General features: G+C 47.4%; 1 long non-coding RNA gene and 1 pseudogene across 1 annotated transcript; one reads left to right on the top strand and one right to left on the bottom strand.

Moving 5' to 3' along the window:
- Window positions 1–17,648: 17,648 nt before the first annotated feature.
- LOC111754597 (eukaryotic translation initiation factor 3 subunit F-like) lies at window positions 17,649–18,634 on the bottom strand (annotated as a pseudogene).
- A 1,512-nt stretch (window positions 18,635–20,146) lies between these two features.
- Window positions 20,147–31,819, top strand: LOC134477785 (uncharacterized). The gene is made up of 2 exons (XR_010049978.1): window positions 20,147–21,033; window positions 28,332–31,819. It is a non-coding gene; the product is annotated as an uncharacterized LOC134477785 (long non-coding RNA).
- The last annotated feature ends 37,145 nt before the right edge of the window (window positions 31,820–68,964 follow it).

Here is a 68,964-nt window from a genome sequence, read left to right as displayed (position 1 = left end):
TGCCAAAGAGAGCGGCTTGTTATAGGAAGGAAAAGGAGCAGCTCTGGGGACCGGGGCATGCGAAGAGCAAGGGGACGGAGGTGATTCTGAGAAGCCTCTGGGCAACAGGTTCTGTGCCCGGAGTCCGGGCTCCCTATGGGGGCACAGTAGACTGACAGCTGCTGCTGTGCCAATCGGTTCAGGAAAGTAAACTGTAATACAAGAGATCTGGTCCCTCCTGTTTGTCTCAGAAAGGGTAAAAAGTTCAGCACTCATGCAAAACAGTGCTGTTCTGTGACATCTGCTGGTTTGATGGTGATGCTTCTCTATTTCATCATATATTCACTAAGCATCTTTCATGCCCCTGGAAATGTGCTGGCCTCTGAGTTTTAACCAACGAATATCTGAGACTCAGTCTGCCCTGGGGTAGACCGGGGAGGACTCGCACACCCTGCTCCATGCTGCCTGCCCATCTTGAATCATAGAATCAAAGACCTTAGAAACACCAGGCACAATGTGTGTGTCCTGGAGGTGAGGGAAGGAAGTCCCGGGAGGCTAAGGAACTGGCTCAAAGCCTCGGGCTGGGTGAGAGCTGACAGTGGTCTGGGGGACCCTCGAGGCCAGTTCTGTGCATTGCTGGTGACTCCAGGCTTTCTTCAGGCTTCTGAGATAAGCTGAACTGGGAGGCAGACCCCCACCAGGGTGATAATCCTCACCCGCCTGGCTGCCTCCTGCACACGCTGGGGCTGGAAATGGGCTGTGCCCTCCAGAAGCTGACAAGACTGACTACAGTGACCCAGGGAACTGTATCATTCCTTCTTCCAGGGCTTCCTGGTAACAGTGCTGATCCAAATGGGACTCTGGAGCCAGAGCTGGGCCCAGATGTATTGTGGGGCTCTGTGACTTGCAGTTGGGCCCAGAGCTACAGAGAATGCAGAGGCTTCAGTCAAGATGGGGACCAAGGGCCAGTGCAGGGGACTAGAGTGCCAGGATGGGTTCAAAAGGCTGATCTGAGTCTCTTACAGGATGGTGAAGCCCTAATCCCTAACCTCTGTGAATGTGAGCTTATTTGGAAATAAAGTCTTCTCAGCCAAGTTAAGAAGGGGTGAGGAGAATGGGTCCTGATCTAATAGTACTCCTGTGTCTTTATTAAAAGGGAACATTTAGATACAGAAACACACAAGGAGAACACACAGGAAGGCAAAGGTAGAGACTAAGCTGATATTTTACCAGTCAAGGGCACAGAAGTTGGTAGCTGGCCAGCAGGAACTTGGAGGGGAACAGAAGAGATCCTGAGGACCCTGCCTTGTTGAACCCATGGCGTGGGCTTTGAGACCCCAGAACCACAGGGCCATGGACCTCAGCTGCTGAAGCCACCAGACTGTGGAGCTTTGTGGTGCCAGTTCTCATCTACAACCTCAGGCCCTGACCCAAATCAGCAGACTGGGGAGATCAGAAGAGAGAAATGGTGCAGCCTAGGAGAAGCCCAGAGTGGGCTCCTCTGCAAAGAGGCTTGGAGGAGCCATCAGAGTCCTAGAGTTCATGCACAAATAGAGAACTCTGTTGGATACACCCACCATTCCGGCCCCGGGTCTCCTGCTGCCTCAGGTTCCCCCTCTAGTCCAGGGCCCTTTGGAAACTCCCACCCCCTCAGCGCAGACACCCTGGTATCTTCGGAGGAGCAGAATGACCTATTGACTGTAAGCCTCATGCACTGAGATCACTGTTGGCTTGTCCTGCAGCTGTCAGCGCAGATCAGAGCATCATGTATTCCCCATCAATAATTTACCCGTCTCAGGAATAGAGGCTCCAGGGGCTCCCTGGGGAGCAAGCTCCCTCCATTTGTTATTGACAGGACCCTGAGTGCTGAGTCCCAGCCCACAGGCCTCACCCCAGGAACCTTCCCAATGCCCTTCATATCCATCACTTCTGCCATCCTTCCTCCGAGGCTGGTCTCTGTCCTCGGGGTGCAAATGTCTCAGTCTTTGGAGTTACCACCTCCATATCTCCTGTCTGACAAGCAGAGATACAAGCTTCAGAGAAAGAATGTGTTTAGGTCTCTTCATTCCCTGCTGTTTTTATAGAAGGGTTGCCTGTAGGGAGGACCATTGATAATTTTCTTACTTATTTGGTTTTTGCTAAGATGGTTACAAATGCCTAACAAGGGCATCTTGGCAGAGCAGGGGATAGTGTGTTACCTCTGACAGCACCTTTGTACCCACGGATTGCCTGGGAAATGTGGGTTTTGTGAGTAGGAATGGAGTGGCACCTTACTGGCTAGTGGCCACAGAGAGAAGCAGGGCAGGGGGATGGGACAGTGTACAATGGGGTCACAGTGTGCTGATTGTTCCCCATCTGGTACCTGGAATGGCATCCAGAAGCCGTTGCTGGGGTGAAGGCCAGAGCTAAAGGAACTGTCTTCACCAGAAGCTTTGTGAGTCCCTGGGCTCATCGGGGTGGGGCACACATGGGCTCCTGGGAGGGCCTGGTAGAGCTGAGCATCAGTGGTGCTGGCTGGGGCCATGGTGCTGTGGCTGAGGGGGTGGGCACTTGGTCACTGACTCTTGTAGGTCACTTCCTAATTTATTAGTTAGTGTTCTGCTTGTCTACAGTTATGAAATAAAATACCCCCACATTTAATGGCCTTACACCCCACTTATTTTGCTCATGATATTTTAGGACAGGAATTTGGGGAGAACTCAGTTGGATGGTTTCTGTCTGTTTTATGAAGTGTGATTAAAATAAAATACAGTGAGTGTCAATCTTTTAAAAAATTGTTACAGTAAAAGCCACCTTGCCATTCATCCCCTCGATGCTCTTCATTTGGAACACACTACCCACTGTTCTGGCTGCTTTCTGAAGCAGCTCTGGAAGTGCTCTCCTGCGGGTGTCTTTAGCTGCGCTGTCGTGACTGCTGCAGTGTCCTGAGCCGGTTCACAGCACTGACTTTTGTGATTGATTTGATTGCAGGGAAGAACCAGGCTGCATAGTGCCAGAGCCAGTGACAGGCACAAGAGGCTGCACCATAATGCTTTTGTTCCCTTCCCCAGTCCTTCCTGCTCCCTCCAACTCTTATTCCCCTTTTTCATTTGCAAAAAAGCTCTATTTCTGTTTTCTTTTCAATTTTCTTCTTTTAAAAATCTCTTTTCCCAGCGAGGCATGGTGGGGCACACCTGTAATCCCAGTACTCAGGAAGCTGAGGCAAGAGGATTGCTGTGAGCTTGAGGCCAGCCTGGGCTATCTAATGAGACTTTGTCTCAAAAACAAAACAAAATCCTCCTTTCTCTTCTTTCTCTTCCTTCTCCCTCCATCTCTTGTTCCCCTATCCATGTATAAAAGATCTCGGTACCAAATTTAAACCCTCACCATTTTGACTGCACCTCAGAAGCGGTGTCAGCTGGGACAGCAGGAGAAGCCACTTCCCAGAGGCTTTTCACCTGAGGCGTGTGACCCATTTCGGGCTCCTGCCCCACCCTCTCCATCTGCCCCAAGTGTTGCTTCTTCCCTCAGGTCTGCACATCAGCTGGACCTTCCTACAGCTTGGGAGGCTGCTTTGCCTATTGGCAGCTGGCTTCTAAGAGCCAAGCAAGTAGTTGTGACAAGGGCTGGTGTGGGTTCATTTCCACCGAGTGGTACTAACAAAAGAAAGCACCACCGAGTCTTCTTTGGCCAAACAAATGGGGGATGAACTTCCCCTAGAGGGAGAAAGGGTGAGTTCACAGTGCAGAAGGGAGTGTGGCCTGGGGGACCCTGGTACAGCCATCACTGGGAAACATGACTGCTACACTCCATAACTGTGTTCCCCCGAACACGCAACACAGCTAATGCTGTACACTAGCAAAAAGAGCTTTGTTATGTTTGTGTTATGCCTAAATTATATGACCAAAGTACCTGTAACGCCGCCATACTGTTCTGTATGCATCATTTTTCTGGGTGACCTAATTGATATGTTAATCAATGCTCCCCTCTACAAAGAATTGTAAATCCCTGGGAACCTGACCTAATTGATACGTTAACCATTGCTGTCCTCTACAAATAACAGATGTTATCTAAAATTGAGTGCTAAGATAAGTTGACAAAGGATTGTTAATGCCTGCTAGACTTCTCTGTCCTCTGCAAAGGGAAACAAAGGTCTTCCTCAATCCTTAGCAGATTTCCTGATCCGCGCCCATAACCCCTTACTTTGTAAAGTGTGCTTTCTACAAAAAATCTGGAAAGTTTTGAGGGAGACACACAGTGTTTGCAAACTCCAACTGCACTGTGTCACTGGGCCCAGGATAAAATAAATCAGCACTGCTTTTTAAAAACATGTCTTGCCCCATTTTTGGACTCAAGGTTGGAGGTGTAAGGGGCTCATTTTTGGATTACAAGATTAACACTAATTTGAAAGGACCCAGTCTTCCTCGTTTCTATACTCTTTACAGATGCACGACCTGCACACCTCAAGCCTCTAGGCACCCCCTATCCGCAGACTCACTCGTCATCATCAGTGACAGCAGCTGAGACGCCAGCTGTGATGGGCTTCGTCTACCTGAGCTCCTTAGAGCACGGTGCCAGGCTCCTCAGAGTAAAAGTAGAAGCTGCCAGCACGCAAGAGATAAACCTGGACCTGGGGCTGCAGCTCTGCCAGTCAATAGGTCAAAGCAAGTCACAAGTCCAGGTCAGGTCTGAGGTCAGGGGACATGAGTCCACCTCTGGGCCTGGGGACACAGGGAAAAGAGAAGTAGAAGCAACCATCCCTGGAGACCACACCACACCCAGGAGCTCGGCTATGGAGAGTGCAGAGCCTGGTGGTCTGGTGTTTGAGAGATGTTTGTCAGTAGTAATTTTTAAATATAATAAAGGTTATATTTTTCTCAAAATGTTCAATTTCCTGATTAAGATAGATAATTATATAATGGGCTGTTTGATATCTCAAAATTAAAAAAAGTAATGCAAGTGTGAAATTATTGGGATTGAGTCAATGAAAGAAATATCTCCTGAACATTTGTTGTGTGCACCCCAGCCCATGGTACAATCTCTGCCTCCAGGGACCTTGCCCTGGTAATATGGGCACCAATGCAAGCAGGAGATGGAATTCTGGGGGATGTTGGGGTGCTCTCTAGAGATGGAAGAAAAATAAAGAAGGGGAAGAGAAAGAAGCTTAAATCATAGGAGGGAGCTAGCAAAGGACATAAATAATTTCAGGTATAAAATTTTTACCATCACAAAGCCCTTAATAAAGTTGCCTTATCTTTAAAATCAAGATAGTAACATCTACTTGAATCAGACAGCATCAATTGTATTACTGTTAAGTATCTCAGTTGCTTAATACAACTCAAACTTATCTCTCATGCATGATAAATGTTCATTCAGGGTCCAGCATTCTCCAAGATGCTGATTTCCATGGGTTGGTTCAGCCTTCCTGGGAGTTCTGAGGCTCTTCTATATCAACGTGTGCTTCCAAAATCACTGCCACAGAAGACAGAGTTGTAATATCTTGATGCACAAGAACCGTGTCACTACTACTCACTGGTCACTGGCCAGAGTGAGTGAGCTGCAGAAGCCTCTTTTCAGTGGGGGCTGGGAAGCATTATGCTCCTGCTGGAGGGATGGGAAGACCCTGGGGCATAGCTGTGAACACCAGGCAATGGATGTGAAGATGAAATGAACCCAAGCAATAGCTGAGAACCACACAGCCATGCCTGTGTGGCGGGAACTGCAGGGAGTCCATTTACCCCACTGCACAGTAGGTCACTCACTGCTGCCCACCAGCCTTAGGCAGGGACACCACTTGAGCAGTGAATCATTCGTTACAGCAGGCTTTGTAACTTGCACATCATTCTCCAAGAGCTGAGACTCTGGGAACAGTAAGATTCTGCACGTGAGAAAGAAATTGGGAACTTATGAAACTATGGAAATGTTCCTTTCTCTTTCCTTAGACTTTATGTCTTAGTTTAGGGTTTTATCACAATGATATAGATCAGATAGCTCAAACCACAGGCATTTATTTCTTACAATTCTGGGGGCTGGAAGTTCAGGACCAGGGTTCCAGTGTGACTGGGTTCTCAGGGAGGGCTCTCGCATTATTCACTTTCCTATTGCTGGACAAAATACTCAATGCCTGCAACTTAAAGAGGGACAGAGGTTTATCTTGGCGCAAGCTTCCAGTCCACCCATGCCACCGTGGGAGGCTCCGAGGCACGTGAAAGGGACAGCAGCGAAAAGCTACTCACCTTGTGGCAGCCAGGAAGTGGAGAGAGAGAAGGGAGGAGCAGGGGACAGGAAAACACCCTGCAGTCACACCCCAAGGGACTCACCCCTCCAATCATGAGATTCTGGGGGACAGTTTAAATCTAAACTACAAGTGCTCCCTATAGATCTCTCGTCTCTCACTGTGTACTCATCTGATGGAAGGATCATCTCGCACGTGTCTCCTCTTACAACAAGCTCATTAATCCCATTCATGAGGCTCCAGTCTAATCACTTCCCAGATGTTCACCTCATAATGCCATCACTGGGCTCTGGACTTCGACATACAAATTCTGGGAGGACACAAGTATTCAGTCCATAACACCTTCCGATCTGAGCTCCCAAGGCAGAGCGATAACCCACTGGGCTTTAATATGCAAAGCCACAAACTCATTTTTAAGAAACCCTTTTCTTGCCCTGACTGTCTGTCCAGCTTCAACTGTCCCTAGCAAGAATATTGGAAAAAAGGACCATTCTGACCACATTTGGCCTTTGTCCCTGGCTCCTCCCCTCTTCCTTGAACAGCTCTCCTGAGCCATGCCATTTCACCATGCCAGTTCTACCTCAGAGGCAGCCAACCATGCATGATGCCAAAATAGACCTGTCCTCCTTTACATGTGGGAGTTGCATGTTTCATCAGGACATGAGAGAGATTGTTTAAATTGTTCATTTTCCATTCAGCCCCTGCTTAGAAAGATTCAAGCCACTTACAGCTTGCAAGACTTTGTGGGATCTATCGGGAGGAAAACCGTGTACAATTTCAAAATATCATCAGTGTTTTTCAAAAAGCTACTGAGTAATTAGCCACCTGCTATTGTCCATTTAATTTCTGAAATTCCAGTTTTGTAGCAGAGGCAGGAGGAGCACTGACACCAAATAACACCAAAAGACGAGAGCCATATTAGCAAGAGACAGAAAAAGGAGCAGCCGGGGTGAGAGGCAAGGCTGCCCGAGGAGCTGGTGCTGCCCAGGCCAGGCAGGGGAGGAAGGGGATCCCTGGAGGGAAAGGCAGTTGGGAAGTAGGGGTGCTCAGAGTACAGGAATTGGGTTTGACTCTTTAATCAAAACGTTTTCCAGAGAGCATGTACTTTCCTGTTGACAAATGCAGAAAAGAATGGATCTGCAGGGAGCTGACTCATCTTCCTCAGAACCAGCCTGTGTTCACACACTCATTTGGGAGCCTGGGAAGAACGGCCTCTTCCTCCATCATCTGCACGCTCCGGAAGGAGGGCGGGTCGGGCTTTGCTCAGCACCGTAATCTCAGAGCCTCGCGTGGTGCCTGGCACATGGCAAGCTTTGAGTCAGCCTCATTTGGCTGAATGAGTAAGAGAGTTTATTACAAATGCTTGTCTCTGTCTGTGGCCAAGGCTGTACTGTGAGTGCAGGTCCTGACAGTGCCCGGTGTGGACAGGAGACTTCTGCTCTTCTGTAGCCAGCCCCCCTGACTTTGCAACTCACCTGCATGTGACCGGGGCAGGCTTCTAACCTCTCAGTGCCTCAGTGGCCCCATCGCTTAAGATGGGAACAATGATCATTATGACGGTTTTGTAAACAACAGGATGAGCCCTCTCATTACAGCACTTGGGAAGTACATCGTCATCATTTTGGTCTATCCATGTTAGAAAGTGGGTCTAGGTAAATTCCTTATCTGTGTTTCCTATTTTTTTTGCTATGTTAAAAGAATTTAGCCTAAGCTTAACTCTCAGCCCTGCTTTTAGTAACTGAGGTTTGGCTGGGAGCTGGTTGCCCAAGCTCAGCTTCACCCATGGAAAAGGGATGCGCTTGATTATGGTTTTCATTGCATTAATTGGGTTTAACAAATGTCCATGATTTTATGCCCCTTTGCACTGGAGGGCTTTTCTGGCTACAAGAAATGTGCTCACAGGTTCCCACGACATCATGAGCCCTCCATTATGGTCCTCTCTTTCTTCCTCTAGAGGTGATTTTGATATAATGTCGCCTCTGCTAGGCTGAGCCAGGTTTGTCACAACTCTGTCCCTATTTGGATGTAGTTTAGACCTGGTTAGGGAAGCATTTGTGTGAAATTTGGAAGGCAGAAAGGAAAGAGAGGGTTGGGGATACAGCTTAGTGGCACACTGCCCACCTGGCAAGTGCAAAGTCATGAGTATGATTCCTGGTACCAAAAAAAAAAGAGAGAGAAAGAAAGAAAAAAAGCAAGCAAGCAAGCAAGCAAGAAAGAAAGAAAGACTGACCAATGTCCCCTGCAGATCAGTATGGTTCAAATGCAGAGAGACTGATGGAGAGGTGCCAAAGGGTCCAGCTTGTCCTCTCTCTCTCTCTCTCTCTCTCTCTCTCTCTCTCTCTCTCTCTCTCTGTCTCTCTCTCTCTCTCTCTGGCTGTGTGGCCACCTTGTCCTCCAGACTTCCCTGGCCTCCTCATGAGCTCATGCAAGCAGCAAGACACCCCTGGCTTCCCAGGACTCCTCACAAGCTCTGACCTATCCACCCTGCCCTCGCTTCAGCTGACCCGCCTGCCTCCTTTCATTTCCTCTTCCTCAGTTCTCCCACAGTTATGCAAGGTCCAGTTCCTTTCATGGACCTCTTCTGTCCATGCCTTGTGCTCTGCTTCCTGGTGGGACTCTGGCTGTCCTGGTCTCAAAGCTGGACTCCACATGTGCCGCCTAGAAAACCTTATCTCCTCTGAGCCCCTCCACGTCAGTTCCAGCTGGCTCGGTGGTCTTTGGGTTCATCAGAACTGCACTGATATGGAAATGACACAGACCTCTTTCAGCGGGGAGGCTTGAGAAGCTCTAATGACTTCCGCTTCTGACACCCCAAGCCACCAAGTGCCAAGGCCAGCTACCCAGCAGAAGAGGCCACATGCAGAAGCCTGATGGGAAGTTCGGAGACTATGCGGGAAGAGGAGGCTCCTATTCCACTGTCCTAGCCAAGCCCAACCTCCCAGCCACCCACACCAAAGACTGGGAGGAGAGGAGATGCATGGAACCATCGAGAACATTCCTGGGCCAGCATCTGCTTTTATTGTCCATTCAATGAGTTGGTCAAGACAACTGGTGAGTGCGAATGACCACTGCTTATTTTAGGGCAGAAATAAGAAGAAAAGGAAAAGAAATGCTCAAGGAGAAAATCGTGCTTTGTAGGGAAAAGAGAAGATGAATCCTGCAAACAGAACGGGCCACTGCAGGAACGAGAGGGCCACGGCACAAAGTCAGTTGCTGTGGTCCTTCTGTGTCTTCTTTCACAGCTGACCCAGGGGATCTGTCTTGGTTACTTTTCTCTCACTGCTGGGACAAAACATCCGCTACCCAAAGTTAAGGAAGGAAAGGTTTATTTAGCTCGCAGTTGGTGGAGGTTTCAGTCCATAATCAGCTGGCTCCAAGGAAGGGCGGAATGGCACAGGGGGACACTTCAAGGCAGCAGGAGGCAGCAAAAGCAGCAGGAGTGAGCGGGGGGAAGCAGGCCTCTCTTCCTCCCTTATATTGCATGCAGCGCCCCCACCAGAGTGACGTGGCATTCACACCATCGCCCTGTCTTTCTCTAGCGCAGGATGAAGATGTTACCAAAAGAGGACCTTGACCATCTGCTGAATCACTTAAACTTCCAAATTTCTCAAGTTGACACAATGAACAACATCCTGGAGGGGTAAGGGTGCGTCCTCTGCACCCCAGGATGTAGATCTGCTGAGTCACTTAGTTTAGCTTGTCGATTCTCAGGCTGACACAGTGTATCCCTCATTACCTAGTCCCTCTTGATCTCATGCTGGAAGGTGGCCTCAGGTGCTAGGCTTGGCCCATTCTCCCATCAGAATATCGGTGCTGGGTGTGGGATTGGACTTGATCTCCTGCCGGCCTGGAGCTCGTGCCCTTTGCTCCAGCCACGTCGCCACGCCGTAGTCTCCTGCTTCAGTATCATCCAAAAGACTGGAACATTCCATCTGAGGAGCTGTCACCTGATCCGCGCACCTCGCTCTAATTCACAGTCGCGTCCCCAGGCGTCCATTATACCAAATAGAGACCCCCCACTCCCTCCTGTGGCCTGGCCCTGCCCCTGGGTTCCTTTGCCTCTCCAGACAGTGATGCTTTTGCAGAGTGCTGGCCAGTGCGTCTGTAACACAGTCCTCAGCTTGGGTTTGTCTGGTGTTTCCGTGTCATTAAGTTTAGGTTACACATTTTCAGCAGAAACATACAAAAAGAAATGTATTTAATGTATTTCTCTCGGTCCTTTGTATTCAGGAGGTAACCAGTGTCACTCTTCCCCAATGCTAGTGATGTTAAATTTAAACAGTTGATTATGATGGTGTCTGGATAGTTTTACGACTTTATGTGGTTACTGTTTTCTTTTGTAATTAGCAAGTAAATGCTACAAAGAGATACTTGGAGGCTGTGTTACCATCCTATCACTCTGATGATTCTGTTAACAAATCAAAGATTATAATGACGGCTGCCACGGGGCGATTTTCTACCTCTGTTGTTCCTTCTGCATTTATCGGGTAGCATCCTGCTCTAAGAAAGAGCTGCCCTTTCTCCCCACTAGGTCAGGGCAGCTTACTGGTTGCTATTTGACTCAGTGGCTTATAAGCTGTTATTACATAATTTTTTCTTTTTTATGACTTAAGTTTGTTGGTACATTTTAGGTACACATGATGATCACATTCATCAGAAGGAATTGTACCTGTGCATGATATAATTTGTCTCATTTTTCCCTATCCCCTGCCCTCCCTTCAACCCCTCATCCTCTCCCTATTTATAAAAGCTTGAATTCCATTTTTTCCTTTTTTTTTCTTTTTTTCCTTCCTTATCCCTCCACCCTTGTCCCTAGTTCTGTTTCCCATCTGAACATTTTCTTCCCATTTCACAATAACTATCATACACTTTGGCCCTTATTTATACTTTTGGTTTCTCGCACCAGAGAAACAGGGCAGTATTTTTATGAGTGTCTGATTTATTTCTTTTAAGAGTGTGTTCTGGGGGCTGGGGATTTAGGTCAGCAGCATAAGCACCTGCCCTGCAAGTGTGTGGTCGTGAGTTCAATCCCCGGTACCAATAAAAAAGAAAAAGACAAAAAAAAAAAAAAAAAAAAAAGTGTGTTCTAAAGGTGCATCCATTCACCTAGAAATATCTCAAGATTATCCTTCTGTATGGTTGAGTAAGTACTCCACTGTATAAAAGAACCACATCATTTGTATCCATTCATTGATGGACATTTGGGCTGTTTCCAAGATGTACCTATTATAAATTGTGTCACTGTAAACACGGATGTGCACATATGTATGTGGTATGATGTTTTTAATTCTTTCAGAAGATACCAAGAAGGGGAATAGCTAGATCCAGTGGGAGCTCTGCTCCTAGTTTTTTGAGGACCCTTCTCACTGATTTCCACAGTGGTCACCAGTCTACACTCCTACTACAGTGGAGAAGGATTCCTTTCCCACAACCATGCCAGCATTTGCTATTGGTTGATTTATTTATAACAGCAATTCTTTTGGGGGTGCGATGGAATCTCAGCCTTGTTTTAATTTGCTTCTCTTGAAAGATCAGTGATGTCGAACATTTTTTCATACATTTATTTGCTGTTTGTCCTTCTTCTTCTGAGAAGTGTGTAATCATTTCAGAAGCCCATTTTTGGACGGGGTCTTTAAATTTGGGGGAGTCTGACATTTTTTGCATTCTTCATTAGTTCTCCATAGTAATCCTTTGTCTGAGGAACTGCTGGGGAACGTTTTTTCCAACACTGCAGTTTTTCCTTTCACTTTGTTGGTGGTTTCTCTGCTTTTCCAAAGCTTTTTAATAAGATGAGATCCCAGTTGGTGACATTTAGTGATAATTCCTGTGCATAAAGTCTGTGCCTACACCAGTGTCTTCAAGAGATCTACCTATTCTTCCTTCCAGCAGATTTAACGGTTCTGTTTTAATATTAAGATATTTGATCCATTTTGACTTTGGTGCATAGTGAAAGATGTGGGTCCAATTATAATTTCTGGCATGTGTGAAGTCAGTTTCTCCATTTCCATTTATTAAAGAGACTATCATTCTTCCAGTGAAGGTATTTTGCCCTTTTCTCAAAGCTAAGTTGGCTGAGTGTGTTTGGAGTTGTTTCTGTCTCTTCTAATCTGTTCTATTAATCCTCAGATCTGTTTTTTGTTTGTTTGTTTGTTTGTTTTTTAGTACCATGATGTTTTTATCACAGTAGCTTTGTAATATAATTTCAAGTCTGGGATTATGATGCCCCTTGCCTTTATTGACCAGAATTGCCTTTGCTATGGTCTTTTCTGGTTCCAAATGAATTTTAGGCCTGTTTTCTCTAATTCTCTGAGATATGCTGTTGGAAATTTTGTATCCCAGTTTTGGAAGTATGGCCATTTTCACTGTATTTGCTCTTCCCAGCCAAAAGCAAGGGCTATTTTTCCTTTGTCTGATATTCTCTTTAATGACCTTTTTCAAAATACTGTAGTTTTCAATGTAGGGGTATTTTATTTCCTTTCTTAAATTGATTCCTAAGTATCTCATTTTTTGGATGCTATTGTGAAAAGTGAGCTAATTTCTCTTTCAGTCAGTTTGTTGCTCATATACAAGAAGGCTATTGATTCTTGAATGTTGACTTTGTGTCCAGCTATTCAGCTGAATTATTTTTATTAAATCTAGAAGTCTTTGATGAAATTTGTGGGGTTTTCTATATAGAGTATCATGTCATCTTTGAACAGTGATAATTTAACTTCTTCCTTTCCTATCATTATTCCTTTTATTTCTTTCTCTTGTCTAATTGCTCTGGCTAAAGTTTTCCAGGACTACATTGAATAACAGTGGTGACAGTGGACATTTGTGCCTTGTTCCTAATTTTAGAGTACAAATTTTTAGATCTTTTCCCATTTAGTATGATGTTGGCTGTCAGTTTTCAATAGATGGTTTTTATCAGATTAAAATAAAGGCCATCTATTCCAACTTTCTATAGGGTTTTTGTCATGAATGGCTGTTAGACTGTCAGATGCTTTTTCTGCATCTATTGGGATGATTATATGGATTTTGTCCTTGGCTCTGTTGATACAGTATATTACATTTATTGAGTTGTGTATGTTAAACCATTCCAGCATCCCTGGGATGAATCCTACTTGGTCATGGTGTATAATCTTCTTGATGATTTGTGCATTCTGTTTGCCAGTATCTCATTGAGGATATTTGCTTCTATGTTCATGAGGGAGATTGGCTTGTAGTTCTCTTTTTTTTGATTGGTTACTTCTCTTTGTATTAAATCTCATTAGTTCTTACCATAAGCTCATTATTTCTAACAGCAAAAATCCTGGATCCTATTATCCATGATGTAATTTTATTAACCCTAGAATATACTGAGAGTGCTTTCAAAATTATTAACCCCTACCTCTGAAACAAAACAAAACAAAAAAACCCCTACTCATTGGAGTTCAATGTTTACAGATATTTTTTGTCTCTAGCTTCGGAGTAAACAGTCCAAATACTTGATGTGAAAAATGCTCAAGACAGTGATGGTGGTTGTTTTTCAGTACCGAGTTCTAGAGTGACTTGTCGTACAAGGGGTTTTAGAATGAGTTTACAGATCAACACTTGCCACAGGTCAGTGCACAAAAGGACCAGGCTATCAGCACACGTTTTCCCCTGACCCCTTCATGACAGTAGCATCTCCCCAGCAAATCTGTCCGCGCACCAGTTTCCTGGGGCCTGACTAGGAATCGAGGGCGTGTGTCTTGGAAATCCTGCCTCTTTCCTCCATCATTCTCATTCTACCTCCCAGTGCCCGTGCCCAGCCAGCACATGGCACTGGGCTTCGCCGGCTCTGTCTAGTGCTTCCTCCTCCCCACACTGTGCCCTGTGTCTCTCAGCTCTGACAGGCCCAGGCGAAATGGGTCAGCAAATTCACAATGACATCTGAGACTATTGTTAGGCACCCTCGCCAGGGTATCTGTGTACCAGGCTTGTTCAACTCAGGCTCCAGGAAGGGGCAGAATGAAGATGACTTTGAACTTGGCTTTTGTACCCTATTGAGCCCTGTCTCCTTAAACTGTAGGCTAAAATTGTCCTGCTGGAAAATCTGAACAGAATGTTCACAATGGATGCTGGCTTGAAATCTTCCCCCTCCTTCCCCTCCTCCCTCTTCCTTCTCCTCCCTCATTCTCCTCCTCTTCTTCCTCCTTCACCTTTTTATTCTTTTTATTTTTCTCTTGTTTTTGGACAGGGTCTCATTAGGTTGCCTAAGCTGGCCTTGAACTCCTGGGCTCAAGTGATCCTCCTGTCTCAGCCTCCCAAACAGCTGGGGTTTTAGATACGTACCATCACACCAAGGAATAGCACGTTTCTTTATCATTTCAGTGGGATAATGCATAATTAAATATATTCACTTTATCCACTTACATTACCAAATGGGTCATTCATGAGCAGTTAACGTTCCTGTAGCTCCTAATGCAATGCATGTTGTACTGTCCACACCTTGGGCAGGACATGGTCAGTGTTAGCTGGAGGACCTGATCCATGGAAACTGAAATAATTCCACACACCTCACCAGCAGCACCACAGGCTCCCGACTCTCTAATCCAAGCAGTTTCCTAAGAAGCCTTTATTGAGCTGCAGCCTTGCGTTGGTCCATGCGGCTTGCTTCCCTTGACCAGCACACTGGTGCCCCAGAGTGTGGGACAGTGGGTCTCAGAAGTATCTAGACGGACATCCCCAGCCAGGAAGCTGTTTCTCAGGGATTTCTGTAGTCATCAAGGGGGAATAACCTTGTAATAAGAACACAGTTTTCCTTATAACAAGGCAGGAGTTAGCAAGACCCCGGGTGAGAGATGACACCTACCCATCTGAGCAGCTCTCTGCAGCTAATTTCACAAGTATCCCAAAGGCAGAGCTTGAGGAGCAAGCAGAATGAATTTCAATATTTCACAGATATTCTCAAGGAGCTACATTACAAATTAATAAGCCAGGGCTGAAATGGAGGGATGAGTGAATTTCCTCCGGCAGGGCGCCTTAACCTGGGATTCTGGGATGTGTTTCAAGAGATCCAGTTTCCCACAAATGACACAGGGTTTTATTGAAAGTCGTGCTACTGCATCTTCAGAGGAGAGAGTCAGCAGCTTTCTTTAGATTCTCAAGGGAGCCCCTGACCCCTGACAAAGGTCTTGACCTAACTGGACATCGCTCCTGAGATGAGCAAGAGGAGCAGCCACCTCCTAAAAGATGCACCTCGTGGGCATGCGCAGGTACTGACAATCAACCTTTCCCCAGGTCACCAAGGAAAGCAGAGCCCCGGCTACCGCACAGCTGCCCCTCCACTCTGCTACGGCGTGAAAGTCTGTGTCCTGCCCCACTCAGTTCCCAGTGCAGTTGCATCAGGAGAGGGTCATTGGGAGGTGATGGGGTTATTGAGCGGTACCCTTATAGAAGAGGCTGCAGGGAGCATGTTGGTCCTGTCTATTACGTGAGGCCGTGTAGAAGGTGCCATCTAGAAAAAACAGACACCGAATCTGCTGGTGCCTTGATCTTGGACTTGGAGCGATGGATCCCTCTTGCTCACGCAGTGCCCGGAGCTATATCTGGAATACTGAGCGGCTCCTACTTACTCACGTGTCCGCTTCCTGCTCCCCAGCCACGAGGGACGTGGCCTTGGGCCCAAGCACTCCTGCCTTTCACACTGTTTCTCTCCAGGTCCTCAGGGGTTACGGGTGTGGAGCAGCTACAGGTTGTGGACCAAAAGTGGTGGCGCTGGGTGGATGGTCAGGAATGCATGCCTGACATTGCCTGGAAGGTTCCTGGTTGGAAATACACAAAAGTTAGGGAACCAACAGTGACTAAGTCCCAAGTGTCTGGAGCCGGCTGTGGTTGGCTTCCTGGACCGGATGCTGCCGACCGTGGGTGAGGGTTCTGCTGTTGTCGTCTGAGGTGCTAAGGATTGATCCCAAAGCTGCTCTATCATGACTCACATCCTCACCCCCTCTAGATTTTGAGACAGGGTTTTGTTAAATTGTGCAGGTTTAACCTTGGTACCCTCCTGCCTCGGCCTCCCAGAGTGCTAGGATTCTGGGTGTGCACGCTCCTGCTCTATTTTTATGTCTCTTAGTTTTATATTAAAGTTCTGATTATTGTCCATTTGTATATTCAGCCTTTTAGCCCAGATTCTGAAATCAGAGTCAGCCAGAATAGGGCTTCAGTAATTTTTGTAAAGCTCCCCAGATATGAATCATAGTTAAGAACTGTGATTTTGGGAGTGAGCCCAAGTGCTCTGCAGAGGAGGGTGATGAGGGAAGAGAGCTAGCTGCCGCCCTTCCTCTCCAATCCCCACCCTCCTACCAAGGCCCACGAAGATCACCTCTGCACCTGCGGACACCTCGGGAAGACAGGTCCCTCCCCACGGTGCAGAAACTTACTGAAAATAGAGGCACCATCCTAACTCCTCCTAGATGGGCTTCCACCGAAGTTAAAATAACTCCAGACTCAGCTTCTGCCAGTTCTCAGGTCCGTGTTCCCGTCCTGTGCCCCGGGTCCCACACCCGCTCTGCCCCCTTGAGCTCAGCCTGTTCGGCCCCAGGGCCCATGATGCTGTCTGTGACTCAGTCCACCCCACACCTTGCCGTGGCCTGCACGGTCTGTTGCGCAGGATTAAGCAGATTCCCACCCAAGAGCAGCCTCCCTGACAACGTCCAGGGGCACCTTTCTCCTCCTCCCCATCGCGGTTTGTCCTGCTGTCCTGAGCTGTCACCCCATCTGAGGTCAGTCAGTGTGTAAACTGCTGCTTCTGCCCTGCCAGCCAGGATAAGCACCCTTCAGGGTTACCCTAACCCTAACCCTTCAGGCAGGGATTTTGTCTGAAAGAAGACACAGCTGTGCTGAGTGCCCCCTCAGGACTTCGCTTTCCACCCTCTGTCATTTACTGAGTCTGTGGCTTTGGGTCAGTTGCTGCAGCTTCTGTGAGCCTAACATCCTCTTCTGTAAGCGGGAGAGATGGTGTCCTGCCCGGCCTCCTTCCTGGGCTGTGGCTGTGGGGGAGGGCAGGTTCCACGGTGCAGTATGGGGGTGTCTGCCAGCAGGTCTGCACCCCCAAAGGGCCTTCGTCCTGCAGAACAGCTTCACTGCCGCCAGCAGGACTAGTGACGGGAGGACGGAGCACCGCCAGGGTCTTCATCTGCCGCCAGTGCAGTCTGAGGTCCCGCCCTCTCCGTGCTCCCCTCCTGCTCCCCCTGCCCGCTCCCGGTCCTCTCCCTGCTTCTTGAAGTCATTTCAGCCCCTGGATCTTGGACACATGGAACCTCATTTTCATATCTGCTTCTCAGAAGACTTCCTGGTGGGAAGGGCAGGACACAACTCTTAATCCCCTGAGTCGCGACCTCTTGGGTTTGGTTTAGATCCTGTCGTAGGTTTTGAGAGCTACACATTTTTTTTTTCATTTACAAAAGGTGAACTGTATTGCTTTAGGTCACAAGCAGCTAACTTACTTTATAGCTCAAGACCACAAACTGTTTCTCCTCCACTTCACGCTGGCCCTACACGGGAGACCAGAGACTGGCAGGAGTCCTGGCGTACGAGTTTTCTCATTGAGGGTGATCCATGGCTGGGTGAGAGTGGCCAGGTGGGTCACCATCAGCAGGTCACTGATACTGTGGACATGGTCTCGGTGTCCTCAGGAACTATCTGGGGTACTTGGTTAACCAGACTCATCAAGAAGTGGTCCACAGTGTGGGCATCTGAGGCCTCTGCAGCAGCACACCTCTGCATAGTGTGACACGGTACTTAGGGCCCCCTGGACGAGAGTCGGTGCTCCCCCAACTTTCTGTAAGTCACTCAAGAGACCAATCGCCCTGGCTAAAACAGGTCTTCATGATCAGGTTGACTCCAATGCATTCAGTGTCATCATACATCACCACCAACCATGGGAACACCGTCCCATGGTCTTCCTGGGACACCCGTTAAAGTGCTGGTGCAGGCCTCGATATTCCTGGGCTGTTCCTGACTCATGTCCCTGGTCAGGTGAGTGGGTTGCGGCCTCCTGGCTGGGGTACACGTGGGTCAGCCGTGCGCTCTGTGCTGTCGTGGCATCTGGCGCACCAGTGCAGAAGGAGCTTGCTTAGAGAGCATTTTCCGTGCAGTTCACGCATGTTCTAAGCACAGTCCCTATCAACCGCTCCTCATCTTCTGACTCACTGGGCGGCTCTGAAAAGCAGTGGGCGACCTCCACTGTCAGCAGTTCCCAGTGGAGCTCTGGTTACTCAGGCAGCACCCTCTTTGTGTTACCATGACTGCCTACCATGGAGGCCAAAATGATGGGTGCAGCCCAGGCATGCGGCCCCCGGCAAGGGCCCCAGGAAAGCCGGACCTGACAGTGCAAATACCTGGGTCTGCAGTGGGGCTGGTGCCTGGGGCCAAGGCTGGTGTTGGAATTGGGGCTGGGGCTGTGTCCGGAGCACCCGTAGGTACCACCAGTATAGCCATCTTGAAGAGGAAGAGGGAACCTGGAGCCGAGATATACAATTTTAATAAAGGCATCACCGATTAGCAAACAGCCATCTCCTCCTCCTCTGACGCAGGATGCAGCCTTCACAGCCCTCCCAGAGCAGGGCTTGGTGAGATGGGAAGAGGACCCGGGGAAGAGAATTGTGGAAATCACAGCCACACATACTTTGGAAAGTCCCTGGAGTTCTAGCATCTCAGCGGACACATGTATCAATTGTCCTTAGAGCCAGCTTGTCCTTTAAGGAAAGGGGAACTTGGCAGAGAGGACTGGGGACTAAGGCACAGCTGCCAAGCAAGACTGACCGGAGCTGGGAGGCAGCAAGGCACTTAGGAGGGCGAGGTGCCTCGTGGACGAGGTCCAGGGACGACCCCACTGTCCCCTGAATGTGGCCAGCAGGCGCCACTGCAGTAGACTCTGTGTGGAGCGCTCTCCATGGCCGGCAAGAGGCAGAATCACAGAGCTTCCGGGGGCGCCCAGGAGGACACCCACTAGACCAGGTCATTTCACATGGGTCCCCCCATGAGGTCACAGAGACTGCCTAGAGGAGAAGAAGTGTCCTCAGGGATGTGGGTCTCTGCTTCCTGCCCTTTACCCACACCCAGCTGCTGTGGAGGCGAAGGCAGGGAGTCTGGCAATGGGAGTCTTGATGCGATCTCCAAACTCAGCTAGGAGCAGAGGAGGAGGAGCTTCCCCAACTTTATCTCTGCCCTTACACCAATCTTTGCTTTGTAGTTTATTTCTGTGGTGCTGGGGTTTGAACTCAGGGTCTTTGCACTGAGCTACACCCCAGGCCTACTTTTTATTTTGAGACAGGGTCTTGCTAAGCTGCCCTCCTGCCTCAGCCTCCCAGAGTGCTGGGATTATAGGTACGCACCTCCATACCCAGCTTCCCCCGTTTTTAGTGGTGAAGAAACTGGGAACCAAATGACTTAAGTGACTTCCTCAAAGTCACGCAGCAGCAAGGAGACAGATTTGGACTTTAAACTCAAACCTTTGGATTCCTCAAATCCTTCTCCCCTTCCAGTTTCAATTGTCCTGAAACCAGGACTGCACAGACAGATAATAAATGCGGGGAGAAAAGGCAATGAACCTTGGCTGCAGTTCCACGGGGCGGGGGGAGCTCCACAGCAGTGTGCTGCCTCGCTAAGGACACACTGAGGCCCCCCAGGGAGCCTTAAACAGAGTCATCCCCAGGCTGCCTGCCAGGCGGCACTCACAGTGTCCAGGGCAGAGTCCGGGCACTGGTAGTTCTGGAAGCCCTCCAGTGACTCTCATGTGCAGTCAGGACCGGGGACCGCTGAGCTGACGTGTTCCGCACACTCGCTTCATCCCCACGTGGGAATTTCTCAGCAGAGCTCTCGGATGAGACACCATCTGTGTCACATGCAGGCCCCTCCCCTCCCCCCGCCCTGCTGTGTTGCCCCCGATCTGGCCTGCAGACTTGTGCTGGTGACTAATTAATCCTCCCAGAACCATCCGAGAAGACCTAGTCGTGGGTGAGCCATCTGGACTCCCCTCTGGCTGACTTGGACTTCGGGGAGCCTGAAGGAGATGACTCAGCCCCCACGTGAGACACAGCGAGGCTGCCTTTGTTCAAGGAGGGTGGCGGTGGCTGTGACTGTAACTTTCCCCTGACCCTCAGCGGTCCTTTCCTGCTCATCCTTGTCCACACTCCGCCCGCCTGTGGGCAGGGAGGTGGGGATTCTCTGGACTTCTACTTCTGTGCACAAGGTGAATTTGGCATTCATTTTGTCAGCTGTGTGTGTCTGTAAAATGCTTTGAGAACTCACCAGCTCGCCCACACCGCAGTATTCTTTTAGAGCAGGAGTGTCTGGTAAAAGTGGGGTGGGCAGGTAGGAGTCAATCTATACCAGCTATCTATTGCACATCTGTCGTATATACAAGAGATGATGCTGGAGCCCTGTCTAGATTCCCCGTTGGGGGTCCAGGCACTCATCCCACAGCTGCTGTGTTGTGGTGGCTACAGATGTCAGTTGCTACTCTTGGGGCAGGAGGTTGCCTGGCTACTGGGCTTCTCTGTCAGCAGTGGCCCCCGTGTGGTGGCCCCAGGCCATGTTGACCGCTATAAGTCCTCACCTCAGGTGTGGTGTGAAGATCAAGGTCAGCATTGCCCTAACCACTTCCTGGCTCAGCACCTTCCATCCTTGGGTCCCTGGCTTCCTCCACTCCCTCGGGCCACGCCTCCCGCGCTGGCTGAGATGCCCTCTTGGACACTGAGCTGCAGGTGTTGCGGGAGCTGCCACAGTGTTGAAGATGTGATTTTTCCTCGGCCCTTTACAGAGGCCTGGCATGAGCAAGTGAAAATTACAAGAAAAGAAGCAAGTAACCATGGTGATCATGTGGGACCAGAAAATAGGTAAGGCATGGTTTCTAGAACAGTTTTGGAGGTAAAAGGTTTTGAAGCAGGGTGGTAGAGACACATGAGAAGCATTTTGGGAGGGGGAAAATGGCATGGACTAAAACGTGAAGGCAAGAAGATACCAGATACAGGATGCAAGACTCTGGTGCAGGGATTAAAAACTAGGAACATCAGAATTCCTCAGGAGGACTCTGAAGAGGCCTGGGCCTTCCAGGGTCTCCAATGCTGTGGGTCTAAGGCAGACTTGGGAATTTGCATTTCAAAGAAATTCTCAAGGGGAGCTGGTGCTAAAAGAATCACGAAGATTTGAGGCCAGGAATTGGTCCATCCTGCTGCTGCTCTCTAGGGAGAGAGGAGGTACCTAACAAACGGAAATCCAGACGTGCACTTCTGGATCACTGAGGGATGCTCACAATCTCTATCAGAAAAGCAGTCATGTAACTAATACTAGCTGAGACTTGCAGATGCAAGGACCAGGGCTGAGGACCAGGCTAGAGAAAGGGATCTAGTGGATTTCAAAGGTTTGGTTTTGAGTACCAGCAACTTAAGTCTCCATGACTGAAGACCACAGGATTTATACCAAAAAAAAAAAAAAAGGGATCGCAAACTAGGCTGATGATCTGTTTCTGTAAATACAGATCCACTGAACACAGCCCCACTCCTCAGTTACGCACTGAGTGGGAGGGTTTTAAGCCACAAAGATTAGTAGTTGTCTCAGAAACAGAATGTTCTACAAAACCAAACATATTTACCACCTCGCTCTTTTTAGAGAAAGGCCACCAATAATGATAAAGTGTAATGTGGGGTGGAGGAGTAGAGAGGCTGAGGAAGGACAGTCTCGTGTCCCTGAGAAAGGGGGTGGAGGATGTCTTTCCATCAGGTGGGAAAGATAATCCTCAAAGCTGCACAGAAATGGGGATAGGAGCAGAGTTAGTGTGGTTTATAAAAAAATAAACTTCCATTTTCACATTTCTAATTAAAAAGTCGTAGTGGCCTGGGGTAATTTAGCAGAATTGGGAAGGGGAGAGCAGGACCCAGGATAGGAAGGCACCTGCAGGTGGAATTGTGGGGACATCTGCACTTGGAGGGTGGGACAGGCCCTGTGCCCCAGGTGCAGATCAGCCCCCAGCTGCATGACCCTTTGCAAGGTCTAAGGAGAGACTACACCTAAATGATTAGGTTGTTAACCGCCGAAGTCTTTCTCTAGATTTACTAGTGGCCCTTAGATGATGCAGACTGGGAAATACTCTTTCTCATTCTTTAGGACAGTGTGCCAACCAGCACACAGCGCACAGCCGCTGGAGGTTTAACTCGCAGAATATTTTGTCTGTCTGAAGGAGGACAGGAGCTACAGCTCCCCTGTGATATGTTCGCCAGGAAAGAAGGGAAACAGGATACTGGGTCACCCAGCATGTAGTCTGCTGTCTTCTTGTCCATGGCTCTCTATTCCTCCTTCCCCTCCACATGAAAGCCCTTCATGGCCGAGTTCCCTAAGCTAGACTCCTGAGGCAATGCCCCCTCCCTATGTCCTCAAAAATGCCAGCTCTTTAATAAAACTGATTTCCTTCCCACCAACATTTGGCTCTTAATATTGGCTCCTAGCAGCGAGCAGCTGGACCTAAGTCAGTAAAACCATGGTAGGTGCCTAAAAGGGTTGCTTTTGGTTGATTTTTATCGAGAATCCCCACTCTGCACTGTTATTGGAATATTTGTGTATTTAATGGCAAATACAGTGGGTAGATAATGTGCCCATTTCACAGATGCAAGCATGACACTCAGAACTCTTAAAGAACTAGCGTGTGGCTAGTGAGGAATTTCAGGGAATTATGTGAGGTACCTGGCTGAGGGAGTGGCCTCTAGGATAAGCCTTTGGGACCGTCTTTGGAAAGGTAAACCGTGTGAAGCTTTGAAGACACAGCTACTAATCATACAAAGACGGTCAAGTCTGAGCAGGGAGTCCTGCCAGCGTGACTGCACCCTTAACAAACAGCATCTCCTTCCTCTATCCGGGCCACCTCAAGGCCGTGGAAGCTCTAGGCCACGTTTGTTTGTTTGCTTGTTTTAGTTTTGGTGGTGGTACTGGGGATTGAACTCAGGGCCTTGTGCATGCCAGGCAAGCTCTCTACCACTGAGCTACAGCCCAGCCTAGGCCTTATTTCTAAAAACATCCATCTGATGTGATATTTTTTTAAAACCATTTTTTTCAGTCTCCATGGAATTTGTAAAAGAGATAGACTTGCTGGACTTCCAAAAACCTACCTGAAGGCCCACTTATTATCTCTGGCCCTCTGTCCTTTGCTCTACATATTTAATTCCCCAAGCTCCCAGAACACTCACCGTGGAGCTTACTGCTCACTGCCTCTCCCCTGTCCTTCTGCCCGGCCCCTGCAGGAGAACGGCATTTGCAAACTTTGTCTTTACTTTCTGACCCCTTCCACTTTGTCTCCTAGGTGTGGATCAGTCTAAATTTAAGGGTGGAGAATGGAGACAGAGATCCTCCTTAGTGTGTGTGAGAATCTAGAAATGAATGCTTGGAATATCAGTGTGTGTGTGTGTGTGTGTGTGTGTGTGTGCACAGTGTGTATGTGTGTGTGTGTGTGTCCTGTTTTTTTGCACACCCAGTGCCTGGTAGGATTCTCAGTGGAAAGCAGGTACAGTGCTTGGCGAGTGCACTGTGCTCAGAGAACGAATGGAGGCAGAAACCAGAGCTGGGGAAGGAGGAACGGAAGGAAGTGCCGACGTGCATTAGGGCCACTGAGGGTTAGGGGGAAGAAACTTGAGTGGGGCGTGAACACTGATCGACTTCAGAACACGAGGAAGAAGAAGGAGCCAAGAGCCCTGGCCACAGAGCCAAGCACAGCCTCAGAGGAGAGAGACAGAGCCATGGGCAGGCGGAGGCAGGGCCGCCATGCCCAGTCATGTAAACTGTGTCCTGCACATCTCTGGGGTGTGCCTTCCCGTTGCCAAGGCTGTGTGGGGTCTCTGCCCTTAGTTCTGCTAGGATCCGCAGCGGGGTGGGCAGAGCTCACCCATGTTAGGAAGAGCGAATCTTGTGAACTCTGTCTCCGCACTTGGAGCAGACTGCTCCTGGAACTGCACTCATAAATACACCGAGAGATAATGTTTCCCTGGCCATCTAGGTGTCCCACAGCCCAGCCGAATTGACACAGAATCAACCATCAGGGGGGCTTTCTCAAGGGCAGAGGGACACACAGGATGTTGCCGTTGATGGGTGAGTGGGGCCCTCATTCACAGAGCGTCCGTCAGCGGGTCCGAGCCCCGGCCACAGACCTGAGGGTACTAATGGGCTTTGTCCGTCTTTTTTGGAAGAGAGTAAAACCAAATGTGACATAACAGAACAGAATCGGTCAAGTCAAAAGGGTGGACATAATAGATAATGTGAAAACATAATACAAGGTGATCAACAATGGTTACCATAATGCCTCCCACTATCTCTAATAGAATTGCCTATATCGTTAGTTATAATACAATTGAACAAAACAGTAAAGAATAAAACCGACAAAACCAAAACATTGGAGACATTGTAGGTCTTCAAAAGTAGATAAAAGTCAACGAGAATGGGCGTTATAATGAATCTCATTATCTTCACAGCTGATGCCTAAATTTTTGAACCTGATACTATCCAGAAAAACAGAATAGGGGAACATCAGTTAAAAACCAGATGGTGAGAGTAATACAGGGCTTTAAATCGAGGTAAAGGAAAGTCAAAGTGGGTTACTATAATATATCCTGCTATTTTTTTCCTTTAATTAAAAGGATAAAAATAAAAAAGTAAATAATGGAGTGGAGATTGAGATAAAAGAGGGCATAACAACGAAACAGCACAGATCAAAACAAAACCATTTAAGCAGAATAGTGTTTCACCACCAGATAATCCTGACCTAAAAGTAGTTACTATATTGTCTCTTTCCTTGAAATCCTTGAGTACAACTTCGTATACTGTAGCATTAAGTATATCAAAACAATGTAAAACCATTTAAGAGAATGACAGCATTACAGAGTATTTAGAATCGACTAACAGAAAATGAACAATGGTTTCTGTATAATCTCCTTGTCTTTAAAAGGTTTTTGCTTATACTATCGTACATAATAAAATCCAGTAAGATACAATCTATTTAGACCATTGGAGACAGAAGAACAAAAGCTAGATGAGACTTCAAAACAAGATGATACTAAATCAGTATTACCTATTAAGATGTCATTTTCTCCAAAATAGTTGTTCCTATCATCCAATCTTCTCTGCCTCATTTCTGTTGAGCTCTTATTCTGTCAGTAGCTGTCAGTTTGTCTTCTTTATTTTGTTCTCTGCTCCATTCGTTGTGGCCTCCACTATTTCTGGATTCTTTGTATTTTTCTTTTTTTTAGAATATCCTGCAATACTCTCTGTAGAGTTGAATTGGTGGTTGCAAATTCCCCCAGTTCCTCTTTATCCTGGAAGCATCTTGTTTTTCCATCAATTTCCAGGGACAGTTGTGCAGGATATCTCAATCTTGGCTGGAGATTATTATCTTTCAAAGCTTGAATTATTTCCCCCCACGCTCTTCGTGATTTGATGGTTTGTGCAGAGAAATCTGCTGTAATTCTGATGGGTGCTCCCTTGTAAGTGGTCTGTTTCTTGTCTCTGACAGCTTTTAATATTCTGTTCTTGTATTGAATTTCTGGAATTTTTATTATTATATGCCTGGGTGTTGCTCTGTTTGGGTTGTAGGTAGCTGGGGTCCTGTATGCCTCATACATCTGAGTATCTTTACCTTTTGCTAAATTAGGAAAATTCTCCTGGATTATTTCTGTGAGTAGCTTTTGTAGTTCATTTGTTTGTGTCCCTACTTCTTCTTTTATGTTCTTAATCCTTAAGTTATGGATCCTCTTATCATCTTCTTGTCTTTGTATTATTGCTGTTTGTTTCTTTGTTATTTTTAAGAAGTTTTTCATTTCATTCTCCCATATTACAAGTCTGCCCTCCAGTTCAGATAGTCTGTCCTTAGTTTCTTTCAAGCTGTTATGCCAGTCTTCGATAGACTTCTTAGTTTCTTGGTAGTCCCTTTGAACCTGCTTCACGTACTCTATGCTTTCCCTGTTTTCTCCATCAAACAATTCTCCCCTCTTTTTCTGTTCTTCCATTCCACCATCTGTTTTTTCTTGGGTGGTGCTTAGCATTTCTCTAACTATTTTGCATACTTCTAGCTTCAGGTCGTTGATAACTTCATTCCTGAATTGGTCTATGAGGCTCTCTATATGGCGCTTTATGTCTATTGATGCGGTGTCCGCTATTGCCTGTTTCTCAGAATTGGGGGCCGAGGAGCCTTTCTTGTTGCTGCCTCTTCCCATATTCTCTGTTCCTTATATATGCAAGCTTATATGAGAGGCCCAGCTTCTCTCCCTGTCAGCCACAGCCTGATCGAATTGCGCCGGTTAGGTGTTCCCACTCACCGCTGCGCACCAGGCAGCCCACGCGGGGCCTGCCCCTCCCGGCCTCTGTCAGGCTCTGGGATCTGGGTTGGGCCAGCCTAGGGGGTCCGCCGGCAGCGTCACGCAGGCCAGGCACTTTTCACCAATCCTGCCCGAGAGGGGGATGTGTGGCTGGAGTCGCCACTGCGCCCTGCTCCCGCAGGACTGCTCGGGCCCAGAAAGTCCGCTGGAGTCAAACTGTAGTGGAGTGTCAGTTTCTCTCACTCACCTCAGCGCAAGTCAGTGCACGTCTCCCTGCCCGTCCTGTTTTCGACTCCGTTCGCAGACTCCCATTCTCAGAGTTTCCGCGCGTCTCTCTCCTTGCCGAGCCGCTGTGGAGGCAGCCAGCCACTGCGCGGCGGGAAACCCAAATTGTGGCTTCCAATGGCTCGGGGTCCAGCCTCAGCAGCAAGGCTTTTCTGTTCCTGTTTTAGCACCAGGACTGCATTCCAAGTTGGTTTCTCTCAGCCGAGTTCGTTCCTGAGTCAGCAGAGCATAACTCCACCTGCTTATGTCTCTTTAGTCCGCACCATACCTGGCTTCTGAGCCTAGTTTTTCAGAGAGCCTCCGGTAGTTGCTGTTATCTGTCCGCCATGTTCTCCCGGAAGTCTCTCAGGATTCAATTTCAAAGTCAGCTTGAGAAACTTAGTGAGGCAAGAAGCCATGCTGGGCCTGGGAGAAATACCAGATGCCAACTTGCCCTTCCTGTGAGCCGACTGGTATGCTGGCTGGCAGACAAGAACACCCATAAGCAACCAGCTGACCCGGAGGACAGGCTGAGTTGTTAGCAACTGAGGTACCAAAGCAGCTTAATGCTTGCATTGTTTGATTGACTTTGCAGGCCTAAGGTAGTCTGAGCCTCTATTATGAGGATAACGATATGCAATACAGCAAATATGGGGGATTTCCTTCTGTCTTATTATTGAAATACAATATTGGTCTGTTTTGTTTTATTCTGTTTTATTGTTTTTATTCAGTGTTCTGTTCTGTTCTGTTTTATTTGATTTTATTATGTCTGATGGTATGGGCAGCGATTTTGAAAATGACAAAAAGCACTGTGGGCTGGGGATTTAGCTCAGCGGCATAAGCACCTGCCTTGCAAGCAGGCGTTCGTGAGTTCAATCCCTGGTATCGATAAAAAAAAAAAAAAAAAAAAAAAAAAAAAAGCAGCACCGTGGTAGCCATTGTTGATTTCCGATTTTCCTTTTTTGAAATTCTGCTTCACTTTCACTATTTTGTTTTGATTGACTTTATTCTGTTTTATTTTGTTTTGGTTTTATGTCTTTACGCTTTCATTCTTTTGTTTCGATTGGTTTTATTCTGTTTAGTTTTGTTTGATTTTATTAGTCTGGACAGCTATTTTCAAGAAAACAAGAGACATTATGATGGCCACTGTTGATTTCCTATTATCTCGTTTTGAAGTCCTGTATCGCTTTCATTGGTCTGTTCTGATTGGCTTTATTCTGTTTTGTTTGGTTTGGTTTTATTCTCTTTAAAGTAACATAAAGTTAAATAAACATAGCAAGACAAAATTTAAAAACAAAAATGAGGGTCGAAGCTGGGGCTCAGTGGTACAGTGCTTGCCCAGCCTGTGTGAGGCCCCGGGTTCAATGTCTAGTAATATAAAAATCAGACAAAAAGCAAAGGAAGCACCAGGCCAAATCCTGCCTCTTGAGGCCTGTTTCCTAGGCTTCCTTACCAAGGACAGAAGGTAAAACATTCACAAAGCCATCAGCTCTCCACTGAATCATGACTTCTTTTGGGGGGTCAAATAGACTCCCCTTCCTGACATGGGCATTAAATTCGGAATGTTTCTTTTGACTCAGGTGATCCAGGGCAGCTCACAGAGGACTTTTATTTGATCCTCACTCTTGGTACAAAGCAGAAGCTCTCACAGCCTGTGAACATCGTGACACAGCTGACAACTGTCCAGCAGGAGGGACAGATGAGCCAGGCCTGCTGCAGCCTGCAGCCACCAGTGAGCGCCCAGGCTGCGGGTGAGCTGAGGCGAACTATTGTGTCTGCTCTGGAATAAAATGACTGACCAGGACAATGGAAGCTTGCTCTGAAGGGAACAATTTATTTAAAAATAAACTTTTGTCTGGAAAGAAAAGAAGAGCACACCACTCGTGTTTCCAGGGACTGCTTGATAAAACCTCGAGTTCCAGATGAAGGCTGGGAGACTGGGCCCAAAGGGAGGGGACAGTGTCTGCGGCCCTGCGGCCTTCAGGGTCAGCCACGTTCTACCAGGCCTGCGGTGACAGGCACCAGCTGGCTGGCCAGCAACCGGCCGAAGAGACAACAGCAGAGTGCTGTGGGCCCACGAGGGCGCCTTCCACTGAGGGTTTTCTGTGGCGTAATCCAGGCCATCTCTGAAACACCAGCATCCTACTGCTCATCCCTCAGAACAACACCACGAGGTAAAGACCATTTTTAATCATCTGCGTCACACAGGTAAAATACAAAGAGCCTGCGACAGTGTGTTTTTAGGAGTGAATAGGTAAATAAACAGCAGTAGATCCAGACAAGGGAATGCTACACCGTGCTAAAAGGACTGTTAAGCTGCACACAGACACAGAGGGACTTTCATCCGAGGCCAATGCAGAAAACAGGCTGTAGAACTCTAGCTATATGGCTCTCTGGAAAAAGCAAAAAGGAGCCAGTAATAAGCTCAGTAGTCTGCAGGGGGTGGGGGTGATTAGATGCTACAAGTTTTAAGACAGTGAGACTATTTTTGTGTCCCTGTAATGGAGGATACATGTCATTTTGCTTCTGTCAAAACCCACAGAATGTCCCTCAAAACTGAACCCAAATGTACACTATGGGTTTCCAGTGAGTGCCTGTCCTTTGTGCTCTCTCTGCCACACCTCCCATCATCCTTTACACTTCCCACAATCCTTTACACTTCCCACAATCCTTCACACTTTGCCCACCTTGTCCCACTTAGTAGATCTTTGTCAGATGAGTACATGCAGACACTTCCTCCTGCTCACTTAGCAGTGGGCATTTCATGTAACCCCAGGGTTACATGAAATCAGGATTGGGCCAAACCACTTATGGCAAACCTATTTCCCTGTGCTGTGATTGGCTTAAGAGTGTGTGTGTGGCCCAGTTCTGGCCAAGAAAACATAATATTTAGCTAGAATGCACTAGAGTGGAGTATTAGTTGTTAAAATTTTGAAACTTTAGTACAGGGGATAAATATTATCTCTCCTCCCCTCCCCTGGGCCAAGATCCCCTGCATCTTCCCACAACTCAGCATCTACAAGTTTCTGTCCGGGATAAAATGAAGCCTCCAAGACAGCAGCTGACCTGTTCTCATTCTTGAGCCCACACCATGCTGGTTGTCAAATATCTTAAACTCTACCACCCACTGAGCAATGGGAAGTCAACAGGAAAGACTCTAAGAAAAAAAATTTCCCCCAATAAAAAAACAGCCGAAGCTCAGTTTTTTGCTTGTTCCCCTTTCTTCCTGGTCTAACACTTGTATGGCACTGTGGCAGCCATCTTGCTATCATGAGGCAACAAGGCAACACATGGATTAATAGAACCTGAGTCCTAAATCACATTCATGAGCTACACTGCACCAAACCTGATGCTGTTCTTTCTACTAGATATTTCATTACATGAGCCGATTAAATATTTTTCATAAAAGCACTGATTACTTTTTCTTTTAGTTGCAGCTGTATCCTGATGATACAGACTTAGCTTCAAAAGGCTAAATAATTATTTGTGCTCACTCTGCCCTTTTCGTTAAGCTTAGAGAAAGGTTTTTTGTTTGTTACTCTACTTTTTTGGGTACCAAAGTTTGGGAAGCTTAAAGAACTTACTCAAGCTCATGAACCTAGCAAGTGGAAAAGCCAGAATGAAACCCAGGTCAGGCCTGGACCAGAATATCAAGGGTGTGGTTCTCAGCCTTTGTATCAGTCCTCACCAACGCTGTTGCTCATGGTGCCTGCGTCAACAGCCCACCTCACTCTAAGAAAATAGCTGATGTTGTAAAGAGAGAAGCATTTGGGTCCGAGTTCTGCAGGTTCGAGGCGGCCTTGCAGGTTTATGCTGGCCAGCGCGGCATGTCAGAGCAGGAGCCCAAGTCAGCATAAGTCCTCACGCCCCAGATAGGGGGAGAGGGAGAGTGGTGTCACCTCGTCTCCTCTGAGAGCAGACCCCAGTGACCTAAGGACTTTTATGGGGGTAGGGGAGCTGCAGATTAGACAGACACAGGGCCTTCACACACTAATCCCCCGCACCACCTTTTTTTTTTTTTAACTTTTTGAGACAGGGTTTCATAAAGTCACTAACTGCCCAGGCCAGGCTGGAATTTGAAATCCTCCTGCCTCAGCCTCCCAGAGTGCTGGGATTACAGGTGTGCACCACCTCAATGTTCCACAGCACTTAGAACCGCCATCCTGTGGAATGAGCTTTAATGCAGAGCTTACTGAAGGACACCGAGGACATCTAACTACTCCAGGCCGGAGCACCTAGATTCCGAACGTCCAGAGCGGACCCTCTGTCCACTAACTCACCAAAACCTTGGCTCCAACTGTTTCTAAGTTTCTTACACAGACGGATTTCACCACTCATCACCCGGCCTTGCGACACTATTGGAAAAGTGTAGCAGAGTGACAGAGGAGGTCACTGCTGCCCACGGCCTCCATTCCAATCCCAGTTTTGCCACACTGTGTGACCCAACACTTGGCCTCAGTTTCTCCATCTGTAAAATGAGGGTATGAACACTGGGGTCGGGGAGGCATGGCACAGAGTGCCATGTAAATTAGTCTTCAAATGATGTCTGCCGTACTTGGGGGGGACCCTTAGTTCTACATCCTGGGATATGATGGCAAAATCCACATCACCTCTGTTAGCTGGTCAATGATTTTGTAGAGTTGACTAAATCATTCCTCCTGGGACCACCGGACTCCACCCACAAAGATTCCTCCTCCTTTCAAATGTCCTCCCTCCTTTCCCCCTTCCCTCCCTCCCTCCCTCCTTTTCTCTCTTTCTTCTTGACATAAGTCTTGCTATTAGTTCAGGCTGGCCCTAAACTCACTGTATACAGCCCAAGCTGACCTCAAACTCATGATGATCCTCCTGCTTCAGCCTCCCAAGTGCTGGTATGCAACACCACACCCAGCTGTGTACTGTCTTTTAAAGAAACAACAACAACAAAAATCCCTACCAAGTTTCCCAGGGCCATTTCTCTCCATCCTTCCCCAGAGGAAACCTCTTCCCTAAAGGCTATCACCTTCATTTGCATGTTTGTTTATATTTGTAATGATTCTGTAAATAATAGATGTTTTAGAGTTATGCCTGACATTTCCTTACAAGATTTTCAGTTTTATTCATTTAGAAATCCAGCATCTCCAAGCACAATTTTATTGCATGTGTCACCCTGCGTCGTTGGTGTGATCAGGCTCCCTCCAAACTCTGCCACTTGCATGGAGGGGTGTGGTATAGTTTGCTGTGGTAAGTGGGGCTGTGGTGTGCTGGCCATGTCCTGGGGTGGCCTCAGGACTTTCCTCCATAGTAGCCTCTCTGGCTGTAGATTGAACTCAGCTAACAGAAGGTATCCTGTACAGCAGGCACTAGGCTGGCCCAAACGTTCACTCACGGACTTGCTATTAAGAAGGTGAGAATTACTCGATAGTGTCCACAGATCTCCAGTGTCCGCAGTTCTCAAAGCACCTCCCAGTGTCTCCCAGAGTGGCTCTAAAGGGCACCAGGCCAAGGGCCCTGGTTGAAGGATGGTGTGCAGGGGTGGCATTTATGTAGGAAGCTGGGACTCACAGCCCATCCTGCACTGGCCTTCCTCACAATGTGCAAACCCTCAAGATTCACTCTGCCTTCTCCATAGCACCCCATCTCCTAGCCTGTCCCACGTCTTAGTCACTGCTAATAATATGGGTGTGAACATCTTTGTTCAGGAGCCTGGGTGCTTTGACTTCTTCAGAACAGAACTGCTGAGTCAAAAACTAAGGTTGCCCGTTGTGATTGGTGTTGTCTGGCTACTTTCCTGAAGGTTTGCAATGCCATCAGCAGTGTCCTCTCTGTCTTTTCTAGCAAACATACTGCAGTTGTTTGCATTTGTTTCCAGTCTGGTAGATACAAGGTCCCTATAATGTGTATTTCATTGAGCTCTGGTGAGTTTGGGTATTTTTTCAGATGTGTGTGGTTACTGAGAGCCTGTTAGTCTCTAACCTTTCCTTTTTAGTTTCTTTTATCCCTCAATCCTTTCCTCGCTTTCTCCTTTCTCTCTCTCCCCCATCTCGCAAATTGTAAGAGCTCTTTGTATAAATACTGTACTTGGAAGATTTTGTGTGACCTTCAGTTTGAGAAAATTATTTTTTACCCTTATTCCCACATCCACAGTAGTTGGAACTCTTGGTAACATATCAGCTAGAAGCCAGAGGGCAGGCAGCCTGCAGGGAAGATGGGATCTTGGGAATGGGTTGGGCCCCATGCATGTCTTGCTCCTGTGCTCTTGGAGGTGTGGTAGGGTTGGTGTCTGCATTTAGTCTATGATCAAATGCCATGTCTTGAAATTCTTAGGGTGAAGGATGGTAGAGGATGAAGAAATAAAGTCAAGAGTCAGCAAGCAGGTAGCTGAGGTCAGGTGGCGCCTTCTTTCTGGATGGAAGGAAAGGAACTGCTCAAGGACCACAGCATGTTTATACACACACACACACACACACACACAGCAGGTTGGTGTCACGTGATACCTTTCTGCCTAGCAGCCTGTTTGCTTGGCTTGCCTTGGGCTCTCCGTTCCGTATTCTCAGAGCGGGAACAATTTATTCACGTGTCTTGCCTTCATCACTCCCTGTTCTCAGGGCTGGCCTGGCTCCAGTCTTCCATGTGTAATTGATCTCCAGATCTCTCCAGAAGCTCTCTGTGGCCCACCCCCACCTAAATCTACAGGGAAGAGAATTCTGGGAAACAAAGTCCAGCCTTGCTAGGTCGACATACTACAGAACCACAGCTCTCTTGAAATCTAATTTGACACTTACATAGCATATTTAACACTCATGTAACATACCAGTAACTATATGCCAGTGACTGTTAGAAGCAGTTTATGCATATAATTCATTTTTTATAATGCTCCTATGTGTAGCTATTATTATTAATAACCCCATTTTGCAGATGGAGAAACTGAAACAGAAAGGTCAACATTACACAGTTAGTAAATGACAATGCTGGGCTTTAAAGCCGGGTGTCTGACTCCATGGTATGTATGTTCTAGTATGGAAAGATAGAATCACCCTCGGATGTGGAGAGCTGTTTATTTAATTGACTGTTTTTATTTTAGACTCGCCCAATGGAAGGGGCTTGTGATGTTTTCAAACTGAGAAAACTATGTTCCAGGAAGTAGAGGGCCAGGATGATAGCGACCTGCCGGAAGCCCTCCAGAGAGTGAACCTGCCACCAGGCTCTCCAGTCCCTTGAGGCCCTCACCCCTCAGCTGAGTTCTCTGTGCTGGGAAGAGCTTCGAATAGGCTTCTGCATGCTGTACCCCTCTGCACCTCACAGCATTGCTAAGAAAACCCACTTGGGCCCCCAATGCCTTTCATTTGGCTCAGAGGAGAAAGCACGGAGCACTCTCATGTGCATCCATATTTGGGGTCTTTCCTGGCTCAGTCAGGGGAAGTCACGGAAATGTCCAGCAACCTCTCCAGTGCCTTCACTGCAGGGTGTGCCCGCCAGCACAAGGGGCCCAGGAGGCCACTCACTTCCCAAAGTCTGTAGCCCTGCTCAGATGCCAGCTGTGGCTGCCCCCAAGAACTGAGGCGCGGGGTTGGAGTGGCCCAGCCTCCTCGGGATCTTCCAGGGCCCAGCACGGTGGTCTGTCAGGACTCACCAGCTTCCGGTCTTCAGGTCCCAGCCCTGGGACTTCTGTGAGTGGCACAGGACATAGCACAGAAGCAGAGGCTCCATCCCTGCTCCATCCTAAGACTCCAGCATGGCTGTGGGGTGGTGTTTGGAACTCACATCCAGACCCTGCCCCGGTCCCCCATGGCAGTGGAGAAGGCTGGCAACCTGATCCTGCTGACTCCCTGGGGTGCACTAGGGCTTCCTACCCCTATTCAGGGACCACGCTTTGACAATCAGTGCTTCCCTTCCGCGACCTTCTCCAAGGCCTCTGAGCCGTGGCGCTGTTCCAAGTGACTGCTCAGGTTTGCAGCCAGTCAGGCTGGGAAATCTGAATCCTTGCATTCTCTGCTAGCATTGCACTGGCCAGGTCAGCAAAAGCCACCCAGGAGCTGACCACACATCCCACTGAGGCCCCAGGCCTGGTCCCCTGCATACACACAGACTCTGTCCTGTACAGACTGCTGACATGCACAACCCTGGGTTCAGGGATAAACCCAAACTGTCAGCACCACAGACTCCTAGCTCCAAAAATGGCACCTTCCTAGGGACACCCTCTTGCAGGCCCCAAACAGAGGCCCTCGAATGGGGCAGGGCCAACCAAGAGATCTAAGAAGGGCTTTTTGTTTGGTTAGGAGGTTTTGTTTCGTTTTGGTTTTTGAACCAGAGTTTCACTAGAAACAGACAGAGTTCAGGCTGACCTTGAATTCACTACATAGCCCAGGCCAGCCATAAAGCATACTAGCCATACTAGCAATCCCCCTGCCTCAGCCTCCTGAGCACTGGGATTACAGGCTTGCATCACCACACCCAGAAAGGCCTTCCTAAGCCATCTAATATCAAGACACTGTGGATCTGCCACTGAGGCACAAGTAAACACTACTTGAGGTGTCTCAAGTCCTCGTATTCAGCACCAGACTGACTGCAGAGAGGCTGGGTGTTCAAGGGGGTCACCAGTGGAGAGATGGAGCCAAGGTTCCTGGGCAGTCCCATTTGACCAGGGTCCCTTCTCAGAGCTGCCATGGACTCCTAGCTTCTGGGCAAGACTTTCCCTATTGTCCTCCTCCTCCTCACCACTCCTTCCTTTCACTGCGCACTTCCAGCGCAGACCAAGGCGCAGACACACAAAGCTTGGAGACCTCCTTGGTGTCTAGCCCTGGCCCGGGCTTTGTCTGGGTTTCAGCCTGAACCCAGGTGTGAAATGCAGCAGGGGCAGCGAGCAGGTGCTGAGGTGTTCATCTATAAAGTGTCCCAAGGACACTGGTCACACTGGAAAGTTGGTGCCCACTAAATAAGGTTCCTACGTATAATCCTCGCCCACATGGGAAGCCCTGATTTACCCTTACTCTCCACTTACAGTGGTAGGAAAAGAGACTGCCCCCTCCCTGGGGCTCTGTCTATGAAGTACTTTCACATAGTGCCCAGCCAGTGACAGCCCCTGATGCTTACTGCCAACTGAACAATCTATGAGACTGTGCCAGCAACCAGAAATCTGCCAACTGTTTAACTTCTAAAGAAATTCAGAACACTGTCTATGGTGACTTCTGACCTGAAACACAAAGAGGGGCACAGTTCATTACTATGAAATCAGTTCCCCCCGACATCACTGATAAATACCAAGATCTGTTTCAAAATTTAATCTGAAAGGGCTGCAGAATCATAGGGTATGGCAGACCCCAGGCTGCCCGTGCACCCCAGGCCAAGGCGCATGGCGTTTGAGCAGACGGTTTCCTGCGTGGCTTTTGCTGCATTTTTAGAAGGGCTGTAAACAACCCCAACAGCTAGAAAAGAGTAGGCGCTACCAGCAGGCTCTGAACCTGTCTCCTTCCCTGTCCCCAGTGCCTGTGCCTCTCCTGGCTTCCTGGCTCTCCTTGTCACTTGCCTGTACCCAGCTGTTTCACTAACCGCCCCCAACCTCAGGATTAGGATAGTAGGTAAAAAAATGTCCAAAAGTGAGGCGTAAAGAATAGAGCTGTGCCCGGAGAGCCATGCTGCGGAGACAGTTCCCAGGATCCCTCCCCTCGCGGATACAGAACCAGGCTGCTCAAGCCCGTTATATAAAATGGTACCGTCTCTGCCTGCAGCCTACTCATCTTCCCACGGCTCAGCGCGCTCCCGGTTACTCACTGCACCGAGACTGTGTAACCGGCGTTAAACCATTGTACTGAGCTGCTGCGGGAACAATGACAGGGAAACAGCCTACTCGCTGGGTGCATTGCACCCTTCGCGGGCCTGCCCACATCTCCATCTGCGGGTGATGGGACCGGAGTGCAGAGCGGGTGGCTGCGGAGCGGGGGCGGGTTAGGAACAGGCATAGGCGCCCCCTCTGCAGAGCTCCCCAGCTCTACTTACTTGAGGAACTAAGCACCTAGGAGTGGTAACATAGTAGCTAATGCATACTAGTAACTTCCTGCTCAGTCATCCTCCCCAGCAACTGGGTAAGCAAAGTACTTTTAGCCCCACTCTATGCAAGTAAAGAAACTGAGGCCGAGAGCTTAGGGGACCGAGTCACACAGAAGGTCAGGGCCGCAGGCGTCCGTGCGTGGACCCTCTCCGTTGGCCACTGCTCGGCTCCTGCCATGCCCAGGAGCTGGGGTAAGTGTGTAGGCTACCAGCACTGACTCACTTCAAGTAATAAGCACGAATGCTGTTGTCATTTTGCAGAGACCAAAACAGATGGGGCGCAACGGGAGCGAGCAGTGCTCGGGTCCCCCCCCCCCCCAGTCCCGGTCTGAGGCGTGAAAACACTGCAGGCAGCAGCCCACTCAGTGCCCCAAGTGAGGAGGCTCAGGCGGGAGGGTTGCGTGGCCTTGCATGGCCTGGGCGTCCTGCGGGGTGGGGTTTCCCTGCCCGCTGCAAGGGAAGCTTGCCTTGGCCTCTGCACCCAGCTGGCCACAGACCCCTGCCTTCCACCCTGCATCAGCCTCTCCAGGGCCAAATTCCAGCGTGCTGGGACAGACCCGTCTTCCTTCGCGTCCTTGAGGACCCCTGCCCATCCCCTCAGCGATGGGCAGCCGCAGCTGACAGCCCGCGTTACGTAAGAGGATTATGAAACCAGCTGGAGCGTGGCCTGCTGTCTATAAATAGAAGCTCAGCCCCTGCCACGGCGAGGCCCAGAGCCATCTAGTGGCAGGAAGTTACACCTGCAGTCCCGGCCAGTCTGCTCCCAAAATAGTGACTTTGAAAAGTTCTCAGCTATGAAACTTCTGTACATACCTATGTTGGAACCCTTTGGGATAAATTGCTTGGAAAGAAAATAAAACTACAGGTTTTTCATTTTGAGGATGACGATATTTTTCCCATCTGTATTACGGGTTGATCCCTGGGCCCTTGGACATGCTCGGCAGGTTTTCTACTACTGAGCTGCACCCAAAGCCTTTTTTTTTTTTTTTGGTTGTTGTTTATTTCTTACTATTGTTTTGAAAAAGTCTTGCCAAGTTCCCCAGGCTGGCCTCAAACTTTCTATCCTCCTGCCTCAGGCACTCCAGTAGCTAGGACAACAGGTATGCACCAGTGTGCCCAGATACTGAGTTATCTTTAATAAGAACCCAAGCTGATCTTAAGCCCGTTCCCCCACTTTTAAATGTACATAGTTGCATACAACGTGTGGAAGACAAAATCAGGGTCTAATGACTGTGAGCCTCTGCAGAGTGACCTGACGTGCAACTTTTTGGTGCTATTATGTTTGCTGTTGGTTTGATAATTGGTACAATTGGTCTTCCAGGTGAAAGCATATTGATTAAGCAGAAGAGTCTTTCAAAATTAACCGCAGTTCTTCTCCTCAGTCTCTCCACTCCTGTATCAGTGAGGGACGAATGGAGCCTATTACTCCAGAGGAGAAAAATGACTGTCAAGGAAAAAAGTTTCTCCCTGACTTTTGGGTTTTGAAAACTTGATTCTCTAGGGGCTGTATAGGGCTAAAATAGATATAAACTGTACATGTCTATTTTTAAAATAAGCTTCTTGAGGTATAAAGCACAACTCCAGAGAGATCCATTCCCAGCGAGTCCACCTTGGCAGTCATCAGTCAGTTCACGTTCAAGAGGTGTGGCCCCTCCCTTCCTTCTAGACTCACCATGCTGCAGATGAGCATTTCCTGTCTGTAAAAGGTTGTGCAAATGGAGTTAGTTAGTGTGCATCCAGCGGTGCTTGTTTGCTTTTGCTTTGCTTTGTATCCGTGAGAGTCACCTATGCTGCTGCATGTGATGATAGCTCATTTTCTAGTTGTTGCACAAAATTCCATAGTGTGGATGCAGGGCTGATGCATCTCGGTGGACACTGAGCTGTTTCTTTGTTTCTTTAATTTTTTCTTTTGAAGGTAGTAAAACACAACAGAACAGGACAGAATAAAACCAACCGAGACTGTGTAGTGAAATTGGTACAGAACTTCACAGCAGGTTACCGGGATAACAGCAATAGGTATCACAGTATATTTCTTATCTTTACAATAGTTGTTCTTTCAATCACGTATATCAAAATAAAATGAAATACAGAACATTATAGAACTTATCAAAAAAGAATATTGAATAGAGCAGTACCATTAATCAGAATAAAGCAAAACAGTAATAAAAATATTTGCCTTCAAAGAGATGGTAGAAGGAAGTCCCCCTTATGTGCTATGGTCAACCTCCCAGGAGATGCTCAGATTTCTGGTTCCCATTTGCTAACGGGGGGACGAAAAAGGGGGGTAGAGGAAGTGGGATGTTTGACTCTAGGCCGTGCACCAGGAGGCTCACTATTGCTTAGCAGGGAGGCAGGCAGGTTGCTTGGTTTCCCAGCATCCTAAATTCCAACATGGCGCGGATCTCAGGAGACACTGGTGGTTCTCGCCCTGGAAGGGCCGCAGTCTGCCACCGACAATGAGTTGTTTCTAGTCAGGGAAGAGAGAGGAGGAAAACTAAGATGTGTTGTGTGATGTCCCAGCTCCCCTCAATGAATGTGATCAGTATGTACTAACACCAAAATGTTTTCAAAATAAAAAAGGAAATCGTGTCAGGAGTGCTCTCCTTTTGTACATAGAGATTCATTTCCTAGGAGATAATGGGAGGGGTGCACTTGCCAGCTGGTCCTGGAGGTGATGGTTCAACCTTGGGAGACCCTAGCAAACTGTTTCCAGAGAAGCTATATCACTTTGCACCTCCACTAGCAAATTGGGTGGGGGCTTGCAGCCAGGAGTTTTGTCCCCACTAAAAGCATGTGACCAGGTGACATCTCACCCACCTGTGCTTTGACAATGGGAAAAGCTTCCCTCCCATTACTTAGCCAAAACCTGGGGAAGTAGGTGGTACAGAAAGCTCCAAACTGAGTGACCCTAAGTTTTATCTCCTCAGTGGAAAGGAAATGCCAACTAGAATTAAGTTAGATTACAGAAAATGGTGAAAACATTTTTTAAAATATGCTTACAGTTATGAACTAAGATGTGTGATACATACCTGCTGCCCACTTAAAAGAAAAAAAAAAAACTGGGATTTTTAGTTAAGAAATCTAAGCCAGGTGTGGTGGCGCACTCCTGTAATTTCAACACTCTGGAGGCTGAGTCAGGAGGATTGTTGCAAGTTTGAGACCAGCCTAGTAGGTTACAAAGTGAGCTCAAGGCCAGCCTGAACTGCAAAGTGAGACGCTGTCTCAAAAAGGCAAAACAAAACAAAGCAAAAAGCTACGATATTTTAACTTAAATCACACCTCATCTCAGTGGGTAAAATGGGGTGGGAGTAAGGGGAGAGAGTTTGTGTACTTACTGGGTTTCTGTGTGGAAATGGATCACAGACTCCAAATGGCTAATGTTCAGAGTTACGGATAGAATGGCCGGAAGCCAGTAAGGACCATGCAGGGCCCTGAGGCTAAGAAGCAGGAAAGCTATTCAGGACCTGCAGGGCTGGGGCGGGGAGGGGGGAGCTATCCTGCAGCGCCCCACTGGCAGCAACCCTGGAGGACGCCTCTGTCAGGGCACCCCTCCAAGACCCCAGGGGAAGCCAAGAAGCAAAGGAGCCATGGCTGGGGTCCAAGCAGGTCTGTCTCCCTGGGCACAGAGCAGGAAGGAGAGGCCTAGGAGTGGAGTGAGGAAACCATCACACAGAGGCCCCACATCTCACCCGACAGCCAGCCACGCGCAGGGCTGCCTTCGGTTCCCTCCGCCTCCCCCTGCCTCGGCCCGCCGCCAGCTGGCCATCCACTCTTTGGTCATTCCGCATGCAGGGTGCAGCCAGCTGTTTCTCATTGTGAAAGGAGTATGTGTTTTTTAAATACAGAAAATACGTAAAAAGTATAAAGAAAGAAAGTAATGATCGTCTAAACTCTACCAACCAGGTCGGAACCCCATTACCTGTCTTTTCTGTGCACGTTTGTACATATATTTAAAAAACGAATCATACCGTGCTAATTTTCCACTTGCAAATGTGCACAACTCTTCCATGTCAATATAAAAATATATTATTATACTTAGTGGGTGCACACCATTCTATTTTATGAATAAATCATAATAATAACCTTTTAAATTTTGTTTTTATTAAAATATAGTTGACAAAAACTATATAGAGCATATAACATGTTTTGAAATATATATATATATACACACTTTATAAAATGGTTAATCAAGCTGATTAACATATCAACCACTTATTTTTGTTGTGAGAACTTAGACCCATCTCAGTAATTTGCAAGTATACAGAGTATTAATATTAACTGTAGTCACTGTGCTACACAATAGATCTCTCAAACTTATTTCTGCTGTCTAAAGGAAACTGGCTGTTCTGACCAACTTCTCCTCTCTCCCCTGGCCCTCAGCCCGCCCTTCTGTTTTAATTAGTTTGACTTCTTAAGGTTCCACATAAAGTAAGATTGTGTAACATTTATCTTTCCATGTTTGGCTTATTTCACTTAGTATATGTCTGTCTCCAGGTTCATCCATGGTGTCACAGATGGTAAGATTTCCTTCTTTTTAAAGACTGAAGTCGGTTGTGGTGGCACATGGCTGTAATCCCAGAACTCGGGAGGCTGAGGCAGGAGCATTGCCATGAGTCTGAGGGCAGTCTGGGCCACACAAGTCATTTCAAGGCCAGCACTACATAGTGAGACTTTGTCCCAAAAGGAACAGAAACAAAAGCAAAAACAAAACAAACAAATGCAAAGACTGAACAGTATTCCTGTGTGCACGCGCGTGTGTGTTGTACGTGTATTATATATGTGTGTGTGTGCATGTGTGCTTTCCCATTTGGATGTATTTTTTTCTTTATACAATCATTCATTGATGGATTCTTAGCTTGATGCCATGTTTCAGCTACTATAAGCAAATCTGCAGGGAACACAGGGGTGCAGATGCCCCTCCAACAAGCTGATTTCAACTCCTCTGGACATAAACCCAGCGGTGGCATTGCCACACAGTGGTTCTATTTTTAACTCCCACATCACCTTCCTTAATGGCTGTGCTAATTTGTGTTCCCACCAACAGTGTACAACAGTTTCCTTTCCTCCTCATCCTTCCAGCCCTGGTTCTCATTTTGGTCACTGTCCATTCTGAAAGGCATCAGGAAATCTCCTACTGTGATTTGATTTGCATTTGCCCGCTGATCACATGCTGTTGAGTGCTTTCTGAGGGGCACATAGGTGGTGTCCATTTTTTTGTAACTGAAAACAATGATAAACATCCTTGTGTCTAGATCTGATGTGCTTGTCTAGTTATTCCTCTAGAAGAGTGATTCTCAAAGCATGTCTGCTGGGTTCCTGAGGCTCCTTCAGGGGTTTCAGGGGTTTCAGGGGTCGGAGGATTAACTAAACACAAGGGCACTGGCCCCAAACATGGCTTCACTTACCTCTGGATTATGGGACAAAAAAGGGGAACTCTGGGAATGGCAGCTGGAGAACCAGTGCCTTAGGACGTGTCAAAGAAAAAAGTTGCAGGTCAAAGATGACACATATTACCAAGTAACACTCCCCATTCTTCCCAAAACAGAAAACTTTCCATGTCTGTATTCCACCATATCAACAGTTTTATTTACACAGACCTAGTGACCTAAATATCATTCTTTTAATAGATATTCCTCTGACTAGGAATTGCATGTTTTCTTTAGCTGCTGTATAAATTGCCACAAAGTTGGTGGTTTAATGTAATACTAATACAGTTATACTTTCAAGGATTGTTTCTATAGTTAGTTAACACAATACAAATTTATTATTTCACAGGTTAGGAGGTCAGAAGTCCAAAATGAGTCTCCCGGGCTGAAATCCACCACCTGCAGGTGTAAGGTTACATTCCTCTCCAGAAGCCTGAGGGGAAAATCGTTTTCCTGGCCTTTTCTGGCCTCTACACAGCAGCCACTTGCAGTCCTTGGCTTGTGGCCCCACCTTGAAAACCAGCAGCCACATCCTTGCGACTTCTGCTTCTATCCTCTCAGCTCTTTCTCAAACGCAAACTCTCTTGCCTTCTTCTTTCACTTGAGGGAGCTTGCGGTCACGCTGCGCTCAGTGGACAATGGACAGTCCCCCTATCTCAATGGCCTTGACATAATCACTCTTGGAAAGTTGCTTGTGTCGCAGAGGGAGGTAAAGTAGCCACAGGTTGTGGGAATCAGGACCTGAGCGGATCTGGGAACATTGTTCTATAACAGTGATGACAAAAGAGTATGTTCTATTTATTGACAATTTGTGATTCTTCCATAAATTATCTGTCTCTGTCCTTAGGTCATTTTTCTGGTGGGATATTTATATTTTTCTAGCAATTTATTCTTAATTGTTTACTATTTTTACTTACTTAATTTTAATTGTTTACTTATTTTACTTACTTAATTGTTTACTATTTTTTACTATTTATCAACTTGCTGCCCACCATTTTTATTTTTGTTTTTGTCTTTTTGAGATATGGTTCACTGTGTAGTTCAGGCTGGCCTTGAAGTCACTTTTTAGCCCAAACTGGCTTTGAACTCACGGCAGTCCTCCTGCCTCAGCCTCCCAAGTGCTGGGATTACAAATTTGTGCCACCATACCTGGCCCGCTACCCATGTTTGCAATTAGATCTTTCCCATTTCTGGTCTTTAGCTTTCCTTAAACTGAGTACTAATCTGCTCTGGCTGCCATGAAAAAATGCCACAGGCTCTGTGGCTTCAATGACAGGGATTTATTTTCTCCCAGTTCTGCAGGTGGGAAGTCTGTGATTGCAGCACCACTGTCGTGGGTTCTCCTGTGGCCTCCTCCTGGCTGGCAGACGGTCACCTTTTCACTGTGGTCTTGGGGGGACAGAGGGAGCCCTCTGGTGTCTCGTACAAGGACACTGGTCCTCTCCTGAGATCTGCAGGACCTCAGCTAACCCGTGACCTCCCAGAGGCCCCATCTGTAAATATGGTCACATTGGGGTCAGGACGTCAACCTATGAACGGGGGCACAAACATTCAGTACATTACATATGAGATTTTGAACTTGCAGGCAGGACTCCATCTGTGGTGTCTAAGCCGGCTGGGCTGGGCAGAATGAGAGGAGGCAGAGCCAGAATTACCCAGGTCAGCCTTGCCCCTTGGGAAAAGCTCTGATACTTGCGGATGGGGCCAGAGACCCGCCGATCTAGGCTCCAAGCTTTCTGTGCAGCCTTGGGTAAGGCCTCTGTCTCTGGAGACCTTGGGTTTCTCCTTTTAAATGAATGCTACACGGGCCACCAGGGGAGGGCCTTGAACCTGCAGCCCAGCCCCTGGTCACCGCAGAGGGGCCACCAGCTCTGGTGGGGGCTAGGGGAGGGGAGAAGGGCTGGCGACTGGGGCAACACGGGAAGGTGGGAGGGCCCCGCCCCGCCCAGCTGTGGTTTCCCCTTAACCTGGGAGGATGGTTACAGGCTGCTCTGGGGTGGGTCTCACCGGCTGGCAGCCTGAATGTCCCCATCTCCCGGGTAAAGGAGCAGTGGCCACGTGCCTGCCTCATCCTCCATGGCACTCCTGTGCCCACCGTGGCAGAGTCCGTCCTGCTGCTCCATCTCCCCAGCCACCACAATGCGGTCTCAGAGTCCTTGTGTGACACTGTACCCACTCTGTGGGACTCTGAAAAGGAGGAGGTGGGTATGGGGGAAGAGGAGACAATGGGGGGCTGTGGAGGGGAATCTCAGGGGACAGAGGGCTCCCCAGGTCCCAGGATCTGTCTGCCCACTGGTGCCATCTGTCCCCAGGAGGTTGCAGCAGCACTCAGCTCCGGGGAACTCAATGACACCCAGGTAGAGAAGTCTGGGAGGAGGAGGACCTAGAGGACAAATGCAGGACATACAGTCAGGGTAAGCCTCATGGGATCTTCACAGAGGGGTCTCGGACTAAAACTTCTTCTGGAGCCCAGTTTGCTTCGCAAACTGGAAGGTCTGGTGGGGTTATGGCATGGTCCAGGCCAGACAGGTCCTAGCTAAGAGGCATCTAAGACTGGTCCCCCATAACCCTGGAAGCTCAATCCTAGCACCCAGGAAAAAAAATTTCCCCTCCAGCTTGAGGTAGAAAGAGGGGATTCTGTTATCTGTGACTAAATTTGACGACTGACACACATTTCAGATTCTGAAGTCGCCTCTCATGTTGTGCAGTGAGACAGAGAAAAACAAACTACAAACAAAAGATGCGGGTGACCCACCACCTGGAGGTAATCGCTGTCACACTTTTATTGTCCAGTGGTGAGCTTGGTTTCCTATCCATTTTTTGCTGCGATGACATAGTTGACATTATTCCCTGCTAGTCTGCTTTACTTAATGTGGGTTAAAATAAACGTCCCGTGCCTCATCCACGGGGCCTTCGGCAGCTCCTACACAAGACAGGCTCCACTCCATCCTGAGACCACCATCCACATTCCAGCAGTGGAGAAAACCTTGGGGTCCAGCCTCGCTAACTTTCAGGGTTCCAGTCTCCCCTAGCGCCCTACACCAGCCACACACATTCTCCCCCTCACACAGGCAATTCCAGAATCTTGGAAATGTCCTCTGTACTGCCCTCCCCGACCCACGCATGATCTTCTGCCACATTCCTCGTGTAGGACACAATCTGAAGTTGTCTTGCTTGTCTCCTGGCTTACTGACGGTTTAAAATGTCAGACCCAAGAGGGCAGGAGCCGCATCTGTCTTGTGGATCACCGTGCTTCTAGATGGATCCCTCCAAAATCGCTCTAACACGGCACAGATAACAGCAACGAAACGGTCACTGGCCACTGCGCAGTGTGCCACACCTCCAGAGCCTTTGCATTTGAGGGTCTGGAGCGGTTTCTGATCATAAATGATGCTCCTGCGCCTGCCTCTCCTGCGCGGGTCTTAGCTTAGCAAGTCTCGCCTGGCCACGGTTCATTAACCTGCTTGTTCTTCAGTTTTTGCATCTTTGTTTTATTTTATATTCACATTTTAGTTATCCTTAATTCTAACTTTGGTTAAGTTCTGGCTCCTTTTTGGTCCACTTCATGTACTTTGGGCACCATTTTATTCTTCTACAAATACAATTTTGAATAGTCCAAAGCACTGAAACCTCAAACAGAAATGCGCACTCTGGGCCTGCCAGCTGCTGCCGTGCCTTTGCTTCCTTCCTTGTCTGTGCTACTTGTAGAAAACTATTTTTTTGGCTCTCTGCAAAATCCATTCATTAAGTCAAGACTAACAACTAAAGCCAACCTTTAAAAAAAAAAAAGTCTCCTTAATATGTTAGGCTTGGACAGTTTTCCCAGGATAGTGACTTACAATCCACTCCTGTGCATGTATATTTATGGCTTTCACATGCCTTGGGATCCTAAAGTTATTTGGTCCTAGAAAGAAATGAAAAACAAAACCAGAAAAACAACAGAGTAGCAAAACCTATTTAGCTATTTGGAAAAAAGAAAAACTATGAAAAACACCTGTGCTTCCTCTGTCCATGCTGTTAATGTCCTGCCCAAGGCCAGTGCTAAGTGTTTGTGTCCAGGTGGGGGTTGCGATTGAATTTCACACTATAAAGGGGGGGATTCTGTATGAGCCAGTATTTAACAGCTATGTAAGATACTGATGTGCAGCCTGTGAATGCTTATGAAACAATGTAACTCAAGTCCTATAAAATATGTTACCAGCGCAAGTATAAGGTGACCCCAATGATTAAATAATTCCACTGGGTCAAAATTTCCAGTGAATTCAATGGGTCTCTCATATGCCTTTCCTGTATGTCCCCTCCTTGTGTTTCCAAGAAATACAAAATATTGTACGCAGAAGTGAAGAGGTAAGGCAACTTTGTTAATACAAAAAACCGGATCCAGTGTGTGATGTTACGGAATGTCTACTTCTCTGTCTGTTTATTTTGCATTGCTACAGCTTGAACCCAGGCTTCCTGCATGCTGATCGCTCGCTCCTCACTGCACTGAGCTCTCAGCCCACGGTCAAACCTTGAAACCCACAGCTTCCCATCATAAGACACAAGTGCGTCAGATTTTGTTTTTGTACCAGGGATCGAACCCACAGCTTCGTGCTTGCCAAGCAGGTGCTTGTGTTGTGCTGCTGAGCTAAATCCCCCACCAGTATTTTGGATTTCTAAAATGTACTTTTAAGTCTGTGTGTCTCAAGACTCAGAATTCATGTCACAATAAAAATAAGACTGTAGGGGAAAGCCAGCCTAGCTAGAAAATTTTGTTTGGTGAAAATTATATGAATTCTACATTTTTTGAAATTATGTTTTTTATGCAGAATACTTTTCAGCTATAATACTAGTAATTAAAGAGAAAAGCAATACGACTTGGTAAGACATGGCTTGTGTACCTTAAGGGCTTGTGACAGCCCTTAAGGAAGTCTGAAGTTTAGTACCAAAAGCAGTTTCTGGGGAAAGTCAGGAAAGGTTGGGGGAGATCTTCCCAGGGTGATGGTACAGGTCTGAGTTCTGTCACCATGGCTTGTATGGCAGCCACTGTCCACCCCTTGTCTGTGTCTCAGTTGTACAACAGTGACACTCCGTTCCTCTGCGGGATGTTGGGAGCCAGGAGGGCATGGATGAAGAAGGCGCTGACACAGCACTTGGGAGCTCCCCAGCAGGGCAGAGGCCTCCGTGGCCTCGAAAGTCTCAGCCTCTCTTCAGTGCTGAGGACTGCTGCGCAGGATTAGGCCTGCGACCAACCGTTGCTCTCTTGCAGGAGGGGAATGTCCTATAAAAGCCAGGAGAGATGAGAGATGGGTGATAATTAAAGAAACAAAAACAAAGTCAAGAGTCAGTGCAAGAGAAAACAGGGAGAAAGATAGCAAGTACCCATCTCAGCTGTGAACAGCTTTTGTACAATCAAGGTGAATGCCTGTGCCAATCACAGTACCAGTGTGTGGTCTGTTCAAATAGCCCCACCTTCACAGAGCACTGCAGGGCTGGAAGACTGCATCTGGGTCCTCAGCTGAGCCTGCTTTGCAGCTGGCATGTGTCAAAGGATTTGCCAGCACTGGAGGGGCCCCGAGGAGGAAGGCTTCTTTTCCAGGGCTTTGCTGCTTTCTGTTCATTGTTTGGTTGCCAGCAGCAGGTGGTGGGGAGGGAAGGACCTGAACAATGACATGGACCCCCACTGAGGTTTGGCAGTGCCCCATGACTGAATCCCAGTGGCTGCTGGCTTCTCTAACTTGCCCGGACGGCTGTCTGGAGAGGGGTTTCCTGCCCACTGGTCTGGGCCGTGTCCGGTACCTGCAGTAATGTTTCCTCCTTGACCAGGCACAGTGGCCCAGCCCCAGGCAGGAGCAGCCCAGCAAGTTTTCAGCCCTCCCAGCCTTATAGAGGGGGTCCCTGCTCACTCCTAGGGGCCTCTTGGGCTCTGTGTCTCCTGCAGTACTCCTGGGGGGTGGTCTAGGTCGTGATTCTTTCCACTGAACTCTCCCTGTACAGATGACAGAGTGGTTCTTCCATCCATTGTACCTACACCAGTGCTGATTCTTTAACCAAAACTGGTGTTTTAGTTGATAAAGATGATGGAGGGGATGATACAGGAGACAAAGAAGTGTGCTTGCTTCACAGCTCAGGCTCACAGCTGAGTCCCTTAAAACGACAACAAAAATGGATTAATAAAAAAAAGCATACAAATTTATTTAATGCAAGTTTTATGTGAGGTGAGAAACTCCAGAAAAGAAAACCTAAAGGAACAGGAAGACTTGTGTATTTTTTGGTTGTTGTTGTTGTTTAAACCTGAAGGAAACCAAGCAGTCACACAAAGCATGATGGGACAGAAGTGGGTCCAATCTAAGGCAGCGACTGGGAGAAATTGAGCAAGACTTAGCCCAAAACGGATGCTTACTCTCTCAGCACGAGCGACAGTCGGGCTCTGGAGCACCAGTACTGCAGCCGAGAATGCCCTGTGGCCTCACCTTCCACTGCGGGAATAAACACAAAGAAACAGAAAGCACATGACACATGACACATGACCCATGAAGACCTGCACCGATCAAAAAGAAGCGTACAAATACGAAGGCTCTCCCTGGTCCTTTGGCTTCCGTAGCTCTAAAATGGGACTATGAACACCACTGTTTCTGGATAAGGGGAGGGAATCTGAGGGTTGAAAGGATTTTGCCCTGGATGGGAAGCTGCAGTGGTGGAAGGCTGGGAGGCGGAACCAAGGGGCTCTATCTTGAGGTCACCTTTCCTGGCCCTAAGCAATTTACCTGCGGCGCAAAATGAATTCCAATGGGCTACCTGTGCATCAGTAATTTCCCTTAGGCACCACCCCAGCCCTAAGCTGAATGTATGCCCCACACCATGTGTCCAGCAGAGAGAATGCCAGACCCCAGAGGTCATGGAGTCTCTGAATTCTTAAAATAAAGGCCACTTTTATCTCATATTTCTATCTTTTTAGCCATGCCAAAAATTCTATCAAGGGTGACATTGCTAGCACAGGACCTGGCTTACAGAAACATTAAGGAACTGGTCCTGGCTGATATTTTTGTTACTTTCCATCATGGCTTTAATGATTCTCGTTAGTATTTGGGAACAGAATCGCAAGGTCTCAGGAGCCAGGCCAGCAGCAGAAGAGGCAAATGGCCTGTCTGGGGTCTGAGCAAAGCGGGCGTGAGCTCTGCTCCCCCGATGGGCCTTCATTCAGCTCTGGTCCTGTGGGAATGCCACTGTTTCATTGTTATCTTCAGTCATGGTCTCTTTTTCAGGGAAAGCCAGAAATCTAGATTATAGGACTTGCTTAGTGTTTCCCCTGCCCGCTGCATGGTTTCCTAGGTCAGCAGGCCACCGAGGGTTATCACTGCCCCCACATCTCTCTCCTCCCACTTTGGGCCCTTTCCTGAACCTCCCACCCAGGATCCTCTGGGAACTATGAGCTCCACCTTAGGAAAGCAGCTGAGACAGTTATTCACACTAAAGTGTTAATGGTTTAACAGCTCACCTTCACAGTAGGTGTCTACATTTTCGAAGCTGAACACTCAGAAAGGAAACAGAGTCAATTCTAATGCAGGAATGTTAGGGCTCCTGGTACTCCCAAGGAAGGAGTATGTTCACTTCAAAGTCTTCTTTGGCTTTTCGAATTCTACCAGTGGAGCAAAACCAGTTTGTCTTGAAGAAAGCTAACTCAACTCCCGGGCTTGTTTCTAGGTTCTGGTTTGAAAATTCTCCAGGAGCCAGCACAGAAAGACCTGTGAGGTCCTCCTTGCCAGCTGATTTTCACTCAATATCCATCACCAAGAACAGTTTGATGTCTACCAGGTATTGGTGAAAAACACAAACACACACATTCATCCAGATGGGGAGTTCTTGTTATGGGCTATCTAGAGTCACCAGTTAGTAATCCAGTAATATGCACATAGGACGCTGTACCTGCACCCCATTGGCTTCCTCCCACTCAGCCACAGCTGCTTCCCTGGCTTCTTGCAAAGCAGACCTTGCAATTTAAGTACGTGGTCACCAGGTGGTGGAAGTGTGCCGTGGCTCCATGGTCTACAGTGGGAGAGGCTCAGCTCACCGGCCTCTGATTAGCTCAGAAATAATAGAGTTCTGACGCCCTTCCCTGGCGACTGTATTCAACCCAGAGTTAATCAGAAGGTGTTTGCCTTTCTAGTAATTCGTGGCTTAAAAGATCTGTTTTGTAACCCGGAGCACCTTTGCAGACAAATGTCATCTTTTTAGCTCAACAAATAAAGAGCTCCTGTCTTTAAAAAGCACAAAAGACTCTGAAGTCTCCCTTTTGGATAAGGTCATTGGTGCCCTTTGCCACCGTGATATTTCTGTATTTTGCCCCCCCCCCCCCGCTCCTCCTGGAGAGTGGGGCTCATGCCAGGGGTTCATGCCCAGGGGGCTCGCACACCAACTGCGGGGAGCAGGCGTTGCTCATCTATCAGGGAGCTGGACAAGGGTCCAGGAGAAACCTGTGCCAGCTGAAGGTGCCCAGCCTGCCCTGGGTGGGGGTCGGGGTGGGCAGAGCCTTCCTCTGTCTCCCCGTCCTGTCCTGCAAGCCACCCCTACCTTCTCTTCACTTCCCCTGTCCTCTAGCCTTCACTCCCTCCTCCAAGCACGGTTGATTCTCTTTATTCCATGTAATTTTGTTCTGTGACTTGGTGACAAAAACACTGTGTTAGTGAATCCTGAACTCAGGGGAATTGACCTCATCTAGGACATGCAATAAATTTAAATAAATTTCTTATAAATTAAGACTCCGGCCATATATTGGTCAAATGGCCCATACATCACCTTCCTTTGGGTGTGCTTCTGTTTAAAGTCGCCTTGTTTAATAGATGAGATGTGGTCACAAAAACCAAGGTAAATTTTAACAATTGGTTACAGTAAAAGACGCATCGTCGTGAATGCCCCTCAAAATACTCCCTTTCTCTTCGAACGCCCTTATCCATCTTGCTTGCCACTTTCTGCAGCAGCTCTGGAAGTCATTAGCAAGCGTCTTCCTCAGGCCGATCAAAAACACAGTGAGTGCTGCTGGCGGATGCCACGCGGCTGAAACAGGCCCCTAAGAGCCCTCAGTGTGCTTCACCCTTCTCAGCGGATCGGCTCCCGCGGGACTGCAGGCTCTTCCGCAAAGTCAAGACCATGGAAGGTAAAAGCTTTTAACTGATTCGGAATTTCCAGGCAGCCGTAGCAGCACGACTAAAGGTGTTCAAGCAGGAGGACTTTGCAACTGCTGAGCAAGTGGCAGGGCTGGGAACACAGCTCAGCAGCACAGCGTCTGCCTGACAAGCAGGAGGTCGTGAGTTTGATTCCTGCTACCAAAAAGAGACAGGGACAGAGAGAGAAAGTGGCAAGAGCAATGGGATGAATTTTGAAGGGAGGGGGATTAATAGTGTCTTTTACTGTCATAAATTTTAAAAATTTCAACCGCACCTCAAGTATTCATTAATGTCAACCTCACGGCCAGTGGTCCTGTGACTCATGTTGGGATTAAGCTTTTCTACTACTGACTCCCATAAGAAGTGTCGCAATTGCCTTGTGCTAAGAGACACTGTGCAGAACTTCAGCGCTAGGCTTGGGAATGATTTAAACAAAATTTCTGGCAAAAAAAAACCCCCACAAAATATTAAAATAAATGTTAAAAAGCAGCACTAAATAGACTGTGAAAAAGGCAGCAATAATCTAAGAGCTGAAACAGGGAGACAGCTTGCCTCTGTTGGATCTAAAGGAACAGCAAAGGGGGGGGGTCCCCTCCTTTTCCCGCACAGGGAGGGGATCAGGGCTGATGCTCGCATACCAAAGCCAGGCTAGCCAGAGAGATCGTCACCCCTTTATTTAACCACAATTCAAGACACAGGAGGTTTCTGACTGAAGCTGGGGAGACCTGGTAACCTCTTTTTAAGTTTAGGCCCTGTAAAGTTGGGACAGTTGGGTAGAAAGCCTGCCACAAGCAGGCTTTGGGGTTACAGATATTTTAGCAGGTGGGCAAATGTGTAAATAGAGTCCATAGATGACGACTCTGTATGTGTCCAATGCTCAGACCTGGGCTCTGAGTCTCTCTCTTTCTCTCCTCTCAGTAGGAGTTCTTCCGGGTCACATCATGAGCTGTCACCGCCAGGCGAATCAAAACACTGATCCTGCACCGTGACTGCTTTCGGGACCAGCAGTTCTGGAAGTGTGGTTCTAGCTGGCTGCTGTGGAAGGACCGTAAGAGCCTCCCATCTCCAAACACCCATGTGCGTGCATCTAGACCAGCTTCATAAGCTTCAACTAAAACGCTATACTTCACAGCAAATTTAATGTAAAAGAAGACCCGAGAATCCAGCTGTTTTTTGTCAAACCAAACCTCTTTTATTAACCACATCTCTTTTACTCAAGAGATTTGCAAACATGGAAAGGGATCACTACAATTTTGTTCAGAAAATTTAGCCATGTTTTCGATATTCGTGTGTTGTTACTTTTAAAGAAATTAATAAGTATTTTGTCTTAAATCTAATTTCTAATACATTAAGCATTGATATATAAAAGCCATGCAGTCAAGATTCAGTAGTTTTAAGAGTGTAAAGGGTCTTGAGATCCAGAGTTAGAGAACTGCGACTCTAGACCTACAATCACATTTCTGATGCAACAGCTGGCATTTGCACCCAGCACAGCCTGACAGCACCTTACCTCAACCTGACTAAAGGGGACACTTCTCAGTCCCTTTGAACTCAAGCCCATTCTCCCACCTCATCATTCCCCAACCATCTGAGCCCCAAATCCTATCGCCTTGGCTCCCCATGGCTGTGACCCCTTGCAGTGCTAACTATAATATGTCTGTAGGCTCTGCCTCTCCTTTCCAGCCCCGCTCCGCCTGCCTCTCAGTCCCATGCCTGGTGACCACCCTGTTCCTGTGCTCATCAGTCTGCCCCGTGAGATAGGTCTGTTGTTTGTAGCTATCACAGAACAACTGAAACTGGATAACTTACAAAGAAGAGTTATTTAGTTTACGGGGGGCATGGAAATCCATGGTTCCGTGGCCGCAGGGCCTCACGGTGTGTCGTGACAGGAGTGTGTGAGACAGGCGAGTGGGAGCATGTGGGAGCAAGGTGAGGGACAAAGGAGTTCACTAGTGTGGGCTGGGAACACAGCTCAGTGGCACAACACCTGCCTGACAAGTGCAAGGTCCTGAGCTCAATTCTTAGCACCAAAAAAAAAAACCAAACAAACAAAAAAAAGAGTTCACTGTTGAGACGACTAATCCAGGTGGGCAAGAAAAATGTGAATTCCTCTGAAAGCCACCAATTCACAACCCTGCTCTACTGCTCACCAAATCTCAACAGGAGTTCGAAGGGGAGGAAATGTCCAAGCCATAGCACGTGTGCTGGGCCAGCACGCCACCCTCCAGCCGTATGCCAGCTCGCCAGGCCCCTGCTCACATAGCAGCAAGCAGCATCCACAGGGCTAGTCCTCACCAGGAGGCCTCACCATTCTTCTGAGCAAACCCTCATTTCTCCCTCCAGAGGAGGAAGGGTGAGTTGCTGGATGAGCTGCTGCTCCACATGCCCAGTCGCTTTGCGTCCCTGCCTCAGCTCTGCCAGGACAAACATTTGCAGGTAGAGCAGGTGTGAATGTTTCCACCGCAAACATGGATTCCCCTCTCGTCCCCTCTTGTCCCCGGGATGAGTTCCAAATCGTGAGGCTTGCACAGTGGTGCGATCACTCCTAGGTGGCCTCCACTGCTTCGTGGTGGTGATAGGGTCCACTGGGGTCTCTCTGGTGGGGTGGGGGATCCTCTGCAACCTCTGCTCTAGGAAAGGTCCCAGTGCTGGCCAGAGGCACACAGACTGCCCTTTGCTGGTGGCCGCTTACTGATGAGTTTCCTGCCCTGGATAACAGTAACTAATGTTTGCTGCCCTCCACTTACCAGTCTCCAGGCTGGAGCTCCGTGGGCTTTATACTTTTTACTGTCCTCTGTCACAAGCTCTCGGGGAGGTAAGAACAGATGTTACCTCCACTTGGCAGAGGAAACTCAGAAAACAAGCAATTTACCTAAATTGACAGCTGAGTGGCAGGCTTGACCTTACACCCATAACCCAAATGGCTCTTAACCACCCACCAGGAAACGTTTCCCTCTCTGGAAACTCCCTGGAACCTCTCCTTTCCCTACATTGTTCAGGTGACTCTTGTGTCCTCGTGCTGGTCAGGGGCTAAAATGACCTAGCTGTGTATACCCTGCCATGCTGCTATCAGCCCTTAATTTACTCCGTCAGCCAAGACAGGAAGGAACAGACCTGCCTTCCAGACGTGTGTCACACTGCTGTGAGTGATTTGCTCTGAGATGTGTCGTGACCACCAGGTGACAGCAAATGGAGAACATCACTGTTGGTGCAGAAGCCCACTAAGCCCCCACCACCCTTCTAAGAGCTGTATGGATCCTGCCTGGGGCATCCCTGCAGATCCTCTGGTAGGTGTCTAATGGGAGTCAGCAGACCCCACCGTGGGATCTGCCCAGGGAGGCAGAAATACAGACTGGAGGAAGGAGGGTGGGAGGGAGGGAGGGGAGAGGAAGGCAGGCTCCCAATCAGGCTGCCTCACAAAGACCTGCTCTGTACTGAAAATGTCATCCAGTTTTCACTGGGAGCCCTGTCTCCTGCCATTTTGTGCCAACTTCTCCCAAAGGTCACCTGCTGTCAGAGGAAGCCCAGGTGGAAAGTGATGGGGGAGGGATCTGGCAGGCTGATTTCATTCTGGTCTAGCTGGTTTCTGTTCATGGTAGAGTTTCAGATGCTGTCCAAATGGCAGTGAAAGGTGCTCTGTCAACCCGAAGTTACAGCCCATTTTAGTGTACATGGAACAGTCCCACCACTTGCAAAGGAAATGGACTAGAGGGGCACACAGGTGGGCACTCAGGTATTTAGAAAGGAGCCAGCGGGGGTAGACTTGGGAGACGCACTGACTGGTGGCCCAGGTTTGGGGTCCACACTTCTCTAAGCAGTGCTGACTCGTGAGCCAGCAGAGAGAGTCCAGATACAGTGCAATGGAGAAACCAGACATTCCCGAGTAAGTGCAAACACTGCAATCTTGAGCGGCGGTTCGATTGCCAATAACAGAAATGAACTCTGGATAAGTGGAGACAAAAGGAGAGGGCTGAGGGGCAGCAGGGTAGCCACAGACTCACAGGACAAGGCCTGAGCAAGGACCAGCACTGACGTGGCTCCAGGGACCTGGAAGCAGGCCACCAGCCGTCCCGCCTCTTAGAATGAGCTTCTTTTGTCGTTTGGAGTTTGTCATACTCCACTTAGTCTGTCTTAAACTGGGTGATTTGTAATCAACAGAAAATTATTGCTCCTAGTTCTGGGGTCTAGGAAGTCTAAGATCAAGGTGCCAGTGGGCGGGGAAGGCCTGGTCCTCACAGATGGCCTCTTCTGCACAGTCCTGTGTGCAAGAGCAAATGCTCCTCCGAGTTGCTTGGGTGGTAGTGTAGCAATCCCCTTTCTGAGGGCTCTTTCTTCGTCACCTGGTCACCTCAGATCAGACCCGCAACCTTAAACATCGCATGGGTTCTCTCAGATGCGAGACTCAAAGTATACATAAACCAAAGCACAGAATAAAAGATAGATAATAGGAAACAAAACGATAGATGTTTTGCAAATGGGAAGGGGACCAAGAGATGGAGGTGCGGGGCCAGAGAAAAGGGGGAGGCTGTAAAAAAGAATTAAGCTGTGTCCTGCACACAAGCCAACTCTCCATGAAGAATACATGATGATATGGAGCAAGTGTGTGCTGATGCAAATTTTAAACTACTATCCCTTTGAGGTTAAGATTCGATATGAATTTTAGGGAGACATAAACATCCAGGCCATCACAGGGTCCTTGTGCTGAGGGCTGAAGATCTGATCTCCACGGGACGAGGCTCCCTTCTGCCTAGCTCGGATCACTCGCTCCCCTGGGGCTGGGGTTGGGCATGTTGATTGGCAAGACAAGCTCTGCTGAGCACTCTTGGCCAGGCCGCTGCACAGATCGGGAGTGTTTCAGTGGGAAACAGGAGGAAGGGGCAAGGTGCAATCCACAGGGCAGATTCCCCACCCCAGCCTCTCCCTCTAAGGACCCCCCTGGAGTGGCTTTAAGGCAGCACTGATCATTGGGATTGAGACTGGAAATGTTAGACACAGAACAGAGAAGGCGTTCAGGAGGAAAGGCACGGGAGACCCCAGGAAAGCGAGAGGTTTGGAGGCTGAGGGTACAGCCAGGGCTGGGCTTGAGGCAGGGGAACAGCTTCTTCTGTTCTTGGTTACTGCTGTTCAGAGTCCTGGGCACACCTCAGAGGGAAAAGTGCTGAACCAGGCAGATAAACAAAACAAATTTCCCAAGTCAAATGCTGGGCCACAACATGAGAGCTAGCAGTGTTTAGGTACCTGGAGACAAAAGAAACACATTATTTGGGTCATATCCATTCCCTATCTCTTCTTGTCCTTATATGTAAAAGTATACAACTCCAAGTAAGAAAATAATTAACATGGAAGCTTCTAATTAAGTTATTCAAAAAAGACAGGACTGTATTAAAGATCCATTGTTCAGACTTCCAAGAGAACATGGTGGATAGATAACAGCAGCCACGGAGGCTCTCTGAGACAGCCAGGATAGATTCCAGGAATGATGCAGTGTAAGGAGTCCTAAGCAAGGGGAGATGTACCCTGCCAACCCAGGAATGAACTAAGCTGAGAGAAACCAACTGGAAATGCAGTCCCGGTGCTATAACCGGAACAGATAAAATCTCAGCACTGAAGCTGGAACCTGGGTCTCTGGAAGCTGCGATTTGAATTTCCTGCTGCCGCTGCTGCGTCTGAATAGGCACAGCAGGGAGAAAGATGCCTGAAAGCACTGAGAGCAGGAATCGGTGAATGCAGTTGAGAGCGGGACTGGCGGGGAGCCTGCATCAACCTGTGGTGAGTGAGAGGAACAGGGACCCTTCCATAGAGTAGGAGGCTCCAACAGAGGACATTCTAGGACTGGGCAGACTAGCTGGAACAGGACGCTGCAGTGACTTTAGTCACATATTCCCCTCTCAAGCAGGATTGGTGTGGTGCGCTTGGCCTGGGTGACGCCGCGGACTAAGACCCAGTAGGCTAGCCCAAACCAGGTCCCCCACCTGATGGTGCACCCTAATGCAGTGAAGCCTTCAGTAGGTTGACCTGAAGGGGCGGGCCCAGCTTAGGCTGCCCAGGTCTGTGTCTCCCTGTGTCATGGTTTATGTCTGTGCCCCCCAGGCCTCATGAGTTTGAATTGTGTATTTGTTATTCGTTCATTGTATAGTGCTTAGGTTGGTGGTGTTAGTGCTACACCCACTTAGGGGTGGAGCCAGGATGTGATGTAATGGCAGGAAGAAGGTGTGTCTTTCTCTTTGCTAGTTCCTGTTTGCTGTTTGTGACTACCATGAACTGCAGCCCAGCCATGCCTGCCTGTCTTGCAGCCAACTGAGTGTGGACTGAAACCTCCAAAAACTGAAACTTTCCTTTCACAACTTGGGCTTCAGGTATTTTGTCTCAGAATGAGTAAAAAGTAACTAAGACACCCTAGTACACTGCAGTGGGTAGGAACACCTAGCCGGCGAATTCAAACAAACTGTAACCAACAAATAAAGAAACTGGGCCTCCTGTATACCCTTATATGGAAGGAACAAAAAGTATGGGAAGAGGGAGCAACAAGAAGGGGTCCTCAGTCCCCAATCCTTAGAACACTGATCCAGGAAAGGTAAATGCAAAGGAGAATGAGGACAGAAAACATGCAATATCAGACATGGCACCAATAGACATAAAGCAGTATCTCCAGAGCCTCATAGACGAGTTCAAAAGTGAAATATTTAACGAAATAAAGCAAGATATAAGTAGAATAGTTAGAGAAATGCTAAGCACCGCCCAAGAAAAAACAGATGGTGGAATGGAAGAACAGAAAAAAAGGAGAGAATTGTTTGATGGAGAAAACATAGAATACGTGAAGCAGATTCAAAGAGATTACCAGGAAACTAAAAACTCTATCGAAAGCTGGCATAACAGCTTGAAAGAAACTAAGGATAGATTATCTGAACTGGAGGACAGATTTGTAATGTGGGATCATGAAAGGAAAAACTTCTTAAAAATAACAAGAAAACAAACAGCAATAATACAAAGGCTAGAAGTGATAGGATCTATAACTTAAGAGTTAAGAACATAAAAGAAGAAGTAGGGACATAAACAAATGAACTACAAAAGCTATTCACAGAAATAATCCAGGAGAATTTCCCTAATTTAGCAAAAGGTAAAGGTACTCAGATGTATGAGGCATACAGGACCCCAGTCACCTACAGCCCAAACAGAGCTACACCCAGCCATATAATAATCAAAATTCCAGAAATCCAATATAAGAACAGAATATTAAAAGCTGTCAGAGACAAGAAACAGATCACTTGCAAGGGAACACCCATCAGAATTACAGCAGACTTCTTGGCATAAACCATCAAATCACAAAGAGCATGGGGGGAAATAATTCAAGCTTTGAAAGATAATAACCTCCAGCCAAGATTGGTATGTCCTGCACAACTGTCCCTAGAAATTGATGGAAAAACAAGGTGCTTCCAGGATAAAGAGGAACTAGGGGAATTTGCAACCACCAATTCAACTCTACAGAGAATACTGCAGGATATTCCAAAAAAGAAAAATACCAAGATTCCAGAAACAGTGGCAGAGAGGCTACAATGAATGGAGCACAAAGCGAAATGAAGAAGACAAATTGACAATTAATGACAGAAAAAGAGCTCAACAGAAATGAGGTAGAGAAGGTTGGATGGTAGGAACAGCTATTTTGGAGAAAACAAGACATCATAATAGCTAGTGCTGATTTAGTATCATCTTGTTTTGAAGTCCCATCAAGCTTTTATTCTTCTGTCTCCATCAGTCTTAACAGGTTGTATCTTATTGGATTTTATTATATGTGATAATATAAACAAAAACTTTTATAGACAAGGAGTTTATACAGAAACCATTGTTCATTTTCTGATAGTTGGTTCTAAATAATTTTGTAACTTGAACTTGACTGTAATACTGTCATTCTCTTGAATGGTTTTACATTGTCTTGATGTTTGGTGCTACAGTATACAAAGTTATACTTAAAGATTTCAAGGAGAGAGACACTATGGTAACTACTTTTATGTCAGGATATCTTGTGGTGAAACACTATTTTGCTTAAATGGTTATGTTTTGACCTGCTCTGTTTTGTTGTTAAGCCCTCTTTTATCTCAATCTCCTTTTATTAATTATTTACTTTTTTATTTTTATCTTTTTAATTAAGGGAAAAATAAATTTAAAATAGCAGGATATATTATAGTAACTCACTTTGATTTCCTATTACCTTGATTTGAAAATTCTGTATTGCTCTCACCATCTTGTTTTGACTGATTTTCCTCTATTCTGTTATGCTAGATAGTACCAAGTTTGAAAGTATAGGCAACAACTGTGAAGACAATAAGATTCATTATGACGCCCATTCTGGTTGACTATTATCTTCTTTTGAAGTCCTATAATGTCTCCAATGTTTTGGTTTTATTCTTTACTGTTTTGTTCAATTTTATTATAACTGATGATATAGGCAATTCTTTTTAAGATAGCAAGAGGCAGTATGGTAACCATTGTTGATCACCTTGTATTCTGTTTTTACATTATGTATTATGTCCATCCTTTTGATTTGACTGACTCTGTTCCATTATGTCACATTTGGTTTTACTCTCTTCAAAAAAAAAGTGATAAGAACTGTGGGAGTAATAAAACCCAAAATGTGTAGTTGTCACTGTGCAAAAGAGAGGAAAAGAAAGTGCTCTAAAGGATATAACTGCATGTATATTTAAGTGTATAAGATAGATAACCATATTACTGAGTTTTGTTGGATCATTGGACAGAATTGTTTGCAGTCTCACTGTTTGAAAGTCCACTTTATATGCTTTAATTTTGTAACTTGAACAACTATTTCTAAGATGACAATATGTAATCTATTAACTAGTGACTTCCTACTGTTTATTTTTTCTGAAATTCTGTATAACTTGTACCCTTTTTCTGTTTTTTTTTCTCCTTAAATAAAATTTTTTTTAAATCTTTAAAAAAAAGATCCATTATTCAGAAAAGTCGTATACACATGCAAACTCTTACAATGAATTAGTAAATCAGGAAGAAAATGAAAGAGTGGAGACATAGTCACAAAGAATGGGAAAAGAGAGCCTGCCGTGAGAGAGATGGAAGGCCACAGACACCGCTAGAAAATCAAAATTGCAGAGCTCAGGAAACATTTGAAATCAACACCAAGGGTCAACAATGCAACAGAAGCAAATAAATTGTTACACTGCAGGTGACTGAAGCACCTCCCCTTCATGCATTTATTCAACAAATTAGTAGCAGGCTCCAGTTCTGTTCTGATGTTGTCCTGGATCATGAGCACCTGCTACACTTGACTAATGGAGTCTACCTTCAGCACCACCTATCCTCTTTCTGAAATTCCATAGTGTTTCAGTCAGCTTCCCATCACTGTGACAAAATACCTGAGGAAACCACCTTAAAGGAGGAAAGGTTTATTTCGGCTCACAGTTTCACAGGTGTCAGTCGACGGCCAGCTGGTTCCATTGCTTTTAGGGCTGTGGTTAGACAGAATATCATGGTGGAAGAGTGGGGCAGAGCAAAGCTGCTCAGGGTACAGCAGCTGGAAGCCGGGAAAAGGAGGGGAGAGACTAGAAACACGATGTACCACTCCAGGGATTCACTCCTGTTCACTGGGTCCTACTGCCTTTCCTGAGCCTTCCAGCAGTCCATCAACTCACGAACCTGTCTACTTAGATTAATCCATTGCTGAGGTCAGAGCATTCATGACCCAATCGTTTTCCAAAAGCCCAACCTCTGATGGAGGACCAAGCCCTTAACACACGAGCCTTTAGGGAACATTCTAGATACAAACTGTGACACCCAGCAAAAGAACTATGGGAATGTGGTGGTCACCAAATTAAAAACAAAACAGAAAACATTCTGTATAGTTGCTTGACTCATCAATTAAAAAAAAAAAAAGTAAGTGGGAATCAGGAGTATGAAACTTCAATGGATTTCATATCAATTCCTTAAAATTTTGCAGTGAAAAGAAAACCCTCCAAGCTCATCAACTCATTTTGTTATTCTTTCAGAGGCAAATATATAATCTATATAGAAAAGGTGACTCTTAGGGGCTGAGGGTGTAGCTCAGTGGAGAATGTTTCATTGGCATGAGCCAAGATTCAATCCCCAGCAGCACCAATGAAATTTAAAAATAAAAAATTCCTAAGAGGCCACGCTTCTATCAGGGCAATAGGAAGGTTTTCTTTGGAAAAGTTCTTTGACACATTACTCCACTCAGTCGGGAAAATCTAACAAAACACAAAGCAGTTTCAGAATTCAGAAAGATCAAGTTGGTCCTAGCACTGTTTTTGGAGAAAGCGAAGAGGATAAGAAATTTTCTGGATTTTCTCCAGTCAGATCCAGTTCAGACTTCAAAGAGAGAAGAATATTATCTGAGTTCAGTTTCAATTCAAATTAAAATATCGGTTTCCAACTTTGGGCTCAGTTCAACTCTCTGTTCAGAGCCGACGTCAGTTAGTGAGAATACAGCGGGGCGGTCCTCTCTCACCCGTCTCCTGACCCCTCCTGCCCACTGGAGATGAGAGCGGCTCTCAGGCTGGAGGTGGGTGGATGTTCAGGGCACCCTGCAGCCACAGAGCTGGGCCTGGGACCACGTGCCCAGAGCGCCTGGGGTGCAGCCCTGGGTCCTGGGGACAGGCAGCGACAGAAAGGATGATCACCGCTCCCTTCTCCTCCCCGCGGTGTCCACCGGGCACCACCTTCCTGCAGCAGCCTAGGGCTGTGGCCAGCATTGTTTCCACGCCAACACCCACAGTCCCTGGGGCTGGCCGGACACCTGCTTCTCCAGGGAGCCACCCCAAACACTGCTCTGAGGGACAGTGGCTTCCACCCTGGCCACACCCGCTCCAGCTTCAGAAAAGCAATTCAAGACACCTCCTGGGAAGGTGAGTCCGAAAACCCCGCACAGGTGTTATAGGATCGTACTAAATCCCAACATTAAACCTGGGCTCTGCCACACCTGGGCATCCACCGTCTGTGCCCTGTTTACAACCACTGCGGAGGACTGAAAACCAAACCAAGCCGAAACACTCAGTGCAGGGCTGTGTTACACATGCTGGACTCGTGGCCAGCCACCCGCAGTGATGGACTGTACAGAACACACCAGGACAGAACAGGACAACACTGAATTTACCACCTGAACCATGGACCCTGTTGCACAACCATCGCCACCATCCAGGCTTCTGTTCCTGTAAAACTGAAATCCCGTCCGCTAAACGCTCCAATTCCCTCTGCCCCCGGCCTCTACTCTGCTTCCTGTCTCTGTGGACCTGATCACTCTCGATGCCTCATGTCAGTGAAACCAACCAGTCCGTACCTGTTTATGGCTGATTTATGTCACTTAGTGTAATGTCCCCAAGGCTCAGCCATGTGTCAGAAGCTCCTTCCTTTTCAAGGCTGAATACTATTTCATAAGGTGTCCAAGAACTCACAGTCACTGGGTCTACTTCACAGAGAACACAGGCTCAGTATTTATTTAATGGTTCATTATTTTACGCACTGTTTCAGTGCTGCCTTTATTATAATTAAATGGTCTTCGACCCATAACTATTTTCTAACTTCTATTCTATTTGGCGTGTTCAACTATTCTGCTTCAATAACAAAGCCCTTTCATTTTGGATGATGTTTTCCTATTTGATATTATGACATAGTCTTTCAAAATAAGGTTTTTTTTTAAAAATTGAATTTTCTCCACATGAGTCCTATATCTTAAACAGAGTTTGGTGTCTATGGAATACACGCACACAGTAACAAATGCAGGGATTCAGGTGCACATTCTGCCTCGGTATTTTTGCTTTTGCTTTGTTTTTTTGGAGAAAGATCTTGCTGTATACTTCAGACTGGCCTTGAACTCACTACATAGTCCAGGTCAAACTCAGAGCAATCCTCCTGCCTCAGCCTCCCGAGTTCTGGGATTACAGTTGTGCACCACCACATCTGGCTCTGCCTGGGTCTTGTTCCTTTAAGGTCTGTAATTCAGCTCCTCCTGCCGGTTTCCAGCTTTAAAATGAGGTTACCAAGTGCTAGCAATAATTTCAACTATAATTTTTATTAATCCTAAACTGAATGTATCGATTAATTATCAAGAAACTCATATCTGTATGATACTGTTTTTCTCACTCAGCATTTATATGTCTCTTTTGTACTTTTTAGTCATTTTTAATTCTTGTATTTGTATGGATGATTCATATTCCTTCCAAGTGCTTTAGTATTTTGTGGTTTTCTGCTCGACAGATTTTGTATCTTTCTTCCGAAATGAGTAACTCCTAATAATTTCTCTTTTTATGTTCTTGCTATTTCTACCTGGGCAACAGTACAATTTGACAGTTTGTACAACCCTTGGGGTTTTTAGACTGCTTTTCCTATGGCTGTGTTAGTGGGTCACCAAGACTCTCAGTAGATGCCCGTGAGAAGCTGTGGCAGGAGGCAGTGCCACCTTCCTGTCTTCGTGGGAATGTTACCTTCACCCATTAGCTGGGGTGTTTGCTGTGTGTTCCCAGCCGAGGCTTCCCTCTTTCATCTACTAATTTTTAATCATAATGTGCTGAATTTAATCAAATACTTTTTCAGCATCCTCTGAGACCCTCAAATGGTTTTCTGTCCTTTAATCTATTAATGTATTAAATTATACTAATAGATTCTTCTGATGCTGAAACACTTCCATATCCAGAAAATTCACCCTACTTGGTCATGACACCCCATTTGAAAATATCCACTATCTGGGGGCTGGGGATTTAGCTCAGCTGCATAAGCACCTACCTTGCAAGCAGGCAGTTGTGAGTTTGATCCCCGGTACCGATAAAAATGAAAAAGACAAAAAAAAAAAAAAAAAAAAAAAAAAAAGAAAATATCCACTATCTTTGCCTCTCTGTTCCTAATGGAGATTAAGACTATAATTTTGAAAGTCCCCAGTACCAGCCTGAAGACTCTGACTTTCCTTGCTGAGGAATGGGGGGGGGGGGACAAGGAAGATTTGATTAGTATTTTCACCACTTAGAAAATCTTACCACAGTCAGCCCACTGATAAGAATTTCCCTTCAGCTACCTGTCCAGATCTCTGTTCTGCATTGCTGAATGCTTCTGATCTGTGGAAGGACAATTGTGGAACTAGCCTGTGAAATCTTTCCTTTCCTCTCCACTGGAAATCAGTCTATTTGGGTAGCTAATATTTCTTATCATGCTTCTGTGCCACTGTGTCTGTGCCCAAGAGTGGCTCATTGGGAAGGGGTGTTAGCCGTGAATAACAGCCCCTCTGGGGAGGATCATGTCCTCCTCCCAGACACCTCCCACAGGCCCTTACAGGTGTGGGACTTTGCAATATATGAACTCCAGCACAGTATATGACCACAGTTGCAAGAATTTTCAGAGGTTTTTAGGTTTCCTGTTGTCAAAACAGCTGTCAGCATTGTTGTTCTGAAAACAGATCACTGCGGGCAGAGATCAACTGAAGTCTACCTAAAGAGCAAGAAAGCCTGAGAAGACTGGAGAATTTAAATCCTCAAGAAATCCTGATGGGAAAGATGTTTGCTGGCCAAGCCTTTAAGAGGCAAAGTGGTAGACACAGCAGCAAACACTCAGCTCTCCCATCTGACTCCTAGCTCTCTCTTAGTCTCCAGACTCCTGACTTTCAGAGTTTTAGTCCTGCTTGGGGATGGTTATGATACCTGTGACTGACTGAGAGTTGGCCTTCTGTCCAGAAAAGACTACATTTCCCAGCCTCCCTTGCGGTGAAAAGGCCATGCGACTAAGGCTTCTCCTAGATGCCTGTGAGCAAAAGCCATGCAAGCCATTTGCAGGTCCTTCCCTAAAAACTTGATGTGAATCTCTGATACAGTTCCACTTTCTAGAAATAGGAAGACCAGACCCAAGTATGGTGGGGCGCTTCTGTAATCCTCCTACTCTGGGAGGCTGAGGCAGGAGGACCTCAAGTTTAGGCCAGTCTTAGTGGCTTAGGGAGACCCTCACACTCTTGTTGTGTAAGGCACTAACTTACTTGCTTTTGAGCTTCTGCCTAACTGAGGGAAGAGTTGTACTTCAGCTGGTATAGGACCAGGAGCCAATATGGTCACGCTCTCCTATGCTGGGACACTTGTCACTGTATTGGTGAGGACAGGTCCCACTTCCCACTAAGGAAACGCTAAACACTTGTTACTTATACTTGGGAGAGAACAAAGCAGAGCTCACAGCTGCCCCAAGCAGGCTCCAGAGCGGAGCAGGGAGAGCAGCCCAGCTTCCCCTATGGTGGGGGTGGGGAATACTACAGCACTCAATACCAAGTGTGTATTGGTTCAAAACACAAAGAAGAAATTAAGTAACAAAGGCTGAGAAACGAAGTAACAATGTACAGCAGACATAATCAGGCACAATGGAATAAAGCTAAGGGGGGTTAAATTACAAACATGAGGAAGAAGTCTAGTGGCAAGCTAACTGCATCCTTACAAAACATTTTCAGGTTCCAGTGGGGCCAGTGCTTCTCTCAGGGCAGATTACACTGCACCTTAACTTTAATCAGAGCGAAAAAACCCCGGATCAAGCTGGCAGGGTGGTCTCCTGGGTTGGCACACTTGCCCTAACCTCCAAGGAGGAATTACATTCGCAGGCACAGTTGGAAAGTACCAGCAAATGAATTAAGTTTACAAACTGGTGACACAAATGGAATTGTGAGGGGCTGGGGATTTAGCTCAGTGGCTCAAGCGCCTGCCTGTAAGAGCAAGGTCATCAGCTTGACCCCTGGTACCAAAAAAGAACCCCCTCGAAAAAAACCAAATGGAATTGTGGAAAATTGATGAAAAGGAGTAAAATGCCTGGGAACAGACATTCCTAGAAAGTTCAGTTAGCAGCTCTGATCCAAAGTGTAGCAAATTAGAGAGTCAGCAAGGCTGCCTTTGGTTAAAGGTGACACACTGAAGTGACTGCAGCACATAGGAGGCTGAGGCAAGAGGATCAGTGTGAGTTCAAAGCCAGCCTGAACCACATAGAAAGACCCCGCCTTCAAATAAGTAAATAAAAATAAATCAGAGGGGCTGGGGATGTAGCTCAGTGGTGTAAGCACCTGCCTGGCAAGCGCGAGGCTGTGAGTTTGATCCCTGGTGCCAAAAAAAAAAAAAAATCAGAGATTTGTAGATTGATCTAGACAGCAGGCAGGATGGGGTCTGTGCATGTTCCAGAAAAACTGAGCAAACCCTGATAACAGAAGACAAGACCACAACAGTAGGTAGACGGTTTTAGTATAGAAACAGGTACACTCTTTAGGCTAAAATATGAAAGTATGCAACATGTATAAAAAAATAAACCTTTGCTGGGTGTGGTGCTGCATGCCTATAATCCCAGCACTCAAGAGGCCAAGGCAGGAGGATGCTGTGAGTTTGAGGCCAATCTGGGCTACATGGTGAGTTCAAGGCCCGCCTACCTGAACTACAGAGTGAAACCCTGTCTCAAAAACAAAACAAAAAGGAAAGGAAACCCCCAGCCCTCCCTCCTCACTGTCCACATTCTGAGGACTGAATTCATGTGCTCAAAGTCAAAGATTATTGTTTTTGTCAGGTTTTAAGTAATGTTTTTCCCTCTGCAGTGAAGCTTCTAGGGGTCCTTAAAACCAGAAAGCAGTTCAAGCATCTTACTAGTAGAACAACTATCATCAATACAGAGTTGTTCATGTTCACTTCACAAATCAACATTCACATGATTCAAGGGAAACTGTGTGGTTGCTCACCCCTGTATGCTTGGGGCCAAGCAGACTGACTGTAAGTGCTCATCAAAAATTCTCTCAATGAAGATCTAGACAGCTTTGGTCCATTTCAGGGTCACCTGATCTCCTTTTTCGGCTCACCTTTCCTCATTCATTTATTTGTTTACTTATTTGACAGAGTGTTTTGCTGTGTCCTTCAACTCACTGTGTACCTAAGCAAACCTTGAATCCACAGCGATTTTCCTGCCTCAGCCTCCTGAGAGCTGGGATTGCAGGAATGCGTTTGGCCTAGGGTTTGACAGTAAACGTGTTTCTTACTCTGGGTTTGGAATAAGCATTGTGCAAAGCTCTGATTATAAATAGGACTCAGCCAGGATTGGGGAGGACAGGGCCCACAGGAGTCACAGAGGGCTCCTTTGCTTAGACTGGGTCCCTATGGAGTTGGGGCCCTGCCAAGCTTGCAAATGACTCTCTAGGCCTCTGCAGAAGGCTTTTCTACCCCAGCCAAAGTTTAAATATTGGACAGTTTCACACAAAGCCCAGATTTCCAGGTTCCCCTTAGGGGTAGCGGTCCGGGACAGGGAGGACAAGGGCAAGGGCAGAGGCTCAGCCTGTGTCTGAGACCGGGTGGGGCAGCTGCTCCAGAGTGGCCGAGCAGGCCCTCCACAGGGCCAGGCGGGCCGTGACCTTGCCCAGCGGAGACAACATGGTGACCTTAACGCGCATTGCCCAGCACCAGCTGCTCCAAACCGCGCACCTCGCTGCCATCTTGCTTAGTCCTAGGATGTCGAGACTCTGGGGGTGACCGACAGGACCCCAGCAGTGAGAACCGCGGTGCTGGCCTCGCCTCCCACCACCCGGCCTCCTTGGGCAGTTCTCAGGTACCCCGCAGCCCTGATTTCTCAAAGCTGGGGCCCTGCCCTGGGATGTACATGGTGGGCATTGCCCACCCTCCGCGGGGTGGGCGGGGAGGAGCTGTACTTGGGTCCAGTGGCGCAGAGGTTCAGCGGGTGGTGCAGCTTGAGCTGCTGCTGGACTTTCCTAACTTGCTTGTTTACATGTGCCTCACACACAGGTGATGGGGATCCACACTGTTGGAAGCTCATCATGTTTGTTTTTTATTTGACGTTTTGAGACAGAGTCTTACTATGTAGTTCAGGCTGGCCTTCAACTCACAATGTAGGCCAAGCTGACCTCAAACTTGCAGCAATCCTCCTGCCTCAGCCTTCTGAGTGCTGGGATTACCGGTGTGCATCACCACACCTGGTAGCACTTTGAGGAGTGTTATGGATTAAAAACAGGTGGTCAACTTAACGCCAGCTGAATTAAATCAGCATGGTGCTGAGTATAAAATTCTACCTGAGGAAAGGTGCCAGCATAAATAGACTTTGAGAAGAAGAGCAAGGCATTGTGACTTCTCTATGTGTTGCTGTTTGAGCCGCTGGTTCTCCTGGAGGAGCTCATCGTGAGTAGCTTCCCCAGTGTGAGTTCGACCACTGTCATCAGGGGAGCTTGTGTCCTTGTTGGTGAGAGTGGCTGTGGTTCACTTTGGGGGAGCTCTGGTCCTTACATCGAGCATCACTTCCTGGAAGCGTGTGCTTAATCTCCAGGACAAACTCATCACGCTGGCTTTCTGGCATGTTCTTGACTGTTCTTGTTGTTGGAGGAGCTCAGGGCCTCCATGTCACTGAGGATGGCTGTGGTGTGTTTCAAGGCAGCCCTGGTCCTTACTATGAGCGTGACTTCTCGGCTCCAGTGTAGAACCCTCAACCTACCAGCACGGCTCCTTCACCCCGCTGGCTTGGACTTTCTAACTTCCACCACTGACCTTTGGGCCTTCCCAGCTTGGATCCATAAAACAGACTGGTGTGAATCCTTCTTGTGGGCTCTAGAACTTCAGTTGGACTCGTGGGAGGCACTGTCATGTGCT

Source organism: Cavia porcellus, unplaced genomic scaffold, assembly GCF_034190915.1.
Source record: "Cavia porcellus strain 051 isolate PalLab524CR breed Dunkin Hartley unplaced genomic scaffold, mCavPor4.1 scaffold_10, whole genome shotgun sequence".
Classification (NCBI taxonomy): Eukaryota; Metazoa; Chordata; class Mammalia; order Rodentia; family Caviidae; genus Cavia; species Cavia porcellus.
The sequence above is the reverse complement of the archived record's forward strand: the minus strand, read 5'-3'. Positions and strand labels throughout refer to the sequence as shown.